At 35.7% G+C, this 72089-nt stretch overlaps 1 protein-coding gene across 2 annotated transcripts; it reads right to left on the reverse strand.

Annotated features, from left to right (window-relative positions):
• Nucleotides 1-41080: 41080 nt before the first annotated feature.
• LOC134542516 (uncharacterized) lies at nucleotides 41081-51965 on the reverse strand. Of its 2 annotated transcripts, XM_063386882.1 has the most exons (5): nucleotides 51705-51965; nucleotides 48023-48700; nucleotides 47552-47920; nucleotides 43562-43801; nucleotides 41138-41546 (listed from the first exon to the last, which is right to left on the reverse strand). In XM_063386882.1, the coding sequence occupies exons 2-5, from the start codon at nucleotides 48624-48626 to the stop codon at nucleotides 41518-41520; spliced, it is 1242 nt and encodes a 413-aa protein (XP_063242952.1). In that variant the 5' UTR covers nucleotides 48627-48700; nucleotides 51705-51965; the 3' UTR covers nucleotides 41138-41517. The 2 variants fall into 2 exon arrangements, with proteins under 2 accessions (XP_063242951.1, XP_063242952.1); XM_063386881.1 differs by having other exon boundaries at nucleotides 41081-41546; nucleotides 47552-48700.
• Nucleotides 51966-72089: the final 20124 nt, after the last annotated feature.

The following is a 72089-nucleotide window of genomic DNA, read 5'->3' on the forward strand; positions in this document are numbered from 1 at the left end:
GAATGACAGTGGGTGACAGTGCTGCGCTCTAGCGTGTAAATAACAACTAAGATGATACAGGGCGTTACGGCAGCGCACTGCAGCTGTGAAGTTCCCAAACTGCTCATCATACGCTTCTGAAAAACGTAGAATAAATCCTATCCACTCGTGACTTCTATACAGTATATATATTCAAAGGTCCGGCTGTGGCCGTCTTGCATAGCGCCGCATCGTCACTAGCAACACGCCACTTAATAACTCATCTGCGTCAAACAGAACACCTAACAAACACACGATGCTTATGTTTAACGTATTTTTTATTTAATGAAAACGAACGCATGTATGAGATTCCGACCAAGACTATCTAAGGTTTAATTTATACCTACATCTAATAAATTTTTGACAAATGAAGGATGACTTGCTGCCCAGCTGCAAAAAAAAAATACATCGGTTGTTTTCTGAAATGTTCATGAACTGTTAATAAATAAATAAAAATATTCAACACATTACATGTCTGCTTGTGTTTTTGATAATAATGTTTTTGTTAAAATATCTGTTTGGCTTATTGAAGTCATCTGGTTATATCATCAAATGTTCGTTATAGGGTATTGTATACTAATAACATTGTGTTATGTGAAGACAATTTTAGTAGTAACTTTTATGACACGAATCATAACAGCATAATGGTGCCAACGCGGCCGAATTCTCCGTTTTTTTAAGGAATTGAATATTCATACAATTCTTAAGATCGTTTCATAAACTACATTAATAATTCAACACAACACACTTACATCAGGCATGATGCATTGATCTTTCTTTAAAAAGTCTTTAATTAGTTGGGTTTTCGTTTTTAACAGGAACACAAAAATAAATCACTGACAATTTTTTTTATCGTTTGTAGAAAATTCGGAGAAGATGTCTCGTCCTCGTAATAGGGTTCAAGGTTAGGTATAATTAGGTCCTTACGTACATTGCTTATTCCGTTTAGTTTTAAACAATGTGTTTAAGACAGCTACTGAAACAATGCTATAAATCGTATTAGAGCCCGGTAACACAACTTTTGAACCAGCTACTGCCATATATAGGCATGATGCATTGTTAGACGTAAAGTTAACGTGTATTAATAACAAAGTTTTGTTTCTAAGGATTCACAACATTTTGAATGCCCATGTTTATATATGTTTTGGTTAGTTTTGCAATCGCTCCTCTCGGTCGTCCGTTGTGTGTGACTTTATGACGTTAGCGTAACGGCGCGGTCGTTTGAAGGTTCCAATCGAGAAGTGTTCATCGGATCTTTGCTGAACCAAAGACAATCTGCGGTCAAACTTCAGTATATCCAACTACATTTAAGTTCAAACACTGCATTTTGTGCTAATTTATGTTTGCAGAGATACTTGAAGATCCAGTGCATTTGACGTATTTTAAGTTACGACGAAAATACAATTATTTTCTGTGAAATAGTGAAAATATTTTCGTGGAATTTTGTGAGTGAAAAAGTGACGCCTTATCGTGCGTGAAGAAGTGCATTATTTCCCAAGTAATCCACATTACGTCAATACCTGATCACCTAAGGCCACAAACTATTGATACTGTGTTAATAAAAGGTCCCTGTATGTGAATGACATTATTTTCTTTAAAACCCATACAGATTAAGTGTGTCAACTGTGGTATAAAAAAGGGCCTAATACTCACCTCCACTAGAAGTCTTGTAGTAGATTCTCGTGTCATAAGCTGAGCTAAGAAAAGGAATTAACATTGAAACAATTTTGTGTTGTTTAAAATTAAACTTTAACCCTGAGAAACAGACATATTTAGTAAATGCTGGTGCCCATATATCCATATACTTTGTTCAAATGACTTTTGATTTAATATATGTTTAACTGTTTGTGCTTAACGTAAAAATATGGTAAGAAAACACACACCCATATGTATATATGTATATTAACTGAACAGTGTAAACCATTGAAATTTCACTAAAGATTTTATTTAATTTTTTCTTATTATTACTATTCTACTTGTTATTGTTTATAGAGAATTTGTTTATGTCCATAATATTTTGTGCTGATATTGCCTGGATTTTGTCTGCGAATAAACACTTATTCAGTGTGTGCCTTAGCCCTACACATTTTGTTATTCATTGTAGTGTTTAACTTGCAACCAGTTAGACAGTGCAGACCTCAGGATTTAAGGCACATACACAGTATATGTATCCAAGCAGCACTGATATGAGGTGTATTATCATTCTGACATATCCCCACTAATGTTGTAAATGTGAAAGTGTGTTTGTCTGTCATTCTTTCACGCAGCAATGGAGCAACGGATCGACATGATTTTTTGCATGCAGACGGTTTTTGGGCCGGATAGTGAAATAGACTACATATAATTATGAAATTACATCCCTAAGAGAGTGTAAAAAAGGTAAATTCAGATTTACAATAGAAAATCATAGGAGATAGGTCATGGACACACAGACAGTGAATTTGTCATTTCTTTATGTCCGCCACACGGTCATATAGTAAGGTCTGGAAACGTCCTATCCTTCTCCTTGGCGAAACCATCCACCGTTAGCGAACTAAAGGCGCTAATAACAGTTAAGTTTATAACTTTGTCAATAGATGGCGTTGCCTTGAATTTATTACGCGCTATCCTTTGGTGCATCCGTCTAGTATTGCCTAGGGGTTACCTGCCTTCCCAAAAAATGAAGCTAGAGATTGTTGTCCCGGTTTTGCTGATGCGTAGCCATGATGCACTGAGATTGTGCAATTAATAGTACATACTTTAAAATCAAAATTACCTGTGTTTCAAGTGTATGACCTACAGACTTAAAACTCGGTATTTATGTTATTTATGTTACGATGTGTTTAACCCGGGAAACGCCAGGTACTTCAGCTAGTACGGATATACATATATAAACACACACCTGCAGAGAGTGTAAAAATTGCGAGAGTGCAGCATGATTCAGGTTATGAGTAATTGGTTCTGGACCGTCATAAAACCGTGGAGATTTCATCAATCCAAATTTATTCCCATAATTGTGCAACGTAAACTATACTCGTACATTTTTTAGGTACACCATACAAGTTTTAAGCTGTATGAATACGATAACTGAACTCTCCTTGTACGAAGAGTTATTGCAACTTATAGTTTTTATCAAATAATTAAAAATAAAGTTATACATATAAAAATATTTTTTTAATACATGTGGTAAATTTCTCCACTTTTAATGGGCAATCTGTTAAAAAAAAGAGCTCTTGTTAATATTCCATAATCTTAAAAATCGTTAGAATTTTGCTCACACTACAAATTTATACAGAAAATTTAATTCTTAAATATTTTTAACCAGGAAAAATAATTATTTCTTATTCATTTTTATTGTTTTAGTATGCACCATGGAAGTGCATAGAAGTGTTGGTTGTTGATTGACCATTAACAAAGTTGATTTCTTTTGTTTATTAAGCACTAATACGAAAAACGTTTTAGTGGCAAGAAATATAATTTGAAGAATGTATTTTAGAGAAATGTTAATGTTTTTTATTCACTCTTAGTCACACTTGTATATTTAAAAGTTTATATGGAATTTTTAATGATTCGAAAAAAAAATTCATAAGTTACATATGTATAAAATATAGGTATGTATGTATGCCTGGCGTTGTTTCAATATCTCCTTTTGCACCGAGACCTGAAGCAAAGGAAAATTTTCTATCTTCTTTTCGCATCCAGCCGTTTTCTTTATCTTCGCGGTCGTAATTTAGCACAGGTTGGCTTCGGAGGCGGCGGAAATTAGCCGGCCTCGAACGAGCATCCGCACTTTATAAATTAACGGCCCGCGTTGTTTGTCCGCGAGCGCGAGGAAGGGGAGGGAGGGAGGAAGGAAATGGCCAGGAGAGGAAAGATGGAGAAAATTAGGCGCAAGGGGGTGCACAGGACGCGGCGGTCCGGCGAGTTGAAATAATGCACCGGCGGCGAGCGACGGAGGAAACTGGGCAACGCGTCCTGCGGGCAATTAATTACCGGCATGATTGCGCCATTATGCCCTCGCGACGGGCACCGGCCCTCCCTCGCCCCTTCCCCTTTTGTCGCTCCTCGGCTGCAGAAGTTGTGACCTCTTCGTCCCTTCCTCTCTCGCTCCGCTCCGCGCGCTGCCGAAGACCCGGAGGACAGAACCAACTCCCTTTTTGCAGCTGGCGCGAACGGTGGAATTTAGCTTCGCCGGCAAACACGTGCCTCGGAATGTTTTCTCAGCAAAGTCTTAAATCTGACCCTTTTAACAACTCCAAGAATGAATCCCCACCTTTGCGAAGACATTTCAAGCTTCCGACAACATTTTTTTTTTATTTTGCTTCAGGTAAATTATAAAAAAGGGCGAGTGAGTCTTTCATTTCTCGCCAGAGATGTGTAACATCTAACCTCGGTAACAAACAAATTCGAGTGTTCTCATGTTGCAAATAAACTTATAATACGAAACTCGGGTAAAAAATTTAAGGCAAAATTTTCTAAAAAAAATTATTCGCAACCGTGATAAGTATATAAACATTGTTTTTTCAACTACATTTTTTGACACTGATCACACGTAGTGCTCGCACCCTCCGCTAGAATCCGATGCATGAGTAGCTACGTCAACTAAACAACCATTCGATTTGCAGAGAGATAGGTTAAACTATATAAAGAAACGGCTCTGTCAAAAGTTTTAGTAAAAATACTGCCCATCTTGATAAAATAAATTAAAAGTTTCCGTTTGGCATTTTGAAATTTGGTTCCAGTCATCCACCCCCAGATGGTAGCACTGTGATTACTCATTGCCGTCCTATGCGACTTCCGTTCCATTCACGAAATTACTCCAACCAAATGTTGTATACCGAGTGTTAAAATTATACACATAAAAATTTTTTGAAGCTATGTTATTTTGTTCAGGATGAACAATGCCTTAATATTTATTTAACTGTGGTTTAATATCTTATGTTAACTATAAAGTAATAATATCAGTGTAAAAATAAATTGCACTATAAAATCCAGCTCGATATTTTAAAACAACTTCACCAGTGATTTCTAAAACAAGAATGTTAATTTACCACGAATATGGTTTACTAAGTTTTTATTAGAACGCGATTGTATTTTTTATAGTGTGCGAAATATTTAAAAGTTTATGACTTACTTTTTGACTTCAATGAGAAACCACATATATTTCTTATTCCTAACTGCAAATAACTGAGCAAAATAGATGCGTCCTAATAGCGTTAAATTTTAATGACTTATTTCTGCTTTCATTCTGTACTTTGTAGGGCAGTATTTTATTACATTTATCTAAATTCTACTTACACTTAAGACAAGCGTTTTTTTTTTTTCAATTTAATTTAACGTCATTTGGTGTTGATAATGTAAAGTTTGTTTTAATATAAAAGTGATTTTCTAGTGTTTAAATTTCCCATTTTAAAAGCATAGTTTTTATAATAAATGAAAAAAATTTGTATAAATATTTTTTGTGCACATAAAATACATAAGAACATTTTACAAATGTTATTTGTTTGATACAATAAATAAAATAATTATTTAACCAATATCAGCTAAAAGCTTAACAAACATTTAGTTATAAACATTTTAAACGCATCACAACTGCAGCTTTAATTTTAAAATAATTCAAGAATTGCTAAAAATATTTCTAGTTATTGCGTTATCAAAAAAAAACATATTTTAACTTTTGTTAAGAAAATAACAAAATTAATTCTGTTCGAAAAAATAAAGTGTCACTGCCAATAACTATTTCCCTTTTAGTTTGTTCTGTAAAAGTACTTAAAGAAAATATTTAGTTGAAATGTTATTAATTCAGTTTTTAGATAAATTCTATACGATATTGTTCTTAATTATCAATGAAAAAATTATTTTGTTTAGCTTTTATTACTGATATCCATATTGTGGAGTTAGGCTATGAATTAATTTTGGACCTGAGCATTTAATTATTGTGTAAATAAAAGAATTAAAATAAACGAAAACGTTTAACTCAGGAAAATGTGAAAAGTAATTAAATTAATATTTAATTCTTAATTTACTTGGTAGCCTATATAAATATTAAGTAAAACATTTTATCAAAATATATTGTCAATAATTAGATTGACAATTTAAAACTTTTTTTTATTAATCAAATAGCAAACAAATAAATATATTTTTAGATTCAGTACATAAGTTTAGTAATACAATAATATTTTTTTTACTGCAGAATTTGTGACTTTTACTTCCTATTCTAAAAAAAAATGTAATTGCTCAGAACTACATAGATACAACGCGTTATAAGGGTTTCTATACACGATCTCTTAACGCTTGAGTAATCAAAACCGTTGCTAAATAAATATGTCAATTTTCTCTCTTATTATTCTATATCACTTTATGTTCATGCACCTGAAGTTGAGTGGCAAGTTTTCATTAATACAACCTTCAGTCAGCAAACATTTCAACGAGTGTACATAGAATCACTGTCTGTCAGACCACCGCCAATTGCTTAATTTCGTGTTTTTGTGTGGCGAACACCCGTCAAGTCAGCAAACATAACGATTAAAACGTATGGTAGAAATACATGAACTTAAATTGACCTGTCAACCGCACTTGAAACACCGACATATTTCACTGATAACTTTAATGTTTCCTGCCATGAAGTCTACAACAAAAGAACTGGAATATGTTTATGGAATTTGAGTTTTGTGATCGAGAATAAGATTAATATTATAACCTTCAAAGGGCAGAAGACGTTCTTCTCTTTATTACTTTTCTTGAATTACAAAATATAATAAATTTTAAAGTTATAATTTGTGGCTATAAATCGAGATGATAAACTGCAACATCACAGAGTATTTTTGAGCAATTAATCAACTTTATAGCTCCTGTGTTTCTTGGACCGGCTTGCCAAAAGCTGCAACTCAAAACACTCTTTCACTATAACGCCACGGTAAAAAAAAATAAAAATAGCTCAGTGCTATTTTATTTCTTACTGCAAAAAAATCTTGGAAAGTTTTAAATACCCTACGACTGTTTTAGCAAACACTTTACTTCACTGATCATCATACCTTAAAATCATTTATCTATTTCGTTCTTCATTTACAAAGTATAACTCGGTGTGAAAGAAATAACGATTTTAAAACGTATTTAGGTACAGGAGAAACAGGCGTTGGGAACATGCAGATGATTAATGATTCCACTTTGTTTGACAAGACAGATGGTCAGGGAAGGAATAAAATAGTTACACCAGCTACATGACGCACCTGACTTCCTAAGGAAGGAAAAAAAAAAAGTCCTTACGCCACTACACAGCAAAACATGATTTGAAATATTACCAAGAAGTTATTTTGAAATAGATTGCCAGCATATTTTCTCGCACATTTGCAAATAAAGTGGTGAATTTTTAAATTATAATTAATGTTTTATGTCAATAACATATGCTGAAAAATTGTAATAAACAATGTGTACAGCTTACATGTCTTATATCCCTCACAAATGAGTTAAAGCTAAAAAAAAAAAAAAATATTTTAACCGTAGCATTAAAAAAAACATGTGATAGAGTAATTCTGTATACCCCAGAGATGTATAACATGTAACATCAGTAACGAGCAAATTTATGTGTTCTCATGTTGCAAATACACTTATAATACCAAACTTAGACGCAGAAATTAACGTAGAATTCCTTTTAAAAATATGCCAAGCATGATAAATTTATACGCATATTGTGTTTTCAACTACATTTATTGTCGCGAATCACGCGTAGTTTCCATACCCGCCATTATAATTCGCTACCGGAGCAGCTACATTAACATTTGAATCATTCGATTTTCAAAGCAAAATCGCTCCGATAAAAGCGAAAATCACTAGAAAAAATACTAAACCAAAACAAAATCAAGATGCGGACGTGACGTCATAATTCAAAATGACCGCAATTACATTCTCTTAATTGTCAAGGTCATGACCTCAGTGGCTGATACCGGCTTGTTTTTAGAAGTCTTCAGCGATTTTTTTGGAATTCTAATGCTACTGACTTTCTTGGGAGGGAGGGGGGGGGGGGGGAATTGGGAAAATTTCCTAAAAAAGTGAATTTTTACTTTGAATTAGAGAATTTGTTTTAGTAATTTTGAGGAATTTTGAGACATTTTTGAGGAACGTTGTAGTTTGTTCAGAACTAATAATTACTATTTTATTTTAAGTCAACTTAAAACTTTCTTTGCATAACCTTGGGACTCAAAGTCTTTCATGTATTATTTTTAATTATATACAAATTAATACAAAACCAAAGATTATAGGACGTTTGGACAGAACTACAAATAACAAATAATATTTACTATTTGTCCATTTTAGTTTTTATCTATTCCCCGTTTATTCATTTGATGTCTATTTCTTTAGAGAATGAGTAGTTTAAAGAGGACTTATTTAAATGAAATATACTTTCATCACTTACTTGCTTCAAACTTATTCCAAATTCAGCTATGCTCAAATGATTACGTACACATAACGTAAATAGATCTGCAATAAACAAAAATTGCAAATTAAAATACTAAAATATAATTTTCTTCAGAAATTAACCTGTAAGTGGTAGTGTAAATAATATTTTCAATTTTGTTTATTCATTCATTACAACAGATGTAAATTATTGTGGGATTTTTGGGGCAACATAACTATGTATTCCTTTTTGTGTGTATACGAATATAAGACTACGTGCCAGACAATTTACACTCTTGGTTGACAGCTGCAAAGAAGGATTTTTTCGACCCAAGAAATTCCGGGAATTGTGCTGAGGTTTCTGGAGTTATTGATACACCACAGAAAAAGAAGTTCTTCCATACACCTTCCCTTTCGCTTGGTTTACAGTGACGGACATAGAATTGTTTCTGTGTCACAGATGTGAAAATCAAAAGCCAGATAAAAAAATAACGTAATGGATTTTTAGTGTTACAATAAAAAATGCCTTCTCATAGTAGGGCATAAATCTGTATGAGGAAATAAACTAAAATTTTTATAAAGAAGAAGTGAAACATCAAACAACGGAAACCACAAACAAAATAAACTTTCTCAAACATTATGTAAACTTTAATAAGTATAATTTTCTTACATTAACATTTGTGTTTGTGCAGTAAAAACAGGCAAATCTTGTTTTTGATCTGCATACAATCGAACCAAAAAACAGTTGAAACTATTAATGTTTGAAAGGATGGATTAGGATAACGTTACAGAGTTTTCTTTTTAGGCCTATGTTGGTAAACTGGAACACTGTTTAAAAATTTCAACTGAAATTCCCGAAGAACGCTGGTTACAAATTACCCAGGGATTTTCGTAAATTACGGTTCTTCTTCGAACATTTACGGAACTGAATTACCGTATTTGAAACGTGAATCAACAATAATAATCTTATCATAGTAACAAAACATTCAGAATCTTGTTGAATATACAGAAAAACTTTTTTTTTCTTTCAACGCTTGTGTTTACAATTAAACACTTAACTCGAAGTCGCAATCATGCGTAGTTTCTGCCAGGGGCGCAAATCTGTATGATTCGCAAGAGGTGACCGTGGAAATATCCGGGGTGATGGGGGGGGGGGGGGATGTTCGAGTGTTCTGCACGCGGGGTTAACCGACGCAAGAAATCTCTGGATACTGCGCTTTGTATGCTGCACACTGGCCATATTTTGGCCTACGTCGTTGCAATAAGCAGAAAACTTTAACACATATAGAAATTTTTCCAAAAAACATAGTTTCAACATCATACCCTTATCACAGTCATGCTTTTGCAAGTGCAAGTGGCCTCAGTGAGAGGCTTCTTAATTCCAAGGTGGCCCAGTCACCCCTCCTTCTGGATCTACGCCCATGGTTTATACGAAGAAATATTTTCTTTTTTATTTCAGGTTAATTCTTTGTTGAAAAATCCATAAAAGCCATTAGGGTTACCGTATAAATAACACCTTGATTGACATTTCGAAAAAAGTTCAGCAAACTAATTTTAAACATTTTAAAGTAACATGTACGGAGACTTAATTATTTTTTATTTTTATTTTGAAAATGATTTTCGGTTAGGTATCATTTTAATTCATAATATAGTAAATGTCAAATTTTGGTTTAAAACCGTTTGCAAACTAGCAAACTGAATCACAGACAAAGTAGCAACAGCAACAAATCTTTCAGATATTCCCTTCCCCGAGTCATTTAACAACAGCTTACCAAAACATCGAGAGCAATACTTTCACGTACACCTATACTTAAGCCTGGGTGAAGTTTTTTTTAACACATCTTACAGGACGTTAGAAGCAAAGCTGAATTTAACCACCAAGTAAATAGGAATACTGAAACTCATGATGTAAAGCATATTTTTTTTGTGGAAACGAGGTCATTTGAAGTTCTCTTCGTGATGTATAAATTCACAGCGAGTTGGCTTGGAGCGACCAAATATTTGCTCTGAGCAGCCCGGTTAAAATATTTATCAGAGCATCGTGACACGAAAATGTTGTAGCTTACTGAAGGGAATGGCCGCACTGCTAGTTGCTTTAAAAAAAAAATACCAGGGCAATCACAGGTCTAGCTCCCAACAACCCTTCCGTACCCGGGGGCGCCGGCAAATTATTTATGGATCAAACACCCTCCTCCCACTTCCTCCTTCCTGTTCTATCTTATCCAAAGGGCCCCCACCACCCCACCCCTTCTACCGCCTCTCCTAACGCCTTGGGCATCCGAACGTCGGGTTCTCTGAACCAGCTGGTACAGCCCGCATCCTTTATAGACCCCGTCTGAAAATAAACCTTGTTAGTTTCATCTGCTCCCCCCCCCCCCCCTCCTCCACACAGAGGAGGTGTGTGACTCTGGCCACACAGGCTCGCCGTATTCTCCTCGGTTTTATAATTCCCGCCACAGAGCCCCACACGTCATTCCAGAAGCGGACGTCGGAGCACAAAGTGACAGGTCACATGTTTGTAAATATACAATGTAAAAGTTTTAAATAATTTACATGGTTAAACACTACATCCAAATTTTCTATTTAACAAATTAGTTAATAAAATAATAAAGTTAACGTTTTTTGTATAGAGACCAAAGCCTGTAACACAATTACTCTTAAGTTATTATTTAAAAATATGTATATACGTCAAACAATTAACTTTAAACTTTCTGACGATTTTATTGTCGCCTGTAAAATTATGTATGTTTATGAAATTGGCTCCTGGTGAGCATGTTTTGTGGGAAAAAAGCTAAGAGAAAATTTTTTATTCTTCAAAAGTACATTCTTGTTTATTAACCAAACACGTTAGACTTTAAACCGGATATCTTTAAGAATTGTATTCCTATCGTCATATACAGCCGTTTGAGAGTCAACCGATGTTTGGAGTTAATTTACGTATATCTATTGTGATTTAAAATGTCAAAGGAAAATTATTCAATGAACACATTTACAGTGTACAACATTATAAATACTCAATAAATTAGTTTCTTTGAAATGTGATATTTTAATATTTTAAAGGATAAAGAGTAAATGAAATCAACTTTTCTCAATGTTAACCTCAGTAGAGGCCACGTATTGTTAGTAATAACAATTTTTGGTTCCCTCTCATCACCAAAAAAAAAAAAAAAAAAATGTTTAGGTATTTGTTTTCACTACAAACAAAAAAAAACACTTCATAAGCTTCTGGCATATGAAGGCGTACGTAAATTTTCTGTACGCATAACAGGAATTTGTTTTTTTTTTACAAAGTTTTGCAAGGGTAAGTGCAATAAAAAGCTTTGGATACTTGCATTTCTGCCATTTCCTACGTTTGCAGGGAATGTGGCTGAGTGGTCACGTCAAACATATCCTGACAAGCCGATGCGGGATAATTTTTTTTTTGTGTTTTTAAATCCGGAACTGAAGTACGAGATGAGGTCATGAGCCGGTGACTTTTAGACTTTTTGCGGGGCATTGACCTTCCCCGAAACAATGCATTCCGTCACTGCTTCAACTCACTCGTATGCCATCATCCGCCTGTTCATCTGTACCTCGGAGGCATAAGTAACTATTTCACAAAAACCAAAAAATTTCTTTCATGAAAACAACTTTAAAAAAATATTTTTAAAATGCTTTACTTATTTAATTAAATTTTTCCTGCCCAAAATATATGAAATTTTTGACGTGTCTTAGATCTTAGTGTCACACCAGGCGTCTCTACGATCGCCCGGTGATGTCTGTCTCGAAGACCTCCTCCCAGCCTTCCGACCGCCTTCGCCGCTGCAATCGGGCCCGGCCTCCGCCAGGGCGCGCATGCGCAGTGCGCACCGCATGACGTCACGAGTCCGGCGCGGCGTTCGAAACGGGAGGAGATTCGTTTCATGTCACTAGAAGAACGTCAAGCGGTCATCAAGTTTATTGTTAAAAGTACATTTTACCCAAAAGTGTACATAGTGTGTTATGCATCTGAGGTACAGATACAGATTTAGGCGTCGGCAAGACTTTAAGCTAAATAAATTCATTTAATATTGCAAAATGTGTACGTACCTGTAAAAAGTTGTTTGGAAACTTACCATAGTCTTAATTATCATAGGGTATTTATAATACTTATATATTTTATGCAACTAAAACATAATGTTAAAAACAATTTTTAACTTTTTTAAGAGTAAATAATATAGTAAAATGTGGTCGGTGCTAACTGAGGATCGTGTCACAACAGTTTCCGAAACCTAAAGGCCAATGATTTTTAACTTTTTCACTACCCGATAACTGGCATTCATCAATCATTTTATAATAATTCGATTCATACTAACAAATACACTGTATGGAATTTCACAGACGAATTTGAAATGGTATTCACTGTATTTTTATTTTTTTCTAAACATCATATTTATTTTCTTATTTTGCTGGTTGTGTTATGAGCTTTATGTTTACTTTGATGCTATTATGAAACGAAAAGAGATAACGACTGGTTATGAATTTTCATTCACAAAAAAAAAAAGCTAATTACATTAAGTAAACAAAATACGAACAGCTCAACCTTTTCAGTCCCATGTTACGTACACTGCATTTTACCATGTAATTTTCTTTTGTTTACGCGTTTCATTTTAACTGCACAAAGCTAACACATGGGGAAGAATGTTCGTTGTGCCAGTGAAATATAAACGTTAATTAATATATAGTACAAGAGCTAGCAACGTAACGAAAAAGGTTAATTTTATATCAGAAGGTTTTTTAATATTTCTTTTTTTTCATTTAAATTAGGGAGGGATACATTTCATCTGGCACCTAAGAACGGTGTAGTTCACCTGTGCGCGTTCTCTTTCTACAGGAGAAAATTACGGATTTTTAAATCATTTTATGATAATTTTTTCATAACTTTTTATATAATTTTAACAATATAAATATTAAATTTCCAGACAGTTTTGCCGTTGCTAACACTGCTCCCTATGCAATTTTATTAATAAAAAAAGATATTTTAAAATCATTTTAGTACATCTGAAATTTTTATACGATACAGTACTGTAATTGAAGACCGTAATATTAATTCGCTGACACAAATTTAGAGCCAGACACATTTAAGTCTCTGACCAAACTGAAAATAAAGTATTTTATATTTAATTTTAACAGAGTCTTGCATGTATATTTAATTTTTAATCACTCGACTCGTTATAAGTTCATTTAAAAAACTTATATTATAAATACGTTTTCTTTTCAAACAAATTATCACAGTTAACTTATTCTTTGATGATAAGGACTGCCGAGTTCGTATACAAGTACATCCGTGCATAGTTAGTTCATGGTTTATAGGAAACGCTCCTTGCCAATGCTGAAATGGCTTATTAATATGCCCATAGGCATCCTTCAGCATATGCTCACTCCACGTTTAAGAATGCAAGCAGTACCGTGTGAATATAGAACAACAGCTTGTGGCAAAGATTTCACGTGTGCGCAACGCAAAGGCTTACGTTCCGCTCCAAGTTACTACGTCGTCCTGTAGGTCTAAGCAACAACCATACATGCATCTCAAAGACTGGAAACTCAAAGTTGTTTTTCGTATTAAAAAAATTTATTGTCAGTTATTTTTTATGCTCGAATGGAGGCCCTGGATAACTATCAGTCTCGCTTAGGAGATTATTGATAATAACGAATTCCTCAATAATTGTACATTTCCAGGATTTTTGATACAATTTCAGGACACTCCAGGTGTGTTTTTTTTTTCTTATAGAAACATTTTTTTTACGTTATGGAATATATTTTACCTGCTAATTAAATTTTCTTCCGTTAATATTGAAGCGATCAGGTGATTTTGGTACAACAAACTGTTTCTGCAAAGTATGGAATAAACAGGTGTTACAAAGAACAAAAAATTCATAACTTTCTTAGTAAGCACACCATCAAATCCATTAATTTTTTTCAAATATTACAATTTTAATATAAAACTTTTGTTTCAAACTATTTTTGATAAGGTCAACCATTTCTGCAATAAGTTGAAAAAAAACAGGTGTGGAAATAAAAAAAATATAATTTATGTACTATGTACTTTACCTTAGTAGGTATAATATTAAAAGTAATTCTACGCTTTTTAATGTTAGTTGCATTGAGTTAAAAACATTCTTAATATTTTCACAGCATGGAATATTAAAATTATAGCATTAAGTTTTAAAAATATTCCAGAATTTTAAAGAAGTTTCCAGTAAAATTACAGTATAATTAGGTACTTAGAAATGTTCCTACACCTTTCATCTGTGCCAAAAGGGATATTTTTTGTAATGCATAGACGATACAGAAAAATGGTTCCCGCAGCAACATTTTTTTCTTACCGTTTCTGTAATATGCAGGTACGATTGCTGCTCATAAAAAATGAACTGTCCTTGAAGATGACAACTGTCGAGGTGACACCAGAAACTAAAAATACCTGACAGCTATTGGATTTGTTTGTGAAAACCTGGTGGTTTTGTCACGTCAGTACGATATATGACAGACGCTTTGCCCATTATGAACAATATATCAGTTTAATACGTATGGTACCAACACTATGACAACGAAAATTACTTTACTTTATTTTAAATAACTTTTGTTTTAATCATTATTTATATTTTTTGGAGAAAAAATAATTGCTTAGTGTTATTAAAAACAAGTTAATGATATTTAACAACTTACCTAATGAATATTTTTGTAGTCATACCTATTGACGCTAGGTTTTCTTTAGTCTCTGGCATGTGTCGTTAGTATAACTACCTACAATTGACCGGTATTATTTATTCTAAAGAGGTTTTTACGAGCTGTATAAATGTTGACAGGTCAAGATTTATGATAATAACAATGACAACTTTATTCTTGTTAAAAAGAACACTGGTAAATTAATATTTAACAAATTACGTTTTTAACTTTAAATTTTAAACATTCAAACTTTGACAAATTTAACTCTAAACATTAAAGTGACACTTGCTATGGCCGACTAGTTACGCTCAAATGTCTGAAGTTCCACTGGATACGTATTTCTGGTTGGATCTTCCTTGGAACGCAGCAAGAGCTGAACAGCAGCAAGTGGAAGAGTTACATGAAAATTACAGTTAAGTAATTACAAATCTCTATTCTTGATTTTTGGGTTAAAACACATAAAACCTAGACGATTCTTCCGCTGCATGGACGAAAACAGAAAATTTGGCACAACACTGCGCACAAGAAGAAACAAAACTTTTAAATAAACAGCTAGAGAACTTTACAGATAACTTTTCTTTAATCTGCAACCAATGTGTTCTGTTTACTCTACAGGAATAATTCTGCTCCACATTAGAGTTTAGATGAGATCAGCTAGGTGGGTAAAGAAGAAATGGAGAAAATAAGAGATTAAAAAATGAACTATATAAATAGATATAAGGGAGGAAGGGTTATACGTGATTTCCACATTTCTTCACTGAAATTACTCACACAGCTTTTCATAAACTGCCATAATAATTTCGCAAGTAACTCTCCATTACTCATGTTTTGACTGAGAAGAACACTGGCTCGGTTCACGAACGTGCAGTGTTTACGATCGAGGGCAAATTTCGAGTGGACAGGTGAATGAAGACTGTAGTTGGGGCGGTTGAAAGGGGAGGTAGGCAGAAGTCCACCAGCCCGTGAAACAGTGGATTGTCCCCTTGTCCCAGAGGCATGATTCATGACGTGGTCGAACGCTGATTCCCAGCCCCTTGCCGGGCCGAGGGTGTGTTAGGGGGGGGGGGGGTTATTTTCACAAAACCGGATATTAATCCGAGTGCAACACACGTGCGGGCGAGGAAACCCGCGAGGCGTGTAACGACCCTAGGGGGGAGGAGGGGAAGCGCGGGCTGCGCAGTGAAGGGAGGCGCATCGCGGCAGATGTTGCAACGTCATCGGCCACCGTCAGACCCTCCCAAGCGTCGGCTGGTACCAGTCGATCTGGACATGCATGCTACCGGGGCCAATTACGTGGGCTCCCTCCCCTAAACCCTTAACTCCCCCCCCCCACCCCTCTTTCACACACACACACCCTTTTGCCTTCCCCGAAGGCGCCCTGCTGCGCCCGGTGCATTAGGCGGAGCTCGGGGGTTTACCATCCCACGTGATATCAAGTTTCCGGTGCCTTTTGTTTGGCGGGAACAGTCCTCGTGCGCTCGCGTTACGTCCGACATGTGTTCGCCGAGGATTACCTCTCACGGAAAATTAATGTTTAATTCGAACAAAAAAAAAATTAACTCTAGCTTCTCGGCCAAGAAGACCAGCTGCAATTTTCAACGGTGACCGCTGAACAAGTTTCTTCCTGTGAAAACTTGACTTGGGCTGTCCGCTCCGAACTTGTTGGTAGATGTAAGTTCGTGATGCAGAGTTTGTTCCACTGCAGGATGCGCTTGGGGCGATCTCACACCTGTCTACTGAAAAAAAGCTGTAAAATCAAAAGTCTAGTTACATGCAATCACCGTTTTAAAAGATTTTCGAAGTACCAAAGGTGTACTGTCAATAATTATTTTAAAAAAAATTTTCTGTTGAAAAATTAGAAATGTTTTGAGTAATTTGGTTTATTCCCTTGCGTTCCTATATTAATAGTTTTATGACTGCAGATGATACAATTTCCTTACTCAATTTTTTGTCTTACAATCTGACAACAGCTGGGCCGTCACATATGCCAACTACGATTATCCGTTTGTTCCGAGCACCAATGTAAGCAGACAAAAGAACAGTTGCCGCCAAGACGTTTGGTTGGGACAGTAGTTATTATTTTACATAACAATTTCTCAAAATAGTATAAAAGTAAACCAAGTTTTTTTTAATACGTTTAAGAAAACAATGAGGGGTTTGTTTTTGCCATTGAAACTGAGTCACATACCTTTGTAGGCTTTGTTATTTCAACAAAGTCAGTGACTGTTTCATAGTTAAAACATATTTTACGCGTGTAGTTAACAAGGGTATTTTTTATCAGGCACGAATTTTATTCAATATCTTTGAATAGTTAACATGTGTGTAGGTTTACATATATAAAAATAATTGAATACATAAAAATAAATAAAATCGAAGTGCTCGTGTGTGACTTTAGAATTATTACTATTGAATGATTTTCCTGTAAGAAAATTAGTACCTAAACCAAATATAAATTTATAAATTATTGATTACCTGCACGAAATGGTTTAATTCAAAAACTGCTATTGCTATTGACTTCATATTCAAAACTGTATTAATTAGCAGTGCCAGTATTAAATTAGTTTTAGTCTATTTCGATATCTAAAACAATTACAAAGATATGACTATAAGTATACACTAAAATTGATTAAAAACAATCAATTATTCTATTTTGATTACAAAGTTTTAAAAAAACAATACTGAGAGATTTTTTTTATTTTATAAATAAATTCCATGAAATTATTTGAGTGTATTATGAATATAATTTTTCTTGATTAGCTTTCATTTCCTATATGTGTCTAATCTGTTTATTGTTGCCATGAGCTTGGCAGCTAGATACTATTTACAGGAATGATCAGATTTAGATATCATGTTTTAGTCAATGACTGCAGTAAATTAATTGCGTTTGCCCCTAATAAAACTTAGTTTTCCAGGAAGTTTTCATGTAAATTGGACACTTTAGTAAACAACTGAATTTTTATATTTTTTACCCGCGTAAATTGTTCCGTCCACGCAAACGAAGTACTGAGGAAAGCAATTCATGAATAAAGAAAGAGGTACACTATGAATAGAAAAAAATTCTGTACTTATACAAAAGATTGTTTGGAAACCAACCAATGGCTATATTTTTTGCATATATGTAAAACCTTTTTTTCGAGATAATACTGAGTATTTCTTACGAAAATTGGAGCACAATTTTTTGATTAAATAATGTTTCATTCCAGCATATATTTTTTTTAAACTATGGGAAAGACAATCGATAGTTAAATAGTTAAAATTTTATTAAGTTTTTTATGCTTATTAATGTACGAAGTTAATACTGAAAGCTTTTCAGGGAACGATTTAGAAAACATATGTTTCACTTTTGGAGGTAGTGGCAACACAAAACATAAATCCCCGGGTAAGAATCCGAATCCAGTATAACTGCGAACCCTTTTTTGTAGTGATACATGTGAATGTACAAACTTTCAAAAATCTGTAATTTTACATGAATATTTCTGTTGCATGGACAAAAAACATTACGGTTTGTAAACAATAACAGTATAAACGCATAGCTCCATTCAAAGCACTCCGTGCTGCGCCTAGAGGGTTGAAATTGTGTTGCTTGGAAGCCGCGAGTGGATGGCATGCAAGGGAAGAAACGAGACCAAGGAACAAAGTTTTATTGATGGGCTTCTCTCTTCCCCGAGGGGAGATATCCCGGGCGCTGCGGACGCAATGTCTTCTCGAGATGAAAGACGAGAAAAAGCGCGCAGCCTTTCTGCCGTCTGTCTCCCTCCCCTTTTCCCCTTAATTTTCCTTCTGCACCAGCCGGGTCACCGCAGGGGGTGGTTCCGGAGGGAGGAGGGAGGTTGGGTCTGAAGGGTTGGCACCCTGCTGTCACTTCCCCAGCATTATGCCCGGGAATCTTTCATTTCTGCAGACAATTCTCTCTATCTTTTATTTTTTCCTCTCCTGCGCCGTGACCCATTTACAAGACCTCGGTTCTCCGGGAAGTTTAATCTACTTCGCCAGAATTGTTCCGCATTGAAAACCACAAAACACTTTTATGGCGGAACGAAGAAAACTAGAGATTGTTCAGTATAGCTGTACAGCCCATGCCATAATTTTTAGAAAGCAAGCTGAAGTTACTTTTAAAATTATCGTGATTAACATTCTAATGGTTATTAACTTACGCCAAGTAGTTTCATTATTACAATTTATTTTCCCTTTGCTAATAAGTCATTTATGTTCTTATTGCAATGTATTACTTTAAGGTGTTTTCATAATTTTTTAATGGTCTTTATTTAGTTTGGCTTTGTTAAATACAATTTTTATCACTGTTATTTTGTATTTGTAAATATTTGTTTTAATAAGGGGTAGACAAGGAGTCACACCCTTAATTCACCAGATTAAAAAAAGCCCATGTAATGAATAAAATAAATTTTTATATATAATTTTTTTTTAGTGACGAAATATTCTTAATCGCTGAGATGTAACATTCATCAAGTTGTCAAACATATGTTGGCAGACGAGTGACTATGAATTTCTTACCACCTCTATGCTTTTTGTATTAACATATTTTTAGCCTGATAAATACGTATTATATCATGATTAACTAATAAAATGTTAAGATGTGATTTGCTTCGATGTGGTACTCAAACAAATAAGTAAACGCACCTTGTTTGAACATGTACACAATTGTCTGAGTATATGCTATCCTTCCAGTCTCATTTCCCAAAATGTAACTTGTACGATGTTAGTAACATAACAATAATAACCTCATGAAGTTATTACAAACAACGTTGACGGAACAACATTTGTAGAAGGATACTTAAGAGCTTTGGATATATTTTTTAAAACTGTCGAATTCAAGATAAGTTACAAGACAAGCTGAAAGCGTTTATAATGCTTGAGTCAGACGAACAATGGTATCAGGCCAGACTCTTTCGGGTTCCCCGCTACCGAAGTGCCGTCTCGCCTGAGGACGTGATGGCAGTAAGTTGTATCTTCAATTATTTTGCACATGATTTTTAATAAATTCATAGCAAAAATCTCATTTCATTTTCTATAAAAGGCTTTTCCCACTAAACATTTCCTTCATTATAGTAGGTTTTATGATTTTAAAGCAAATTTGTATTTGTCTTAGCTTGAAATAATACAGTTTTGTATGAACCATTTTATGTAGTTTTGGTTTTAAAAATTATTATTTATAGTGTATAACATTCATAATACAATAAAAATGACTTTTTTTAAAAAAAAAAAGGAAAACTCATATTTCAGTGATTTTGGGAAAACCTAATTTGTAATAATTTAATAAATGATATAGTTAAAAATAAAGAGTTTTAAGACGAATGCTATACACAAACTATTATCCCAAAACTCTAAAAGACATTATTTCATGTTATTAATGCATGTTAAGACTGACATAATAGTTTTTCCGATAAATTAATAAAAAAATGGACGCCTATACTAATGCACGCTCGTTAGAAGTTGTACTTGATTGGCGTAGTAAAAAAAACTTTAATTTTGCATGCTAATAATTAATACAAGTAAATTAATAAAAGTAATGGCGTAAAAAAATAAATACTGATGGTAAAGTATCAAATTAATCATTTAAAAAAATGGAATTAAATACTCACTATTCCGTATTAATATAAACACGTGTATGATATTAATTATTTAATTTAGTAAAATAACCAGGATAATTTTTAACTTACAATAAAAATCAATCAATTTGCTGAATATTTATTCCTTTTAATAATTTAATTTAATTATTTGTTAAATAAAAATGTTAGAACTTATAATGCAAATAAACCATACATAAGGGAAAGTTACCTCACTTATAAAAATACACTTAAAAAATACATTTGAAAAAGTTTATGAACGCAATTCATATCACTAATATTTACAATAAATGAAATTTTTTCAATTATGTGGACCAGGAAATATAAAACTGATAAATCACTAAATTGTAAGATTTAAAACAACATATATTATTTTTATTTGTATGCATTTTCTTTTTTGTATGTAGTTATGAAAATTTCGTTTCAATGTGCACGCTCATTGTAGAAATCCATTCCCATATTTTTTTTTCTTAAAGTATAACTTCAAAAAAAAATTAGATGGACTTGTATAGTATAAAAAAGGCCTTTTGTAAACAATTAAGGATGTTTTTGTGATACGTTTATTGAAAATCCAGGGCAGGAGGAGTTTTTTTTTAGGTAAACGCCCCCATAAATCGAGGTCCTTGGCTCGTCTCTCGTGGAGGATTCCCGTCACGCTCCCTTGCAGCCGAGGCGCAGGACACGTTGCGCGCGTGTCCTGGGGGCAGGACTCTCTGCGACGGGAGGTCGGCTCCCTTTGCCACGGCAGTTGGCATGCGGGGCGGCAGGAGCGACCACGCGACGCCTCCCGGTGTTGGCGTTTAAGCACCGGATGACCACCCAGGTCTCTGGCGCCGCAACACCTACCGGAGGCCTTGGCCTCCGCTAGGGTCGATGTTCTGCGCGGAGGTAAAGGTCATTAAATAGGCTCTCTCTGTGGTTCGGCGCGTCCTTTCATTCGTTAACAGACGAGGCTCCCGCGTTCCGGATCTTCGGGTGGATCCCGGCAGTTGACCTAAGTCAGGGGTCAGCAGACCGCGGCTCTTTTCATAGGATTGTGCGGCTCTACAACTAACTGCATTGCCACAGCACTGAAATAAAAAATCCCGAACAAAACCAGACGGGACAATCACTAGGCATGTCCTCAACCTGTGCACTCGCCCGGGTGCTTTTTAATCGTAATAATTAAATAATTAATTAGAATAATACATGTTTTCTTGTTTTATCAGCAGAGCTATACTAATGAATTAATTTTTTTTTCATCTTCCTATTTTTTTTCTTTTGAGTAGCCTTTATTTTTAAGATTTTAAGTTGAATTGTGAATAAAACAATTTAAATTTTATCTCTTCTTTTTATCGTCTTAAAATTCCGTGTGAATACAGAGAAAATACATGCTGCGGCTCTCTAAAAAACTGGGGAATCTCTGTACTTAATATTTGGCTCATCTCACTCAAAAGTCCGCCGACCCCTCACTTCGGCCACCTCTCTTAATATGTGTTCTCATTTCGAACAATGACAAATTTACAATATCAGGACATTTTTTTTGTATAGCATAAAAACTGATCCAACCAATATGGCGCCTTTTGGATCTTCAAAGTTTTATTGTAATAATTGTTTGCATTAGGATCCGAATGAGCGTTTACCTGCACATATAGCTCGTTGCCCAAATTTGTATTTATTTTCGCCCATAAACTGAGAACTGTGTGTTCCATTTGCGGTGCACCCTATGCGAAGAGTGTTGGTTTTAGTGTATAAAATTTGTATTCATACATCCATAAATCTATTTCATAGCAGTAATACATTTTGTTGCTGCTCACTCATGTCGTGTGACGTCTGGACCCACACAGCCTCGTGTTTAAATATACACTGTAAACATTTTATAAATGAAACAGTAATATATAAAATTATTACAGATATTTGTAAATTTGTACATTTACAAGAAAACACCTTGATGTCAATTAGCTACTATTTTATAACCACATTTTTCACTAAACGGTTTAGTCATTAAAAAAAAGTCACGAAACACATTCTCGCAGGCAAAAAAAAAAATGTTGGTAATGGGTGGAATTGTCAGTGTTAAGTTTTCAGTTCTGCACCGATGATAAGATTGTTATTCTGGAACGGAGAGCGCGTCCTAGAGACGGATTGAGAAAGCTAACTCTGGCTATGCAAAAAAAAAAAGTTTACTCTAGCTTCATCCCACGTGACACCTAGCACTTGTCTCTCGGCAGTGGATAGCTTCGTAATAGCTCAGGCGGAAATATCTTCATCCCTAGTCGCACCGGACGCGTCTCTTGCGCAAGTCGGGGCCGGGTCAAAACGTGCTCTTGGCGTCGAGACGCAGGGAAGACAGTTGCCATCACGTGTGTAGAGAGACAGCACAGGGAGGAAAGAGGAAAAAAAAACAGAGACAAATCCCTTGGCTTCCCGGACAGGTGCGTTAAGTCCGAGAGGGAGCAAAGACGCGGAGGATCAAAAGAAGCCGACAAGGATCCTTCAAAGCGCTTTCACGCCTGCCCAATTCGCTCACCTGACCCCCCCTTCTCCCCCCACCAGAAAACTTCTCAACAACGAAACGCCGTCGTAACAGAAGCCGCGTGCACATGTGTTCGAGAACATTTCCCAGTGCGGCAAGTGATTAAAATGGTTGTTCTGATATAATAAATACATATTTATCAAAAAAGTACCTAGAAAAAATGGGCGCGCGCTAGAAGTTGTACTTACTTGGCGTGATAAAAAAATCCAACTTTATTGAATAATAATGTAATTCTCAATAACTTATAATGCAAATAAAGTATACATACGGGAACATAACTTCACTTATATAAATACAACTAGCTGCCCGACCCGGCTTCGCATGGCTATACTAATGGAAAAAAATTAAGCCACATCTCCCATTTACAGTAATGGTAAATAAAAAAAATTGAGTGAAAATTTATTACACTGTTGTATAATGTACCGGAGAGAAAATGAATAGCACCGATGGTTTCCCGACTCGTGCACGCAACGTACAACTGATGTACCCGTACTTCGCTACGGCAGTCTACAGGCAGATCACTCTTGCGCCGCTCATTATACATGCCCCTCCTTGTGGGTACGCCACTGCCGCGCGATGCCCGTTGCCATGGAGACGCAGAAGGCATGAACAATGCAAAATCCTGTTCTCAAGCAGACAAAGTACCCACTGTTGCCTGGTTTTAGCCACCCATGGGATCTAATTTTCGGAAAATGTCATCCTGCGTAACATAAGGTACATTACTGTGAAGTTTAAAGTACCTGCCAAAATTTCAACGGTGATGAGGACTGCACTTACAATGAAATAGTCGTTGCCATAGAGACTAATGAAGCATCAACAAAGCAACAGCCGTTGCCATGGTGATTTCCTACAAAAAACTGGAAATTTTGATATATTACGCCCCTCAAACTCCCCTTGGGATCGGATTTCCGCATAATCCGTTCTTAGTGAGCGTCTACATCACAAAATGAGTAACTATGCTAAATTTCAAGTCAATCGGGTGTAAAGTTTTAGAGATCTCGTGATGAGTGAGTCAGTGAGTGGTATTTTATCCCCTTGGGGGTAGAATTAATCAAAATCCTTTCTTAGCGGATGCCTACGTCATAACATCTACCTGCATGCCAAATTTCATCCCGATCCGTCCAGTGGTTTGGGCTGCGTTGATAGATCACTATGTCAGTCAGTCAGTCACCTTTGAGTTATATATATTTAGATTGAAAATGTGTATGGACACAATTCTTGTCACTACTATTCACAATAAATAATGTAAAATATTGTAAAAATGCTATCTAGCATGGCTTTTGTAGTTAAATAATGAATCTCAGTGTCATCTGAGGTTGCCATGTATGGCACGGAGTTAAAGCGTCAAAGCATGTTTAGTTGAAATATTATAACTCAAGAGTAGGTGATTAATAAATTATTACATAAATGTGTCGTATATACTAACCTTTTCTGGTTCAATACAACCCGTTATGAAAAAAATCGGAATATCAGCATCGAATTCGTATCCAATTTTCCCTTAGTCCACCGTCAACAGGAATTTTCGCCAGGAAGTTTGTACATGTTACGAGGGGTGGAACCAAAAATAACCAGAATCGAAATGTTGCCCATCATGTACTTTTAGCATCGTCAGTTTGCCAAGTGGCGGCACCTGAAAACGAAGAGTGTTGTTTCTCTGTCAGTTCTGTGTTTTTTTTGTTTGTTTTTTTTAGTGCACTCGTGGCACGAAAAAATACCTTATTTTTGTTTTTGAAATATTAACATCTTAGATCTCGGTATACGGCATTTGGTAGAGTAATTTTCTTGAATATGGAACAAAAATCTATGAACGGAAATGTGTTTACTAGATGGCGGAACCACAGGAAGCAACATAAACCAGTATATAGTCATTTCGTAAAAACTAGGGTATATGCCAAACGTATTGATGTGCCAAATGAAACTTTATGATAGTAAAACTAACCTTGAATAAATTTTGTACAGTTAAGTAGTCGTAGTAAACATATACCTAAACCTTTAAATACGTTCGGAAAAGGATAATTACACTGTTGTTAATACACAGTCTCCTCACAAAAGTTAAATGGTCTGGATTGGTTATTGGTAGTACGAGTTTGGTTACAGGAAGGGACGAGGTCCAAATCTCACCAATGGGATTTTTTTTTACTTTTTATATAATATAATTAAATTATTATTAATGTTGAATCATTTCACTGAGGTTAAGGTTTGTTTGTAGGAAGTATTTACAGACGGATCTCATTAGATTAATGAAGAACAAATTTACAAACATATACTTAGTGTTAAAATACGTATTTTAAATTGTTTTAGATTAATGTTTTTGTAATGCCATTGAAGTAAAACATACAATGTGTAGGGAAACTTTAAAGTACTAACATTTTAGTGAATTTCAACAATCTGGGCAGTATTTTAATAAAAATTCCTTGTCGGAAAAAAAATTCCAAAGCCGGGATATATTTGACTGCAACTTTTAGTTTGAAAAATACCTGGAAAATAGCTCCACGTTCTAAAGAATAAAAAAAGTTTTATATCTTTGACGTCATTTTCGTCCCAACATAATTTTCCTGGTTAATTCATTATAGGTATTTTGAAAGTTACTTTTATATCTTGTAAAACCTATTCAAGTTTACAAAATGTATTCCAGGATAGTTTCAGTTCCATAATGTTTAGTTTGGCTCTCCAATACGCTTAGTACATTCCCCAATGTAGCTCTCTAGCGGCTAAAACTGGTATTACAAGTACATGATGCGCAACATTGAGAAACAACTTTGTAACATTAATAAAATTTTACGTAAAAAACTTTATATTGGTTATTAGTGCGGTGGTGCACTTTCAGCCGTAAATCACGCATACTATTTTACAGCGATCTACAATTCCAGCTTTCCAAACACGCTATTTTAAATTAACTATGTCCATTAAACAATGCCCCAGTTTCAATGGTATATTATAACAGTTTAATTTGGACTATTTATAAAAGGTCAAACATCAAATTTAAGGTGAAATAACCTATTTTTTCTTATAAGTGTTCAATATGTGCACCTTTAATTATACGGCACACATCCAACCCAAAGTCATATTCTTCCCAAATAACACATCCGGAGTAATGGAAGCAATACTCTATTTAATCCTGTGTCTCAACTCTGACAAATCATTAATTAGCGATTAAACGCACACACGATCTTTTATGAAGCCCAAAAAGAAAAATAAATTTGCATGGTATTATGTCAAGTGAACGTAGAGTCAATCGAAAAAGAGCTCTGTTGGTCTCGACCATTGCAACCAATCCAACGGTCAGGGACTTCGAAGTTCAACCACTCTCGTACAAAGAGATCCCAATGGTGAGGGATTAAATTACATATTCACTTTTAGAAAATTGCAAAACACAAAGAGCTTTACGCTCAGGAGTCGCCATTGTGCGTAGGTGGTGCTGCAAGCGAGAAAACAACAGAGATCATGCGCTTTCTTAAAACGGTTTGAGTTACTCTTTAATTGTAACCTTGAACCAAAATCCTACAACGCTTGCAGCTGATACTATTAAAATTTATAACTGGGACATTCTTTTATGGACATACTGTAGATTGCTCAGTGTTCCCAAGTACCTGTAAGTGATTGCGTCCTTGGTAGCACTAAAGCCCGAACTAACTGAACATCATCCAATGTACTTGTTTACTTTTTGTAGATATTCGCGCTTGAAATTTTACAGATACCAATTTTAATTCTTGGTATATAGGGAAGCAATTCTGTATTGAGTTCGATGTGAGAAGTGCCGTGTCTTCAGTGGTGCGTTTTTGCACTGCAGTGTTCCTTTCGCAACACTTGAAAACAAATATTAGTAAAATTATGTATACATCGAGATTTAGTGACTTTGAGTTTTTGCTGTGTAGTTTTAAAGAAACCACAATAAATGTTAATAAAGATCGTAAGCTTTCACGACCATTGACTGAAGTAGCTTGGCTTCTGGGCTGTAGCCACGTCCAAGGCGAATATATCACCGAAGTTTCGGTCGACATTGCAGTCGCCATCATCAGGGTACAGTTACCTACTGAGGTTATTACAAGTTCTTCTGCCTTTAAAACTCTCGCCTGAGAGGAGTGTTTACCAATTGGCTGCAGCTGTGGACCAATCACAGCCTTCCTTTCATCCAGTTGGCCCGTTGGTTTGCTCAATCGGAGCTGGGCTTTTGTGATTGGCTGGAGGTTCTGGCAAAACAGTTACCTATTATCATCAGATTGGTGAGCTGTTTGGCCAACCAGAAGCGACTTGTCTTGACTTTTCTATGTTTTGAAAAATGTTGGCTTAGAGTGGAGAGAGAGGTGAGCCCTTGGCGGTGCCTTCCTGTTGCTTGCAGATCTGCCCTTTGAATGAGAAGGAGGAAGAAACACAGTGTTCTGTGAGCTTTATTATGTCTCTGCTCAGGTTATCTTCTCCCCGATATGTAAGGAGAATTTTGAGGTTATGGGACAGACACTTTAGTGAAGAATGATACTATATCAAAGCTGACCGGGAGATCAGTTGGTTGAAGAGAAAGTTGCTTAAGAATTGAAATGAAATTTGCAGGATTTTCCGACATGAGAGGTTGGAGTGGGTACTTAATTTTGGATTAATCCATTCAAGTATCTGGCTAGTGCAAGGGTAGGAGAGCCGATTGCACTCAATTCGCCCTGGACGCTGCTACATCCCAGAAGTCAAGCTACTTCAACTATAATTTTTGTAGGATTCAAAATTGTGCTACAGGATAAGGTTAAATTACCCGAATGTACACCAAAAATGTAATAACTGATGTGTTAAATTGTGTAACTAATTTACTTTTTCGTTGTTTGTGTAAATTAAATAGATGATGCAGTAAAATTAGTTTTTGTAACTGTGTGCACATGTTAATTGATATACAATAGCGTAAAAAATTATTCTTTAACAGCTATGGCAAATTTACCAAATAATTGAAAACTTAACACCAATACGAGAAGGTTCAAAGTCACACTTAAGTTACTGGACTCTCTGCTGCCACATGCCTACATTTTGTGTGAAATTAAAAGTTATTTTTTACAGTGTATCTTGCGTCACGCCCGTCGTCGTGAAGGTCGGCGGCGTTGTTCCTCCGCGCCCTGCTTTCAATTTACATGATTAATGAAGCTCGCTGGTATGTTTCATTACAACCAGATTTAAGAGGCGCCTGGAAACATGCCGGGCAGTCCTTGCCCCCGTCCCGCCGACACGACACAGACGCTTTTGGCGGTGCCGACGCACGAGGAGCGGCTATTCACGTCGCGCACGCAGTTGCACAACTACAAGTCCCGGCACCGTCCAGACTTCCGCTCACCGGCTCCCAGTTACCAGTGAAGACAGTGGAGTTGGAAGCTTGTGACCCACGACGTCATTGTTTCCCGGCAGAAGACCGAAAATCGTTTGACCGACAGGCAGTAGACCCAAAGTCATTCGGCCGAAATTCGTTTTGCCGAAAGTCACTCAACCAAAAAGTCATTTGACCAACATTCATTTCTCCAACAGACAAGGTGAGTTCCGCACTAGCGCAGCCATGTTTGTTTGACAAGTTGGATGACTCGAGCTTCCATCAAATATTTAATACATAGCACGGGTTTTAACGGAGATAAGCCAATCAGAATCGTGCCGGTAAAAAATGGAAATGGCGGACTTTTCCGTCGTCGTGAATATTTTTAAACTGGCAAAGAACACTTAGGATGTTCTTTGAATAATTCTTGTAATGGGGAGTTTTGGAATATTTTTATGGAAGAATGCCATTGCTGGTTTTCACTATAGGCTATGTGATGAAAAAAACATACAGAATTAACTAAAAAGATAAATCCATAAACACACGGACAACATGCCAAAATCAGCTGATATGTTAAATCCCTAGACAGTACAGGAGTTCGGTTAAAGTATTTTAGTCAAAAAAAAAATATTAGCTACATAACAGTCGAATAAATTGGGTTGACAACGATGGGGCAGTTGAGAACAAGAACAACAAACACAGACAAACAACCAATTTGGACAACACGTCGACAAAAAGGCCAATTCAACGATTACATATAGTAACACATCTTGACAACACGCTTAGATGAACCCAGCGATGAAACTGAACGGATATTTTAAACAACCCAACGACGACAGCACAGACGGACGCACTAGGCTTCCTACGACAAAACAATTGGGACGTTTCGGGAACGGACATCTACTGCCATCATCAGTCACAAACAACCATCTCATCGTTGTCAGCCCACGGTGTTCGTCAGTGCTGTAAGATTTTTTCTTACCTTATTCCATCCACGGAATTTTCTGTGCTGTCTAGGCATTTAACATTTTGCATCAGCTGATTTTGACTTGTTCCAAGTGTGTTTATGTTTATGTCTTTTTTTGTCCTTTCTTCGCGTTTTTTCTATGACATACAGTGTCAACCAGCAGTTGCAAATGTCCAAAAAAATTTTTTAAATCGACATATGAGAGATTAAAAATGCTATAAAGGTAAAAAAATTGGAATATTTATGCAGAAAATAATTAACAATATCTATTAAAACGAATGATGTGACAAAGAATTTTTAATTATGAAGAAAATTTATTTTACTATGAAACAAGTACGTAAAAATAAGATTGAAATTATTCACTGTTTTAAAAGAAAGAAATAAAGAATAATCAAAACAGGTGGATTATATTTTCATCCAAGATTTTTATGCAGTTGCTCTGTCCAGTAATAAATGCTTATATTGTGACCGGATCAAAAAAAACGTCTAGGTTAGTTATATGTCCAAACAAATGTGATGGAAAAAATTGGAAGCCATTATTTATTTCAATATTACTTCTTAAACTTTGTTGTCAAATAGAGTGGGAGACGTAACTTTGGAAGTGTGACAAGAGTTTTAACAAAAATAGGAACGACACACGGTTTTCAATTCAATTTTTTATTTTATTTTATGAGAATTAAAGTATAAGTGGACTTTTTATTATTATGGTCTTAACCTGCTAAAATATTCTTAATAAAAATTTCAAAAAATAATCTCGGCTGTATAAAAATGTTAATTTTCAAATTTATTACGCTTAACGTATTTTAAAAACTCGGTTTTTATCAACTTAATTTGAGTTAATCTGTTCAAACTCGTCGAACAATAGAAGGGTTTCGTCAACGTAATGAGCTAGTTTCAGTTCAGCACCGTGACCATCTGATGTGCGAGCGATTTTTTGCCTTTAGCTTTATCGCGCATATATTTCGCGCATACGAGCTTATAACAAGTACACAAGAAGGAGAAAAATATTTTTAAAATACAAGTTTAATCATCATCTAGAAAACAAATTTCTTAAGAATGTAAAAAAAAAAACGTAGATTTTAATCTTATATTAAGGCAGGCACTGATCCACTTTAAACACTCGTTGCTAACTTAGCTACTGAGAATAAAACGTTTATTTGAAAATACATAAATTATTTGTTGTGTTTAGTAGTTAATTAATACTACCTGCTCGGTTTTCTGTTCAAAAACCTTTTAGATAATTTAAACACATAATACCGTGTAGGCCATAGGTGACCATATTCGAGTGCCTCTGTGTTGTAATAAAATAAATAACGCCAGATTATAGCTTTTTGTAAGTACTGTAAATTTTTTTTACATAAAATTGTGTGCTTAAAGTTATCTACAATGATACACATTTATTATTCCTTATATGTGAATACATGAAGTTTTCATAAAGGGAAAATAAAATTAAAGTTACAAAATACGCAAGTTTTTTTTTTTTTTTAATCTAAAACAGTGATTGTGTTGGTGTCTAGCGTGCTGGAAGTCACACAAAAGAGTCAACCAAAAACTGAAAAAGAAAAAGAAATCATTTGCACTTGTATGTGTTCATGAAAGATTCAGTGGCTACCGTCATCATGATTTTTTTCTATACATGCTACGTCGTGTTGAAGACTTTTACGACTTCGCTCCTCACCTGGGTGGCGGGCCTGCCTGTTCTGCCACATCTCGAACGGGGAGAGAAAGATAACCATTCTTAACAAATGACGGGGAGGCTGCGCTTCCTCGCGTTCGTAGGCAGATCCCTACCGCAGACTTCTCACGACTACGTGTGAATTACCGTCCTGTTTCTTGAGTGACACGAGTCGTGAATGAACGTGTTTGTTGCGGGCGACGGTACGTTTGGTTAGCGCTGCAATACTTCCCTGAGAAAGATCCTGCATTCACTTTGCATTCTTTTACGCTGCTGTTCAAAGATGACGGAAGTTATACTGCCAACGTCTGGAAATAAAGAAATTAAGTTCTCTGAAATTAAATTTTGCATCTTCATGTATCGAAACAATGTTATAATCATTTTTTAAATTAAAATAAAAGAAATCATGAATATTTATTGTTTCTGTTTAAATTAAACTTTCGGAAAAGCACCACACGCCAACAAAACTTATATTGCTCCTAAATAATAGAATGAAAATTGTTTTTATTCACGCTCTGATAAATAAATAACAGTTAACGCTCAAGTAAATATTTTTGACAAATGGTCGTTATCTCCAAGTGAATAAAGGGTTATATTTATCTCTGCTCTTCGCCAATATTGATAGAAAAATTAAAGTTCCTCAAACAATCAAATTTTCTCACCATAAAATTCCGCCTCAGTAAATAATGTTTTAAGCAAAGGTACCATGCAAAATTTTTTTCGAGCAAATTCTTTAAACATAAACACCACTATCACAAAAAATAAATTAGGCAACTTTATATTTTTAATTAGTTTAAATCTTTATTTTTTTTCAGGCACAGCAATTTTATTTCATATTACAAATGTTAAACAGTTCTTAGTATTATCTTGAAAACTTACTTTTTTTTTTAATAACACACGAGTGATGATAGTTAATTGTTGTTAGATATCGTAGCCTAGAGTCAAATTCGTCTGTAGACAACGTGATCTAATGAGCTCTTCTATCTAGTAATTTTATAACTGTAACGTGGATAAAAGCAAGGCAGTGCTAGGCACGAAAAGGAAACGCGCATTTTGTGACTCACTCGCTTCCAGACGCTAGTTAGTGAGATGGCGAAATGTGTCTTTGCAGTGCTGCGTGCAAGTATATTAAATTAAGCTGTGGTCTTATGACTTTATTTGTGGGAATCGTGTCATTTAGTTCGAAGCTTGTGCATCTTGTGGTTCTGTTAAGATTTTAATGAAATTTTTTGAGAGTGGCAATGTTGTATGGCTTCCGGATTGTCTTGAATGTAAGCAACCGAATATTTTCTTGTGAAAACAGTTTATTTCATTTAAATATGTGTCTCCTTAAAAATTCTGTATAGCAATTTTGCAATAAATTGATGATCACTTGTTTTTATTTAGTCTAGTTTACAAAAAAATGCGTGCTCATCGACTACGGAAAATTGTTTTCACAACCAGGCGGTAACATTTCTACACAAAAGCTATTCAAAATTCATCTAAATAATTTAAAAACCAGTTTACTTAACTTAAATTAAAAATTATGATTTTCATTGTTGACGTGTTCAAATTATTTTGTGTAACTAGGACAACCATGGTTTTAAAATTTTTACACAAACACTAAATATCTATTAACCAAAGAAACAAATAAAATCGTGTCTTGGATACAAATGTAAAATGACCATGATAAAATAAAATATATAAATTTACGTATTAATCCTGAGATGATGCTGACACATGATTTAAATAGTAATATATTCCTATGGTGTCCGTTTAGCCAGAATTTTTTTCTCTGGCACTTATAAGCCACTTAGTGGAGCACTAAAAATTATTTTCAGGTTTTGAATGACAGAATAGTTTTGTATCGGCAAAAAAACTGTTTAAATTACAATTTTTTTAAAACTATTTATGTCAACCTTTAATTTATGAAGTCTCCAGCAGTCTTAAACAAAACCTGCAACCGAGTAGAAATAAAGTTCCCGAGAACAATACAGTACTGTGATATATTTTTAAAAGCTCATGGTTTTTTGTCGAAAAAGTTTTAAATTTTTTTTGCTCGTAGTTCTGCGAGGGGCATCTCAGTTCCGGAATCGCCATAATGGATTCGCCTCCAGGTCTTCCTTTTTTTTTTTGTCGTAGTCTGGTCTCCACCTCGTACGTCTCATCTCATCCCAGGCACCCACGCTTTCCCCACGTGGTCCAGTAGGTCTCCCAATTGTTTGCACACACTTTGTCTTTCCTTTGCAGAAAGGGTGGCTGGACACCCTCCCCTCCCCTACCTTTCTCATTCTCTCAACCACCCCCTACAGGGTCCGTCAGTCCCACGCCATTCCCGCTCCACTCTGCACGGTCAATATTGAAGCTTCTTTCGAGATTGCAGCGAGTACGTTCCGTCTCTGTCGCGCGCCCTAGTGTGTGTCCACCCAGCTGCCATCACGCCAGTGCCCAGCTCTCTCCCATGCACACACTCTCTCTGTCCCTCCCTCTCTCCCTCTCTCCCTCCCTCTCTCTCTCGCTCTCTCACTCTCTCACTCCCACTCTCTCGCTCTCTCACTCTCTCAGACTCCCTCACTCTCTTTGACTCTCTGACTCTCTCACTCTCTCTCACTCTAACTTCTCTCTTTCTCAATCTCTCTGTCTCTGTTTCTCTCCCCCTCTCTCACCACTCACTCACTCTCTCTCGTTCTCTCACTCACTGACTCTCTAACTCTCGCTCACTTTCACTCACTTTCACTCACTTTCTCTGTCTCTGTCTCTCTCTCGCTCTTTCCCACTCTCTATCTATCGCACTCTCACTCTCTCCCTCTATCTCTCTCCCTCTATCTCTCTCCCTCTATCTCTCTCCCTCTATCTCTCTCCCTTTCTCTCTATCTTTTTCTCACTCGTCTGTTTTACGTCAATATTGTATACTTTTTTTTTCTGACCAGTGAGAAACAAATATTATAACTCACTATCATATTAGATCAAATTTGGTAGTTTTATCTTTTATAAAATCCAGGCATTTTTTTTAAATTTATGTACAACCAATATTGGTTTAAAAAACTTTCTTCTTAATTTTTTATGAGCGCTTAAAATGTTTATTATTTATAAAGCCTACATAAATTAAATATTGAAAAATACCTTGCAATAAATATTTGATCATAAGGCCTTTTCATCGTATAGAATTTTAAACTATACTATTTTAATGCACAAAGAGAGATGTACAAATTGATTGTAATTAATATATTCCCCTGTAAAATTATCGGAATCCAAAAATGTTTTAGTTTTCAAGAATAACTATCATATTGTCAACCTTCTCTCTCTATAAAATCCTGAGAAATTCGTCTAGTGTTAGTATCATGGATATTTTAAGAAGTATTAACTGATAATTTATTTTGGGACATCACATGAAGACGATATTAATCGATGCTATAAGATAAAAAAAATTAACTTTGTGTAACAGGTATTTACTTTCAATAAATTTCAATTAAAATAAAACTTACATTTTTGGCTGTAATCTAATTAAAAACACAGGGTCTTATACAACTGTAGGGTAAGGTAAGTTATTTTCAAGTAAAATTTAGCAATCATGTGTACGGCTGTGCCCTTTTCATCGGTTGTTTGAAGAAGCGGGGACCCGCATCACTGACGGAAGAAAGGAAGGCTAAGTTTTTTTTTATTTTTACTCCAGGAAAATTATCCTTGTGGTCTCCCTTCTTTATGTCATTCTTTCGGTGCACAGCCAGGACCTCGGGTGTCTCGTTCTTTGGACCAAGTCCTTCCAGAAGGTGGGCACGGCGGAACATTTACTGAAGTAGCTTTGGTCCCGGAGGCTCTATCGAGATCTATAGTCTGTCTCACTCTTGGACTGAACTACAGAGTGAATGGCCAACACTGTTGCCAGATCGAAACTACCCGGCTTGTTAACACTAAAAATCTTATTCGGTATGCCATTGTCAATAATAATAAATGTTAATAGATTTTTGATTATATTATATCTTGAGTTTTACTAAGACCTTTGGAAAGTGTCTACTGACAGAAATATTCTGACAGAAAAAAATTAAATAAATGTTCAACACCTATTATTATTTTACAGGAGAAACAATTTATAAAAGCTAGTTACTATTAATAACAACGCATTACATGAAAGTATGTGCTATGCTGAAAGAGCAAAACTTTTAAAAATAAGATGATATAAACAAATTGTTTACCAATTTTTTTTAAACCAAAATAACGTAATTCAATTACTTCTCCTTAGAAATAAAAAATATAATTGTTTCAAATGATGCTCTTTGGAAATACTAGAGAAAAGTCTCAAATTTGACAAAGAAAGTTTGAGAATCAAAGAGGAGACAAGTTTATACACCTCCAACAGACTCATGCTTCCGTGCTCAGTACCGCCCGTGAATAGGGATAGTTTTAAAGTTCGGATACAGATGATAAACACCGGAATTACAATACGCTGTTTTAGACATTATGGTACGCTGTGGTATACATTGTCGTGCGTTGTTATAAATTACCGTGCACTGTATTGGGACAAGGGAGCAATTATCGTACGCTGTATACGGACAAATTAGAGATTATGGTATGCCGATTACACGCAGCTTACAACCACAATAGTGACCATGCTTTTTGCCACCACTCAGATTGAACTTTTATTGAAAGCCGTTTACTGCGAGAAATGTATTACTATCACACACGTTAAGAACTTCGTCTCGCTAATCTTCTTTCATTATTTTCGTAGCCGTTTTGTGAGATATTACTTATTATCATCGACACAGTCTCTTATCATAAAATCTGAATACATGCATCTATGTTTGTATATAAAATAATTGAATGCTGATTGAGTTTTAGAGCTAGTAAGTAGAACTGCAGATGATATGTGAATAAATCATGGGTAACCTTTAATAACGGAAAGAAAATAATATTACAAACGCAAGACGTTTATTTTTTAAGTATTTAAATATTCCGTTTTGCATTTAGTCGTAATTGTTGGGAAAAAATACCGACGCAGGGCCTGTATCTAAGCCAAAAATTAATACAACCTATCTTATCTTGATTATATATACATGCATAATCTGGTCTAAAGAGTTAGCGCTAGTTGAAAATATTTTCGCGAATGTTAATAAAACATTTTGACATGAATTATTTAAGTTATTTTAGTGGCTTGAATAAAATTTTGTAATTTTTTATGTGACTCCCGTGGATTCTTTATTAAAATTCCTTGCATTATCCTGATTAAAAATAAAATATCTCAGTTAAATGAAGGCAAAGAATTGCAAAAAAAAATCATACAGGCAACTAAAATACTTAATGAAACACTGTTCAAAATTCCATTAACATTCACCATTTTTTTCTATCTCTCAATCTTAAAGCAGTGTCTTAAAATACTGACATAAAAATTTTCACTAGAAAAACATTTTTTTTACGAACATGAAAATCTTTAAATAAAAATTTATTGTAAAATTTAAATCCATCGATATTTAACAAGTATTCATTTCAGTACATTCTTGCACAATTAATGAAAACATGTAACATAAACTAAACTTTTAGTACTACCTTAATATTATATATAAAATAATTTCTTTAAAAGTCTACCTACAGAAAGCCCATTAAAATTATACTATTAATGTATATAAGGGTTTCTTTTTTGTATGGGAAATGAAATTTTATATTCAGTGAAACTGCTTACGTTATTCTTCTGCTAGGTTTTAAGTCGTTTAATTTACAAATTATGGAATAGGTAAACAAAAATTATTACACCTAAAATTACAAAGATTAATACCTAAAGTGTATACATTTATTAATACCAAACCATTTTTGCCAACGCCTCTGAAAATAAGCAATTTCTAAGACTGAATCAAGCTTCTTTGTGGAACCAACATCTCCGAGAAATTCAGGAATGTATAGCTGGTACCCAGTTCGGTTAGCTTTATACTTCATTATACTTTATGGCTGACTAAACTCTTTTCAGCGAAATAAAAGCTGCTTACATTGCCAGTCCCCCTGGTTTCTTTGGTACGATGCTCGTAATATATTTTATTTTAATTATTTTTTTAATCTTTGATTTTGTTGTTGAACTCATTCATTTTAATTAAATTTAAAAAATAAGTAAGGAAATTGATTTTGTTAATGTGATGAAATGAGGTTGATCAGCCACGCTTGCCAACGCTCGAACTCATGCGGTTCGCGTGACGTCAGAAGAGAACAAACAGCTGAGGAGCGTAGCGGAGGTCCGTGGAGTGGCTGTGGGCGGTGTGAGTGGGGCGATCCTTGATGTGGAATGGATCACCAGCTGAGGTTTTTTCTCTGTCAGCCCACGATCAGATTGGTGAATGTTCCGCCCTTGGTGGTGGTCGTCGTGTCTCTTGGAGCAAGCTTGGAGGGTTCCCTTAGCCCTGAGAAGAGCTGACGCCGTGAGCGACGATGAGGCTTGGTAAGCCTCCACAGGTCCACGGGTTTTCTGGGTGACTGAGGGGGTCCCCGGAATTTTACGGTGGATCACGGTAGCCGCCAGCAATGCTGATGAGGTCCAAGGGCCGAGGACACTTTTAGGGCCGAATTCAGAGAGCTCTTTCGACGGTTATCCACACACCGAAAGGCTTTTCCATTGAAGCTGCTCGGCAGAGACGTTTTTCAGTGGTTGGTTGACTGTTGGATAAGGAGAGCCAACCACTTGAAAGTGAATGTGGTCTGAAGCTCATTCGAATGCCTGTTCAGTTGAAAATCGGCGGAGCAGTTGATGGTTTTAATATATAATTCCCACATAAAAACGTGTTCATGTATGTTTGTAATTGTTTAAAACAATTTTGTCATATGTCAGATATGTAAAATATGGCTTGGAATTAAATATGCGTTTTTAAAGAAATCGTTTCGCCCGCAAAGTGTGCATCAGACACGTGTTTTGTAGCGATGGCAGAAGATTTGGATGAATTTCCAAATCACATTGACGAGGTTTTTGAATTTTTTGATGATCTTAAAAATGAAAATCCAGTTCCGCGAAGGTATATAAGAAATTTAGCAGGCCCGTTTTATTTTTGTCGGGATCAAGAGTTCGAAACACAATTTTTTTTCTCTGTAAGAAACTGCATCTGTTTTGTTTTTTTTGTTTTTTTTCGATTACGGTTTTGTGCTTTCTCACGAGATCAAAAATAATCGTTTTTTCATCTGGAGAAAACAATATAATTTTAGGCAACGTATCCATCTTAAGAACATTTCTCAACCTCGTGTAGGGTTACCAGACGTCCGGCAAAAGAAGGACATGTCCTCCTTTTTATGTATTTTTTTGCGTCCGGCCGGATTTTCCTTAATGCTCCAAAAGTCCGGTTTTTTTATAAAGTGAGATAATTCCTGCAGTTACACTATGGGCAAAGCGCGCGCTGTCCGCAGAGTCATCCCACGAGTAAGTAGTACTATGACAGCTTGACAGGTAGCAGCACATGCAGAAGCACGTGTTTTTAATATGCTGTATATGCGTAGTTTGTTTGATTCTTTATACTGAAACTGTATTAAATGCAAAAACATTGTAAAATATCGTACTCCATTTTAATTAATTCATGGTTTTTTTAAAAAATATATATATTGTCCTCCTTTTTAGTGAAATGTCCTCCTTTTGCGAGATGAATGTCGTCCTTTTTTATTATCAGTGTCTGGTAATCCTAACCTCGTGTCCAATCCAAACAAAATATTATTTTCAGCGGGAGAGCAAACAAAAGACAATCGAAATTAAATAGGGCGCTTTTCCACACACACTCCAAGTACTTGATCAAAGAAAATTTTTGTGCCATGTTGCCAGATCTTCACTGAAAGTGGATGGGAACAAGCTTTCAGCTGGCAGTCATTCGAAAGGCGTTTTTGAAGTATGAGAGGTGGAGAGTCTGCCAGATGAATGAGAGTTGGATGCGCTTTCGAAGGTCAACTCTGAATTCGGGCCTTAAACTGTCTGGTTAGCTGAGTGAGCTGGAGGGTTCCTGATGGTGATGATGCTTGGGATGGGTAGCCTCAGCATCTCGCCGTAGCCGAGGCTTTAGACGCTTTACCGGTTACGTAAACGGCGTATCCGTTTCCACGAAAATGGTGGGGCCTCAGGGTGGCAGGGCCTAATGGCTACGAGCACTGGGTTACAAACGTAACCCCCCTGCCGAATTATGTACATACATACATACATACATACATACATACATACATACATACATACACACACACATACATATACATACGAACGAGTGGTAGGCATCGGACGCGCGGGCTATCGCACCCATGGCCACCGGGACGAACTTCCTGAAGCACGAACGAGCCAGTATTCTACGATAACTTCAGCTGCACGATCTGAAGTAAAGACTCAGCTTTTATTATCTTAAGCCTACCCAATGTGAAGATATATACGTGCCAGTGCACGAACAAGCGTATTTTCGTAGACTTCGTATTCAGTGGCAGTATTGACTGTCCTGTGATGTTTAACTATATATATATAATAAACTTGTCTTTGGGTCAGCGAAGGGAAACTTCGCGGAGTTTAATAAAACTTTTTGGTGTTGCCGCCAAGCTACGTTGTGACAAGTTAAGCCACGTTTGTAGCAAGTCAAGTTACAGGGGAGCATTATACAAAACCTGCTATGAATATTTGAGTATACATAATAATACGCCCAGCTGTCTCGAAGAGTTTTGATTAAACAATTATGGTGGAAGTTAGTAAGAAAACATAGTGTTGGGCGAGCGTTGGAACTGTTGGGAAAGCTCTAGTACCTTATGGATATATATGCATAGAGTTTTTAGCTAACAATGGGCACTATAATGCATAAACCAAATAAATTTTTAATACCTTTCTTCATGCAGTGTATTATAAAGAAATATCTTAAACTGTGTATATTAATTGTTAAAATGTTTTAACGTATTTATATAATTTTAGCTTGGCCAGTTATTTTAGGTTCCATATAATTATGATTGGTTTGAATATGTACTTTATATTTACTTTCACATGACGACCTGTTTATACTTTAGCGTTAATTCACAATCTTAGTTTGTGCAAGATTTTATGTATTTATGGCATTAAATTTACGTATGGGCTTATGCATTTACATGCCTGGTTACTGCCATAGTTCGCTATTTATTTATGTTTCGAAAGGAATAAATGCGCTCACGTTTTTTTTTTTTTTAAAAAGTATATTTCTGTAACATTTTTTTTTTAAGCACTATTCCCCTTAGGCTCTACATTTGTTTTCTCTGGCACATTTTCAAGTTTAATGTGTGTTTTGACACACCACTATCTAGGAGTAAAAGATTTAATGAATTGTTTACAAATTTTTATAATCAATACTTTCTGGGGTATTTTGCTCACTCGGTAGCAAGTGTGGATGGTCGGCCTTCACCTTGGGTTTGGGGGTAAGGGCGGCTACAGGAAGTTAAAAAAAATGCTAAAAAAATATCACTGTTATTATTTTCACTTAGCATACATGCATTTCAATAGTTACACGAAATATTGTAATGTTTTTATTAAAATATTTTAATATACTTGTACCCACCTCCAAAGAATAACAGTGTATTAAAAACTACGATCACCATAAATTGTTGTTTGCTTAGAGTCAGGCCAATAAACACTGGCGAAGCACATTGGTTTTAAGTTATTTTAACCTCCACGCCGCTATATGCCACTACTCTAACAAGTCTCACGTACTTTAAGCAACATTGTACTAATTAAGTAGGCACACTCCACGCCTCCAGGTTTTCTGACAGTACTTGTCTCACTTATTTCTTACCAGTTTCCCTTATTGTCCCTTTACAATATTCGCTTAGAGTTGTTTACCACATTTCATTATGAACTCAAAGTTTAACTTTTAGATAATATCGGCAAAAGGCGAGGGAAAATTATAATTATTATTGATCTTTCTAATCATAATTACTTATAAAGTGGTTTTTTTTCTAATTGACACAGGGATTTTAAACTAACCTCAATTTTTTCAAAAATATAAAACAAAATAAAAAAGACTATTTTATACCAATCAACATTTTGAAATAAAGAAGAATATTTTTTTTTTTAATATTTGGCAATCTAGGAACTCCAAATAAAATTACACAATTGTCATTTATGATATGTGTAAGGTTTATCTCCAGCTGTTTAAAGTTGTGTATTACATAGCTTCATGATAATTTTCATGGCTCATCCTCAAATTATATCGATTCTGTTAAATATGAGTGATACTGCATGAGTATAATATGTATATGAGTACATTGAGTACAAACGTGAATAGAGCTGCAAAACATGAAAGTATAGATATAAATAATAAAATTAATTTTAATAATTTTAATTTAATGTTCAATCCAGGTATTTATTGCTAAATTAAAATGAATACCGTAGGGTAAGTAACAAAGGAAAAATAATATTTATTTTATTTAGTGTTCAGTCCAGGGATTTCTTGCGAAACGAAGAGCAATTCTTTGTTTTTCATCACGGAATTTCGACTCTCAAATTGATGTCATAAGTTGGATGAACTCTGCAAAAGAATGGATTATTATTAGCTACAATTATAATTTACAACATAGATACTAGTTGTAAAATTCTATTATTTATTTGCATAAACGGCTTGGAAACTGCTTATTCTATAATGTGAATAGTATTTGGCTGATTACCGATATTTGATTCCACAATGTAAATTAGGTTTTATACCTCCAGATGTTTCTAAGTTACAGTGAGAAAAAAGAGCAGATAACTGACCACATAACAGTTCTTTAATATAGGTGTACAACCAGCAACATAAATAATATAGATATAACCTTATTACACGGTTTATAAAAATCCAATACATTGCAGAAACAAATGCATGGTACCAATAGTCCATCAGATGATTGTCCCTATGTTAGTAGTCACTGGATTCAGATTTTTACGATCATGATTTTATTTTCTCGCTGTGAAGGTTACTTACTCATCAAACAGTGAGCTACTTTTAAAATACGTGTCTCAGAACCAAAAAAAAATCTAGGTTAAGATTTGGGAAACTTAAAAGGTGAAGAAAATATTTTTTCAATGATACTGTTTAATATAAAACTCCTCATATATGCTTATAGGCAGCGAGAAGATGCCTATGGAACATAACATGGTAACTGGCTTCAGGTTTGTCTAACTCAGCTAAATATTTCAAATGATGCTCTGATTACTGTCGCTAATTACTTTCAAAAAGATTTTAATTGAATTACGATGCAATAGCTTGATAGAAAAAAACTATTAATACACAATCTGAAATAAAAATATTGCCAAATTTGGACTTATGCCAGTTTGGCCCTGAGATACAGAACTGGTACCATATAGCAGAACTGCCTCTTTTTTTTTTTGCATAAGTATATATATTTTAACCTAAACTATAATAAATAAATAAAAAACGTTTAAGTATACACAAGCCAAGCCATTGAAACATTAAATATGTAACACTTCTTGAATAATTGAACTACAATAGAGAATTAAAACCGTTTTACAAATACAATTGAAACTATAATTTTAATAATATTTAGTACACGTTTTGAAGTTGACACAATTCAAGTAATAATTTGGTACATGATTGAAAGAAGTTAGGGTGCTAATATGTGCAATACTTGGCATGCTAATGATTATAGTAAAATGATAACGAACACAAAACCCTTTCTCAATATGGAAAAAAAAATGTTTGCGTTATAGGATCCTTAATATGAAATAATTTTTCAATATACTTTACGTATTAACCTTCATACAGCTGCGGTTTGTTTTTCCCAATTTCTAACTATCAAGACTTAAAATTAAAAAAAAAGACAGTGATATTTCGATAACTTAGTACATATTTACTATGTACTCAGTAGTAGACATGTTTCTCCAAACTTATTTCAAAGAAATAATTTAATGACGGTAACAACTTATGCAGGGGTTGTATAAATTTGTTCAATTAAACAGTTCTTGGACGTTCAGTGCTTCATATTTAATCATTATTATCTTATTTCAAAAAAATAATAAAATAATCATTCAGATCCAGTTTAATTTCAAAGCCGTATACCAGCCTTGGAAAGCACTAGATATAAAGTCGTATTTACTTTCATCTTATTTTTTCGTAAAAACCTGCAGCCAAAGTTCTGTGTGTGTGTGTGTGTGTATATATATATATATATCTTTATATATATAAGAAGACTTGTCGATACTACACTGTTACAAATATCAGTAAATTTACGGACTTTACAATGAATATTTTGACTCAAATAAACAAAGACTTCGTAATTTCAAATAACTTAATATTCGAAGAAACTACTCCTTCCTTTTTTTTAAATACCCATTGTACGTTTCGTTATATAAAACACACGTGGACAAAAGAAGAGTGTTAGCCAGTTTTTGTCAATATACCAAGAACATTCTTCTGGATTCAAATTTCAAAGTAAGTGAACATAGTGTCCGTAAAAATTCACGAAGATCGCTGGATGGTTTTTTTTTAACCAGCGTTCTTCGTGAATTTCGACGGGATCATCGCCACCCCGTGCGATCCCCGAAACCTACCCTCGTAGTTGACGATGCCGTCCCCGTCGGGGTCCGCGTCCTTCAGCATCTCCTCCACCTCCGTCTTGTTCATCCTCTCCCCCAGCGTGGTCATCACGTACTTGAGCTCCTCCGTGCTGATCAGCCCGTCGCCGTCCACGTCGAACACGCGGAAGGCCTCGCGCAGCTCCTCGGCCGTGTCCACGCGGCGGTAGTGCTTCTGCATGACGGCCAGCAGCTCGTCGTACGTGATGGCGTCCCCTGCAAGCACCCTCCCTCTGAGCTCGCCACATCCGTCGCTTGCACGTTTGAATATATCGCACACCGAGAATAATAGGGCCACATCTAAAAAAAAAAAAAAAAATTTTACATGAGAGTGAATAATTGAATGTTTATTCTTAGCCTCAGCAATCAGGAAGTGCATAATGTCGGCTCTGTATCTATGGCACAAGTCAAAATATGGCCATGGTGTATTCCAACCCACCCTCAGCTGTACGAATAATAAGGCCGCATGTCAACATGTGGCTGTATTATTCTGATTTCTGTTTTACAAATTTAAAATGTAATAAGGACATATCTCATCTCAGGTGAATATTTATTGTACTACATACATGGCCTTGTTATACCGAACAGATATAGCCATAGACATTACAAATATACAAAAATGTAAAAAAATTTTTTTTGAGATGTGGCCCTATTATTCTCGTTGTACGATATATACTGTATAGAAGTCGCGAGTGGATAGGATTTACTCTACGTTTTTCAGGAGCGTATGATGAGCAGCTTGGGAACTTCACCTATGCAGGGCGCTGCCGTAATAACGCCCTGTATCGTCTTAGGTTATTATTTACATGTTAGAGCGCTGCACTGTCGACCGCTGTCATTACCCGCACCCCCCCCCCCTTCAATCATTCACTGTAGCTCAAGGTCGTTCAACGAGAGGGGGAAGGTGTGTTTGAAGAGTTCGACACTTGTCCGCTAGGGACCACCACAAGTCGATGCCCTAGAGATGGTGGCGATTGCGGCGGTGAATTAACCAACTACCTCAAACCGTATTAGAAATTTTAACCTGGGCTGGCGACTTCTATACAGTACATATATATTCAAAGCTTGCACGGACGCCAAGATATAGTTTGTGATGCTACAATAAAGATATTCAACTCTGTATAACACATGGAAAGGTTTTTTTTAGACACATGAAATACGTTTGGCTATCGATAAATTTATATTTTAGTCGATGTTTCATTCAAACTTATTTTTTTTAAATAATGGAGAAGATAATCAAATATTCAAAAATTTGACTTTATTTAGTTTCATAATGCTTATTATGTGTGCAGATAACACTGGAGGTACTGGGACAACATAAAGCATATATTACCGGGTAAGAATCCGAACCAAGTGATACTGCGTTTTGTAGTGTTATGGTTGTTTTCATGTAAATGTGAAGCTTAAAAAAATCTGAAATTTCACATGAATATTTGTTCAATTTACAAAAAAAACTAATTACATATTGGGGCCTCATACTTTCGCGGGGCTCCAGGCCATAAACTTTTACAAGGCGCAAAATTTTTGGAAAAGGGCCCCACCATAGTGTCTGTGGAATGGGGATATGGAATAATTCTAGAGAAATTATGGTTCTGGGGCCCTATCTCTGAATATATGAAGAATTTACTCACTGAAACCACGTTGTTGAAAACAATCAGGAACTTGAAATTCGTCCATGGTTTTGCTGATTTAACTTCAGAAATTATCATGTTTTTTTTTTTTATTTGAATAACCTTATTAACTAACAAACGTATGCGTGTTAATTTAAAGAGTGAATTATTTGTTTAAGGTTATTGTGCTTATATTCTTTATTTTACTACGCAGTATGAAATAAATAAACCAACACTTCGTAATGGAGTATAACTTATCACTACATTATGATAAAATAAATTAATAATGCAGTTTTGCTTAAGGTAAAATTTGCAATATTAATTTGTATCAAATGTTTTAAATTTTTTTTCTAGTTACAAGATTAGAACAAAATTAAAATAAAATATCATTGGTTTCGAGTTTCACGCTTTTTCACTGGGATATAGAGACGCGTTAAAGTGATATTTTTGTGTAATGTGTTTATTAATGTTATATATTTAACGTATTTTAAAATATGTGATTACTCTTTGTTGTACCCATTTATTTACAGGAAGTATTAGAGAATAAATTTGCTACTATAAATTTTCACTTGGCATCCTCCGATGTTCACGAATTGGAATATACATACCTATGTTTATACTGCCACACGTGGTTCCACCATGTTGACGACTTTGGTTCGTTGGGACCGATGACGGGTTACCTCGCCTGTGGATCTCATTATGGTATTCTCAAATACTAATTAAAAGCCACTGGCGGGAGTTACACCGTACCTCGTCGCTAACGTCTACATATCGTCAATTTCCAAGCTCCCGTGCATGAGGCTACAATCACTGGCCAAAATGAATGAATTGGTCAAGTGAAACCATCCACAGGCACTATTATTAATGGGGTTAGCCTCATGTCTGGGAAGCTTGTAAAATTATGATCCGGTTGTAGAGAACACCCGTGGCTTGTCGCTGGTGTTTGAGAATACGACACGGACACACGGGCGGGAAACCCTCTCATTCCGCCTACTCTCAGGGTGCATTTGGGAATCCCTTCCCTGGCACAGCCCTTGGCTTGGGGTGTACTTCGAGGAGCGACTCGGACAGGTGGAGAGAGAATTGGCCCAGAACCTACTTCGTTTTGCTTTAGCAATTGCTGGAGTGTTCGATCGTTTAAAAGTCACGGTTATCAATTGCAGAAAAAGAATGGGGTGTGGCTGTGTCATGGACACGGCCGTGTGTTGTACGTGAATACGTGTACGCAATAGGCAATTTTTTCTATACAAAATATAAAGATCGTTATTTTTTATTTTAAAAACATATATATTCACTGTAACTATTTTACACTAATTTTTCATACATGTAATCGATATATTTTGACGAGAGCTTACGATTGAAACTCAAACGAACGTCGTAGCTTCTGCGAGTCAAAAGTTATACCTACTAAATAGAAATCTCGAAACGCATCAAAATGACCTCAAAATGGCGGCGCTTCCCCCTCCACTGCGCGAGATGCGTCACAGTACTCACTTAGCGTAACGAATTATTTGATCTTTAGCTATCCACTGGTGCAATTAAATTTTGGATGAAGATGATAAATATGTAGCTGCAACACCAAACAGTATCCCCGGATTTTTTTATCATTCGGTTTGTTGAATTTCCTCCCACTATGGGAGCAATTTTAAAGACGTATTCACGTCAAAAACTATTTGGATGTCGATAAATCGTTATTTAGAACGCATGCATTATTTTGAAATAGTTGTTTCCACGACATTTAAGGACTTTTTTCTACAATATAACTCAATTACTCCTTTGAATTTGTTATTCTGCCAAACAAATTTTCAACAGCTATTAATTTAGTGTAATATCCTGGGTGAAAAAAAGTCGTGCCAGTCATCATGATTACATATAATTGCGCGCCTTTTTACACTCATTTTGATACATTAGGTAAATATTTTTTGGAAATATTTGTGGGTAGAGCAACAAATGCAAGGGAAGTATAAAGATAAGATTGTAGAAAAAATCCCTTAAAAAATAATTACGAAGAAGGAAAAATCAACTTGATGAGTGAGAACGCGTCTTAAGTGATTGAATAACTGTGAAGATATTATGAACGGATGTTGTGAATTATATCACTGCCTTATTCAGCTACTAATCACGCATATTTAATTAAAAACCGAAGTGAAACAACGTCTTTTTCAACATGAAATATTTAAAAAATCTGAAATACGCAAGAAGTTTACCTTTTCATTAAAATATTATTTAAATAAACATATTTTTTTTAAATTACAAAGCAATCACTTTTGGGGTTATGCAAATTTAACACAAATCATGATATGTACTAAAGAATACTTTACAATTTGGTTAATAAATTGGTGGTGTGTGTACTCACCATGAAGGTCGTATTCTTCAACAATACCATCGATGTCAGCTTGTGTAGGGTTCATTCCCAGAGACCTCATGACGTAAAGCAACTCCTTCGTTAGGATGCTGCCGTCTCCATCCTTGTCGAAAAATTCGAACATTTCCTTGATCTCAGCAATCTGCTTCTCTGTGAGAGGTGGTGGTGGCTCCTCTGGTTCCTCTTCGTCCGCCTGCTCTGCTTGTTCAGACTCCTTCACTTCTGTTCCTGCAGTATCCTTCTTTTCGGTTCCTGCCGTATCTTCTGTAGCATCTTGCGCTTCAGTTGCTGTATCATCCTGCGGCTCAGTTACTGCACCATCCTGAGGCTCAGTTACTTCACCATCCTGCGGCTCAGTTACTGCACCATCTTGCAGCTCAGTTACTGCACCATCCTGCGGCTCAGTTACTTCACCATCCTGCGGCTCAGTTGCCGCACCATCCTGCGGCTCAGTTGCCGCACCATCCTGCGGCTCAGTTACCGCACCATCCTGCGGCTCAGTTACCGCACCATCCTGCAGCTCAGTTACTGCACCATCCTGCGGCTCAGTTACTGCACCATCCTGCGGCTCAGTTACTGCACCATCCTGCGGCTCAGTCACTGCACCATCCTGCGGCTCAGTTGCTGTGCCATCCTGTGGCTCAGTTACTGCACCCTCCTGCGGCTCAATTACTGCACCATCCGGCGCATCTGTCACTGCACCATCTGACGTCTCAGTTACTGCACCATCCTGCGGCTCAGTTACTACAGCATCTGGTTTCTCAGTTACTGCACTATCAGGCGCATCTTTTACTGCAGCATCTGGTGTCTCAGTTACTCCACCATCAGGTGCATCTGTTACTGCAGCATCTGGTGCCTCAGTTACTGCACCATCAGGCGCATCTTTTACTCCAGTTATTGCAGGAGCTTGTTCTTCAGCTTGTGCAGTATCCTGCTCGGCTGTTTTCGTACTATCCCCATCCGTAATCGGAGTACTTTCTTGCTCCTCTACTTGTGTTTTAGCTTCTTTTTCTGTAGAAGGAGTGTCCTGCTCTGTGGCTTGTGGTACGTCTTCTGTGTCCGCCATTTTCTTTACTATCTAGTCACGTCCAGTATATCTCTATCTCTCCGCGTGTCCTGCGTCTCTGTTGTTGATGTGTCCTGCAGATAGCATACAATTAAAATATGATAATGTTAGAATGCTGATACTAATAACTTATCGCAAAAATATAGACGTGCCATTATAGTACTAAATGTCATTGGCACACAGAATAATTCCTCGATGATGTATGCAAAAATTAAGGCTGCTCGCTTTTATTTTTACTGACGATTCAATTAAAAAATATTTCGAAATATTTTCAGAATATTAAAAATATATACAGTTATAATTGATGTAAGTGAAACAAAGACAGAAACCTCCTCGATTTTTACACTCCACCAAGAATCTTATACATTCCGTTAAATATTCAATATTTTTAAAATGTAAAACTGCATTGCGATATTTCTATTATTTCATTAGCTACGGCAGAATTTTTTTACAGTCGCATATTCACACAAGGATGTGATCTTCGCCTTGTTGAATTCTTGAAACAGGACGTTCAAATCGCATTTTATTTTAAGTTCCCAACTTTTTCATGATCATTCTATAAAACGTTAATTCGATACTTTAAGAAGTTCTCCATAAGTTAACCGTTTTATCGGGCTACTAAATATGCTCTAATAAACTCGTGTTTAATAGTTGGAAGAAATTATGTGAACTGTAGGAATATATGTGTCACGTGGTAATGTACGGTATCTAATACGCTTTACACATCTTTGAGATGTGAACTTAAATATGTTATGTTCTATATTTAGTTATTTTAATTTATTTTAAACGATGCTTTGATATTGTCAAAACGAAAATATCACTTCGAGTGGAATACTTCGACTACATTTAGATATTTTCCGTTATCTCATTGTTATTCTATTAATCCTTATTAAAATGTAAATAAAGCTGCGTAAATTTGGGTATTGTCTTCGAAGCGTAGCCTATACTGTTTTTCACTAGGAATATACCTGATCCCGTTGTCGCTACCTATATGACGTCGTGGCTTTTTAGAACACAAAGAAATAATCAAAAAAACTTAGTTTTCACACGCTACACACATCCCTAGATTTACCCTAACGGGATGGTTTCTTTATTCCTACTATTTTGTGAAAAATAATAGTTTATTGCTTACATTACTATACCAGCACCGGACGTCGTGGCGTCTTGGAATGAAAAGTAATTAAAAACGGAAAATTTGTTTTTAAAGTACTAAAGACGTATCTTAATTTATCCTGACAAAATGGTTTCTTAATTCTAATGGTTCGTGAAGAATAACAGTTTGAATCTTACATTACAATACCTGTGTTTTCACACTTCCATCGCCAGTCATTGTTTACCCGCGATCATGTATAACTTTGTTTAAAACAACTGTAGTCAACTATGGAGGATTAAATATACGCTATTTCTTTCGTTGCATGTATTGAAGTTTATTCCTGGAATCTGAAGGCTTGGTCCCTATTACATAATCCTGATGGCTTGATCCTGTGGTACAATTACGCTTGCTGTTTTAATTCAGTACTTCAAAAGATCCTGATCACATGAAATTAATGGCTTGATCCTGTGGTACATGATGCTTGCTGTTTTAATTCGGTACGATGAAAGTTCCTGTACATAAAATAATTGTTATATAATAATAAATTATGATCGTAAGTCGAATAAAAAGAATTTTTTCAAACTACAATCATAATTTTTTGTTATTTTACAATTTCTTTTTTGTGTAGATCTTAGGACGTACTGAACTAAAACAGCAAGTATCATGTACTACAGGATCAGGCCAACAGGATCGTGTCATCAGAATGAAGTCTTCAGGATCCACGGATTAATTTGAATACATGAAACACCAGCCATTTCAAACACAGAATCTACGACAGCTGTAATCAAAAATTCCCTGGAAAGACCGCAAAATTCATTATGCCAGCTACTTCAGTGCACAGCACGTATTCTTCACATAAAAAAAAAAGGAAAAAACCTACGTTTACAATTCAATTCAAATTTTTGGCTCCCATTAGACTCGTTCGTTACAACGTAACTCAAAATAGTACGTACTTTAAAGGCAATGTTGCAAAACAAACATTTCGTATTACCATTACTTATGCTAATAGGTAAAACAACAAGCATAAGATATACCTAAGCATTAAAAATTCATTACAATTGCAAAACAATCGTTATTCAAACGAATTTCATTATTACAACAACACCTACATTGGCTAAAGTTCTCCAAAAAATTGAAAAAAAACCCACACGGGAAAAAATGAATGTCGACGATTGCGTGAATACATAGGTATTGTAATGTAATCTGTAAACAGTTATTTTTTTACAAACCAGTCGTAATTACGTAACCTTACTTTCAGGGTTAATTTAGGACCGTTTCTAGTATATGGAAAACATATATTACTAGTTATCGCAGGTAAACAATGACTTTTGCGGCAGTATGAAAGCACAGGTATTATAATGTAAGGTATAAAATTTTAATTTTTCCACAAACTAGTAGAAATTACGAAACCATCCCTTATGAATAAATTAAGGGATGTGTGTAGTGTGTGAAAACAGTAGGGTGGCAACAAAACGATCAGGGATATCTTTTGTGGGAAAAAAATCTTGGCTATGCTTTTAAACCACAACAGAAATTTACATCATCATATTTACATTACAGGTAATGTTTACAGTAATTGTATACCAACCACAAACCGATAAATGCGATTGATTTACTATACCTAGCCTAACCATTAAAATGGTCACTTCTGTTTAAACAATAGGACTATCACAAATACAGTTTTACACGATGATTTGGAAAAAATCAAGGATATAAAATGCATTTTAAAATTTTCTTAGCATTTATTTTGATGTGTCCCTATCCTTAATATTTACCTACATTATGACGTCTATGTGGTGAGGGGTAGGGGTTGTTATAACTTATTTAATGGTTATACTTTATTAATTTTTACATATATTTGTGTGATTGTTTAATGAATTCGAGTACAGATTGTTGGACAATTTAATTGTAGCAGACTAGGATTTTTTTTTTAAATTGTTAGAAATCTGATAATTATCTGTCAAAATGATCAAAATTCTACTTACGTCACATAACACTGGCAATTTTTCTGTGGTAATTATAAATCAGTAATCACGATAAGAAATCCATGCCAATCCGTTAGCTCACCATTGCTAAAAAAAATATACACTTGAAAATTTTTGTGCCAAAAATATATGTACAAAAATGTATGGAAAATACAGCAAATTTACAAAAACATATTATGTTTAAACAACTACCATAGAGATAATACAAGAAATGAAGCAGTTTTGTAAACCAAATTTATTGTGCAAACCGCAAATCTGTTTGAAATGTTTTCGCTTCGCACAAATAAAACATACTTAAATTCTATGCCTAACATATAAAACCAGGGTTTGCCACGTCTGCATGATTACATAGTAAGTGTATGAAGACTTTTTTTCCCTTCAGTTAACTGTTGCGCCATATTGATTATAGGCCCAGAATATTGGATGAAGTGTAGTTTTTACATTGTGGAAACAGTTTTAAATGATAGTATTTTTATAGAAGTGACTGTTTTTAACGACACACTTTCTAATTTATACTTACTAACCATAATCTGACGTGATCAAGAAAGCACAATTTCTGCAATGTTTTGAGCGGAACAATATGGCACCGGCGAGGTTCAAAATATTTACTTCAACTACGTCACAACATGCCAATCTCCCGAAAATTTCTAACATCATGGCAAAAACACTACAAATTATCCCCAGTGGAAACACATGGAACAGGAGAGCAATAGAAACGCATATTGTATTAACACTACAAATATTTACCAATATCGATGTGATGCTAGTATCAACTAAATTACAAATTCAATTATTTTTTAAATGTTGTACATAATAATTTCCTTCAACTACATGTCTAGTAAATTTGTGGTAAATGTTAATAAATTAAAAATACGACAAAATACAGAAAAACCTGTGATCATACAACCCCGAATATCATGTAGCTGAATTCTAATGCCTGAACGTGCCAAACTGTCATTAAACTTAAGTAGAATAGGTCGAGAAAAATAAACTAATTTGCATCTTTAAAACAACATTAATTCACTGTACTACCAATTTTCTATTACATTTAAGTTTTTTATTTACGAAACTATAGAGTATAATTGAAAGAATGTCTCTGTTCCGAGGACTTATTTTCTCACAGAAATAGTGATAAATAATATTCGTAATTTTTTTTGAGTATACTCATTATTACACGTAATTTTTTTTTTAGATATTTGCATTTACTAAAATTTACTACACAATTTTAAGAGAGTTATAATTTTTATTATTTTCACCACATGCCACATTTGTTATTATATAGAATAATACGACATAAGATTAAATTTCTTACAGTATTTTAAAAGAATTCATATCCGTCTTTCTCCTCGGATAAAATTCAGATTAATATCTGGCTGTTGTAAAGAGTGAAGTTTGCCATAACGGTCACTGATTAACGCGAGGGCAGCTCCAACGTATCGCGTTTGGCATTGAGGCACGACACTGTTGCATCCCATCCATGCTTTTAGAATTCTATAAATCGTAGACCCCAAAGAAAAAAAAGATTATGATAGATGACTAGGAACAGATAGCGTTGTGGGTAATGTTATTATCGAAAATGCGATGAAACCCACCGCGTGTGTCCGCTGTTGTGTTTGTAGACTCGATGTGTTCATAGCGACGACAGCCCAGAGAAAGGACAGTACAGTGCCAGTGACCTTGATCAGGATCCAGTCCACCCGGCAATGTGACGTATTCACGTGGGTTTGTTAAAGGGGTGCCTCCCATTTCAGGTCAAGATTTTATATTTACAGTAATTAAACATATTTTTGTAGACTTTTTCAATTGTTTAACTTTCACGAAATGAAAAATAAATATACAGCGCATTTTTTGCATAATTAGCTGCCAAAGTTACATTTCTAATGTTTTTAAGTTGTACAAATAAGGAGAATTTAATTTGTTGCACAACTGAAACTTTTTAGGTTTTACTGCAATGACACTAGCTATTTCAAGAAATGGTTTGAATTTATTTCAGAAAATATTAATTGATTTTACCTGGAATTTAAAAATTCTCAAATTTGATACGATTTTGACAGCCAAGAAACATTAAATGAGTTTTCTTGATAGAAATGCAAACCCTATCATGAAGTAGTCAGTGGCATTGCAGTTAAACCTAAAAAGTTTTAGTTCTGCAATAAATGAAATGCTCCTTTTTTGTACAACCTAAAAACGTTAAAATTGCAACTTTGGCAGCTAATTATGTCAAAAGTATGCGCTGTGTATATTTTGAATTTCGTGAAAGTTGAACAATCGAAAAAGTCTAATAGTTGATCGGTGATTAATACCAATATAAAATCATGACCTGAAATGGGAGGCACCCCCTTAAACTGACGAAGAAGCGCCGAGTGCACGAGCAGCCTGTACTACGCGCTCGGAGCTACCCTTGGCAACCAAAAGCCCTTCCGTAGCCACCCTCCCCCCCCCCCTCCAACACACACACACTTCTTTCTCCTGCGAGGAACCCGGCGAGGAGGGAAGAGCCTGATCTCGTTTGCCCCGGGACGCACTCTCCCGGCCTGCTGAAATATTTAGCCCGCGTCGTGCCGGCAAGGAAACGAGAGGAGAATCATGGCGGGGGGGATGGGAACATGCGGGGTCCTTTTATTTTATTTTTTTTTTATATTTTTTTGCATCCTCTTCCCTGCTCTCCTCGTCCAGCTCCGACGTCAACCCTGATTCTTCGGCGTCTCGACGGTAATCCGAGGACCCTCCCAGTTCCTCTGGGTGCGTGACGAGGCCGCCGTCAAAGCCGGCGTCGTCGCCATCCTTATCTCGTCCACCTCCGCGCTCTTTCGGCGCCGAGGAATTACAAATGGGTTTATCACGAGGCTTGCGCCACCAGCTGGAGCTTACACCGCACGAGATGGAAATTATTTTTCATGTGTTCTCGTTTACTCTCGAGATTCTGTTCTTATGCATCTCGTTTATTCGACGCTCTTTTTTTTTCTTTTCTTCCTTGGAGAATTTTTTGACGCAAGCATTTCGCGGTTCACGCGTCTCGCGGCGTAATGCAACGAGCGTATCTCCTTGCGAAACAGGAACATGAGGGCCGTAGTTGGAAAAAAATATATATAAACCTCGTAACTTGACGGTCTCGGCTCTTCGGATCGCGCACTCGTGCGCACGACCCAGGAATGGTGAAAACGCGTCGCAAACAACGTCTTAAACTGTAATTTATTTTTAAGGAACAGAGATATTCATTAAAAAATTACAAATATATTTGTAAAATTTGTACACCTACATGAAAACAACTTTTATCACTAAAAACAGTTATTACTGGATTCGGATTCTTACCCGGGAATGGATGCTTTTGTGTTGTCCCAGTACATCCAGTAGTTAAAGTTATTTGTAACCCGTTCCCTGAATGTCTTACCAGTATTAATTGCCAACATTAGTATGCATATTCCAAACCAAATAAAGTCTTACTCTTGAATATTCGATTATCTTTTTCGTGGGTTAAATAATTTATGTTTGAATGAAACATGAGTTAAAATATAAAATTATACGTAATATGTACTCAGTATTGTCTTAAATAACGTATTTTACACATGCAAAAGTACTTTAGCCATGAATTGTACAAAGTTAAAATATACTTCTTAGAATATTATAAACTATTTATTTACAACTGGTTTCCAAAGGAATCTTTAGTAAAAATACAGAAAAACATTTTCTGCACAGCTACATGCAGACTTCATGTTACTTTTTAAAATTAAATATATTATTGTTAGAAACTTAAGAATAAACATTCCACTAGCAATAGACCTGAATGGCCGTGAATTAGTAGCTTGCTTACTTGCCGGCAGACACTTCGACCAAATAAAAACCGTATGCGGCCAGTGTCAGTAATGAAATGACGATTGAAAATCCGTTTGATCCTACTTTAATACCCTTATAACAAACTAATTGAGTAGCGATTATAATTTCATGAGACTTTGTATGTGAACTAATTCATTTTAGAGAAGAAATTACTCTATTGTCTTACTAATAAAACATTTTAAAAATTTTCTCTTCCTTGTAGAAACAATTTTAAAACTTACTATAATATTACATTTTTAATTCACGCTTTGACACCACGTTAATCATACCCTTGGAGACCACAGTACTTTATTGTTTAGACACTACAGTTCTATGTATGCAACAGCATTGCGCTGTGAAAGTTGCACTGTTATGTAACAAGCGTTCAAAAAATAATAAACAGGTTTCCCTCAAAGTTTTGTTTTAAAAACTTTCAACTACAATTTTTGATTGACATTTGACGCTAATTTTCTGCAGTATTTGTAGGCCACATTGTATAAAGTTGAAACAGTTAAATTGGCTCAAGTTAAAACAATTTGACTACAATTTAAAACCGTTTCAACGGAATGACGGAATTCCTCAATTACAATTGGTATTTTCAGTAAAGTATAATTTTACTGTTTAAATTATTTTCTTTTTACGGTTATAGCAATGCCAATATTTCGTATTACAGAGATGTAGCCTAATATAAATACACTAAAATTTAACGTATTAATATCGCCTTTTCTTCAGAAAATATAGGTCTTATTTCATTTAAAATAGTCAACAAAAACATAAAATATATTTATAGTTACATTTTAATGAATCATTTTTCTCGGAAACATGAATAGTTTTGTATTGATTTATTGTGCTAATTATTCCCACATAATTACAAGTAGAATAGAAAAGATTTCTTGGAAAAAACTGTTTTTCTTTTCCAATACTATGTTTTATAACACTATAAAAATAAGTTTATAATAATATACATAAATATCACGCAATAATATATGATACACATTTACCTAACACCCATCTTAAAATTACAGGCAATAATCTTAATCTGAAATTTAAAAACAAATTCATAAACGAGCTATTTAAATCAATATCTGTGACATGTTTGATATAGTAAACATTTTCAAGAAGCTAGAATTACTTTGTTTGAAATTTTTTTTCGTTGGACAGCCAGGTTCGCAGAAATTTCTGTTTGGGATAGTACACGATCCGGCTCAAATGCAAACAAAAATAAAACCTCACAATGCGTTTGTTTGCGCGGGAGCCTTTGTAGCATCCTTCGGGCACAATGGGCGACTCCGGATTGTATTGGAGAAAAAAAATTCCAAGTATAACAAATACGATCACGCTCCGTGACTCCTCCGGGACTGGAAATCACGACTTTTAGAGCCGTGATCGGCCATGGCTGGCTGGGAATAAATTAGGACCTTTTGTGCGCTGCTAGGCCGTGGAAATGTTCCTTCACGTTCTCACTCCGCTGAGAAAGTTATTTTTTTTTTCTTGGCGTAGGTACATCACAGACAGACACACAAACACATCTACTCGTACACACAAACCTCTTGTTGCCTGGTCCCCTGATTCTGGCCTACCGGCTCTCCATGGCTACTAACGATGTCCTTATTATAGGAAGGGTGTAAAGGAAGGGGGGAAGGGATATGAGGGCTTGAGCTCATTGAAATCTCGTGATGGTGCAAACTGCAGGCCGTTGCTAATGAGATTTCTGGGTGCTTTGCATCACTCCACACCGGCCAGGCACGCTCCAAAAAAGCGCCAATTCGCATTGGATGGGCAATCGACCATAGCAGCACACATATTTTACCTCTTAGCTCTCGGTATACGGCATTTCGTGTATGCGACGGAAGTCGCATGGAACGGAAATGTGTAATCACGGTGCTGCCATCTGTGGCGGATGGCGCAAACCAAAGTTCACAAAGCCAAAGGGATACTTTATGGTATTAACTTTTTAATTAATTTTAACAATATGGGCATTATTTTAATGAAATTCCTCGTAATATGAGGTCCAAGGCCTGCGTTTATCATTATTTCCACGTCTTTTTTCGCTTTTATTGGAGCCGTTTCAACATATAGTTTAAAATTTCGACTTGCTTATCTCATTTTCTATAGTTGACGTACGTAGTTGCTTCAGCAGCGGATTCTGGCGGTGGGTGCGGAAACTACGTGTGATTCACGTCCTGAAATGTAGTTTAAAATACAATTGGCGTATACCTATATTAATCACGCTCGGGATTATTTTAAAGAATTCTTCGTTAAATTTCATGTCAGAGTTACGTATTATAAATATATGTGCGACATCAGAACACATAAATTATTTCAGGTTAGATGTTACACATCTCTGGCGAGTATTGAAAGTCTCGCTCATTTTTTAAAAAAATTTTTTGTGTCGTCTTATCCAAGGATTGTTTTAGCAGAAATTACAGGTTCTGAGAAACAGCGCCCACGTGACCCGCTGAGACGTGAAGACGTGAGGATGAAGCACAGACGGAATGAATGTGTGGGGGAAACGGGAGTACCTCGAAACCTCCCAGCGTCTCACGGCAGCATCCGACACGATCGTTGCTTGTAAAACTAATCCGATATCAATCTCGCCGGGAACTGATCCCGGACCACCTTGTTGTGAAACGAGTAATCTGGCAATTATTTTTATTTTCTTTTTCTGGCACATTGGCAGTTTCAACATGTTCCTTTATGAAATTGTGTTTACAATCATTTGTTTTGTTTGACGGCCCTATTAAATGTTTAGACTGAAGCTATAATGGGCTCCAAAGTCATGCGCATACTGAGAAAAATTGCGCTCTTTGTTCATTGGTTCCTTACATTAAATATTTCTAAACCGGGTTGTCTATGATTCGATTCATCCTTTGTTGAATATATGTCACTGGCTTAGATTCCTTAGAAGCAGGGGAAAATGAACTGACTGTTTAAATTATAGCTAGGGCTGCGTATATTGCGTAAGAAATTATGGACGTTCATTTGACTGCAATAAGGTATGCTCGCGCCAGCTTCTTTTACCTAGTAACTGGTGACCGTCTAGAAGAGAAAAAAATTGTCATATTTGACGAGGCCATCTAGGATGCGTTTGCTTCCACACTCAATGGCTGTGATTCGTGATTTGTAGAAATTGGAACAATATGCGGTTTAAATGATCTCCAGGATGTAGATTCCACGATTCTCTGCATGCTTGGGCAAACGTCGCCTGTTCATTGGCTGCTGACTTGTGAGGCGTCTCAACTAGGTAACTTGTGATTGGATACTTCTTTGACTAAGAGTTTCCAGTTGGTCGATATTCCTCCAGATTAACTGTAATAACAATAGCAGAAGTAGCACAAAGTTGTAATTATTTAAGTTTAACGTATCACGAAATGAATGCATATTTTTTTTTTTTTTTTCGGTCTCTATAGATTAGACGTGTAACTGAGAGAAACTCAACCAATCAAAAAAAAACAGACAAAGCTACAGTGTTTCAAGTCTCGTTTGGTCTCGAAATCTCTTCGCAAAACATTACATGCTTCTAATTAAAGCGTGCCGCGAATTGAAAGTTTTTGTGTTTTTCTAGTCTCTACTGTTCGCGTTTCTATTAACATGGGGCTGTGCCGCTCATTCTGCCTTGCGCGAACGCAAACGGGGGAAAGGCGAACGAGAAGAGAAAATAGCAACACGCGCGCCTTTATCGCGAGTACAGTGGCCAAATAATGGAGAAGGGGGGGGGGGGGGAATCCGTCTCGTTGAAGGACTGCGGAGAGGGGGTAAAGCTTTTTTTCCCCCTTTCAACGCTTTCGCCCCTGGATGCTGTTCGTCTCGCATTGCTTCTCCGCAGTTCAGGCGCGAGCAGCCACTAAGAGCAACCCCACGTTGCAGCGCGTTCGAAACACACAATGCAGTCTGCACTTCGCGTGAATGGCGCAACTCTCGTTCCTACCATTACACTTTTTTTTTTCATTTTGAAAAGCTTCGCTGCGTGGTCATTACGCTGTTCTCTTTATTTCTTCAGGGGGAGTTTAAAATATGTGTAGGGTAGATCATACATTTCCGTTGCTATTTTATTTTCAAAATATAAATGTAAGTATTAATTCTTTTAATATTTTTACTGATTTAGAAATTTTGCAAAAATATAATTATTGATGAAAAAATTAATATCCCATAAATAGAAACCAGAAAATTTTGTTGATTCATTTCGCGGTAGGATAGAATCCAAACACGTTCACTTTAATGCAGCTTGAGTGATTTACCTGGATGACTAAGAGCCAATGGAAAAAACCCCAAAATAAGTAATATCGGACCACAGACATCGCAGTTGACAGGTTTCCGAGTCAGTAGCCACTGAGCAGGTGTAATTTTCCCAAGTGCATAAAGGATTCGCGGAGTCTATCCTAAAGGTAATTGAAACCGCGAATTTTTCCAGTACGTACCCATAAACCATCTTTGCTTTCTATTTTAAGCTGCGTCAAAAAAAATAAATACACCGAAGTTTCATCCTGTATTGCAGCATACATCTACAGGGTTGAGTTTTCAACTACTGCAATGCCAACTGAAGCGTTGGTACAACCTACTATTTCTTCGACGCGGCTGAAACCTCTAAAGCCAAGGTAGTCATTATAAAATGGTTGCGAAAGCCTACAATCTACTTTAATCCATATCCCAATTTAATTGCTGTAATTAAAATGGAACGACCATTCAATTATTTTACTAAACTGATTGTAAAACATAAAATGCCTACGTTATTCATGGAAATTTACAAATATTGGCCAGTAGGTTAGTAGGCCTATGCAGGTAAAACAAGTCATTATTGTATGTAGCCAGCTTTCCTCAGTTCTTTGAGTATGAAGGCTACTTGATTGATGTGCGAGTAGTTTCCTCCACTAATCGATGCCATGAATAGTTTTAGGTGATCGACCAATATGTTAGGATCTTCCCATGATGTATAATCAATCTCTTCTGCTGTCGTCTTCTTCCTGGAATGTTTGTTATTAATATTTTTAAGATGACTATCGTTCCAGTGATCATCTTAAGTTTTATCAGAATTATTAATTTTATCATGTCGTTTCCATCTTTTGGTCTAGGGCTTCGTCACAGTATTCAAACTTGCCAGCTTTAGGTGCTTCATCACAGTCTTTGGTCTTGTCACCAGCTTCAGAGTCACTGTCACCATCATCGTAGAATTCAGCATCTTCACCTGAATAACAGTAAGAATAAGAAATCGTTGATGTTAAAGCTTCCTTATCATCTACAAACATCATTTTTTAATATCCATTATTTGTACAAAGTACGGAGTATCTACCTGAATTCGGCTTGAATGTATTCTCATTTTTCATGGTAATGATACATCCATTGTCTTTAGGCTTCCTTAAATCATCAATATCCATCAGTTTTTGTTCTTTGTTGATATCAAGAGAGCTATGAACATAATCACGTTCAAGACGAGGAAAATTATTGACAGCATGCAGAACACTCTTCTTTAACATAGTATCTTCATCATTGTCGTCTATCTTGTAAGTGGGCTTCACTTTACAAGTTCGGCTGTGTCTTTTCAAGCTCCCTCTCTTCACATAAACGACTTGGTACACCAAACATAAGTTATCATTTTGGGTAGTGGGTTTTTAACACAGTTAATCTTCTCGTGTTGTCTAGCATTATTTCTCCAGATAATTTCCTTGCTGCAGAACATACATATATGTTTTTTTTCCGATACAGCTGCAGGCAACGAACCAAAATTCATCTTAGCTTCTGAGACGAATACCAGATGTAAACTAAGAGTTTTAAATTGTTAAAATGCATAAATAGAATTTTTAATATTTCGTCAGTGTGTTCATTTATCTCATACACAAAACCTGTCTCAAGTATTAACGATTCTTGCCAACAGATGTCGCCTCATGTTTCATGGAAGTGTATATATATATATATATATATATATATATATATATTAATGTGGGTTGCAGGATGTTCACGATCGCAAGAGAAGGAGGGCTTCATTAGACATCAAGGAGAAAATTTTTTTCCTGTATTACAGCGTTTCTCGATTGTTTTAAGACAAAATGATCGTCTGAGTAATCAATTATTTTTCCTGAAGTTAAACTGATAAAAAATATATTGCAAGTGCTGATTTGGTAACAGGAATTCTATAAATAAGCGAAACTCTGAATAAAATTGCTTGTCTCATTACAAACAAAAATTATATGCAGGGATTGTTTTCTCAGAAATAGTAATCAGAAACATTTCGAGAAAACCAACACATATCTCGTAGGAATGACAAGAGGAACTTGGAGAATCCAACAAAATACTAGCAAGAATAATCAGGAGCACACGGAGAAAACCAACGCAAATTTTTCTTAACTAAGATCAGCGAATCACAAATATTATATTTTAAAAAAATACTAAAATATTATGGATAGTGCTAGAGCTCTATAATTGCTGAACAAAAGAGAAGTGGACAAGATAACAATTGTTTTATATTTTTTTAAATATAATTGTTTTTTATTCGCCGATCTTTTACCTCAACTGTGAGCCAGTAGAATAAGCAGCACTTAGATTTAAATATGTATTTGAATTTGAGTACATCGCTAAATGATTACAAGATTTTTTTTTCCCCCAAACAACTTTAACATATACAAAAAGTGCGATTACGAAATGATATAAACAAAAGATATGATGACTGAACTAAAAAAATATGTGTTACTGACATGGGTGTATTCGCAGAACGGGTGGGATTATGATAATGCATATGCGCCGAAACGCGCGATGTTCACATGCGTGTGGTGGAAAACACTGGCGCCGAAGTTGGTGTGTTTGAACATTTGCTGTGAAGGTTGGTAACTGTTAAAAAAATTAAAGTCATTAGATACATAATTTATTCTACATCGTCACCACTCAACTTGTATTATGTTCGTTAGTCCCTTGTGATCTGCATGTCATCAAGATGTCAAAACAAAATATAAAAAAAATATTATTCCAGCTTACCGCAGGGACCACACACAAACAATTCTCTTTGATACCAATTATTCTGGTGAACGACAACTACGGAAGTTTTAAAAATATATATTTTATTTTTTTACCACCACGTAGCACATTTTCCTGGATGGCCGGAAAAAAAAACTTTAAATAATTCAATTTTCATCTCAGGATTATTCCCGGCTGTATCTAGGTCTCCTGCCAGCGAAAAGGGGGAGGGAGGGGTAGTGCTGTGGCTTCTGGTAATGTAGACGGCCGTTCATGAATTAATGAAATTGTTAACATATTAATGAGCTCCATGCCCGCTTGGGTGGTTGCGACCCTTCCAACCCCCTCTTCCCCGTTCCCCTTACCAAGCCATTTCTCTGACGGCTGACGTCACCTGGGGGATACTGACAGCCACTTTCCAGCGCGCGTGGGTTACCTGAGAAGATTATGGACCTTCCTGCATCTATTACCGAGGGAAGTGAAAGGTAGACTAGTAAGGATGGGCACTACTGTTCAGCTAGATCATTGTTGTTAGTTTTGCGTTCGTGCGATTTTGGAATTCTACCGAATCGTCCCTTCCCATTTATATAAAAAATTATGTTTTCATTTATGAAGAAAATCTTTTAAAGCACATGTCCTTTAAATTTCGAACAGCAGCCTAAACAATTGGTGTTGTGTCATTAAGGTAACATTATTTTGATTTCTTGTAATTTTTGTGGAGTATTGAACGAAGTATATATATATATCCTTTAAGTTACTAAATAGTAAACAAATTGTTGAAAAATTTGCAATTAAATTATATGCTTGAAATAAGATATTCATGGTTAATTTTATATATGCGTGAGTGAGTTATTCAGTACTCGCCAGTGATGTTTAAGCATCTATGACTTGATGTAAGCTTTTGGACATACGCCATTGCTAAGCAATAACGTATGTCCAAAAGCTTACATCAAGTCATGCACTCCCATTGCACAAATCTTTCAAAGATAATATTAAGCATCTATCCTCGGTAACGAGCAAACTCGCTGTGCTCACGTTGCTCATGTTGCAAATAAACTAACTAAACGAAAATTGTACACGAAATTTTACGGATAATTGTTTAAAATAAATACGAGTTTGATAGTGCGAAATCTGGTATAAGACATATGTACCCTCATTTGTTATTTATAAGTGATAAGAAAGAAATTATAAATAAAACAGTCATTTACATATCGCGAATAGATTGCCTTGTTAAATTGCGTGCGAATAATATTAAATAATTAAATTTATAATTAAATTTAATAAATCTACTTCTCTCATTAGTTATTTTAAAAAATATATGATAGATAAAAAAGTAGTGGGTTTTAAATACAAAAGTTTCTGGGTGTGAATCACTCGAGTTCTTTATGCGCCCGCCATTAGAATTCGCTGTCTGATTCATACACATTGCTTGCCACTATCAAACGCATATAGCATACAGCAGCACGAAACAAATAAAAATTTTAAGCTATTAGAAACGTCTCCAAAAAGAACACGGTTTAAATATGATTTTCGACACAGGAATTTTATACAAATACTGCCCATCTTGTTAAAGTTCACAAAACAGTTAAAACTAAAAAGTTTACGTACACGTAAGAAGTTCCACTTCTATGTAATTACAAAAAAAAATTAACTTGAAACTTTTTACAACACATACTATAACACTAAGTATAGGTCTGTATGTTTGTTTTCTGGTTAAACGACTGAAATCAATTTATAAATACTTTCAAAAAACAAATATTAACATTAATAAGCTGACTCAAAATTATAATTTTTATATCATGTGACAAGATTTGAACGACGTCCCTTAAGGTAACAAAGCCCGCACTCTATCACTGTGCTACTAAGTCTTTTGGGAATTTAGAAGGAGAATATAATTTATGTTCACTATAGTGACAGTTTACTTAGGTATTTTAGAACTTGTGATTTATTTTTACTATGAAATTATTCGTTTTTTAGTTTACCACACATAGTATAATCATGGCAGTTTCACTTTCATAAAGTTTCATTTGGCACACCAATACATTTGGTATGTCCCTTTATGTTAACGAAAGTGATTTTACGCGGGTTTATTTTTAATTTTCAAATATTATTTACAGTTTTTGCAAATTTAATTTAAATAATTTGTTTAAATATATTGCTACACGTGGCCCTGCCATATTTGTGACACATTTACTTTTCATCGACTTTCGTTCAATTTTCTCGAAATGTCACCTACCAAATTCCGTATACCGAGAGCTTAGATGTTTAGGGCCTATACATAAAAATACTCTATCAGTCGGAATTCACCGAGAGATAAACATAATATACGACCTGAATTATTCACTGTTGAAATTATGTAAAGTTATCTTGACCGGTTGGTCTCATTTTGAAATGGCAAGCGCGACCACGCAATCGGACAAAAGCACTGGCTGTAAGACATGCGGCACGGGACGTTGTGTAGCTCGCATGGTTTACGTTGAGGGGGGAAATCTACGAGTAAGACGCCCCAATAATCTGCTCAAGTGCATTTTCGGATGAACATCTTATCGTGGTAAGAGTAAATGTTTCGTTGGATTAGGCCAGTTCCAGTAATAATAATTAAAATTGTTGCTAAACCATTAAAAACTGTTGCATTTTTGAAGCGAATCTTCTTTGGGCATGATACGAATAAAATTTCAAGGCTGAATATTAATGAAACGTTTTTGTGAAACATTTTTGTGAAACGCTAACGACCCGAAAAATACAGAAAATAGGTACTTGGCCAAAGATATATAAAGAGAGCACTATGCAATATACGTTCCTGGACTCGGTTTCGTTCTCCTCTTTGTGCGATGATTCGTACCCACCAAAACATTTAAGCCGCGTTAGATGAACGAATGAAGTGAAGACAGAGTGTGATCATGCGCTTGTTTCAGAAAATAGATATAGGTATGCTATACAGCCAGGTGTGAATGCCTTATATTTGCTACCAGCGATCTCGCATTCCTCATTGTTCAACCAGCAGCGTAGAGAGCGCTGTTGATTGCATTTACCGCATAGATAGAGCTATCTGTCAAGAATTTCATATTTTTTTTAGGGATTTGGCGCATTTCAAATGACGGAATTTTTTAAAGAAACAGTAACACTCACAGTTTTTCTTAATGATGTGAGTATTTTAATATTGAGTAATATTTATTTTAATCAAGCAATATTGATTGATCAATAACTATTCATATCCAGAGCAGATATTCTGAAGTGATTAAAAATTCTGCTGGATCATGTTTATTGATTCATTTTTATTTTAATTAATTTTTTTTAATAAATACAAAAAGGTTAGGATTCTGAAATATTTGAAAATACATGAAAGACAAAATGATCCTCCGCAGAGTTAATTTTATAACATTGTCTTATTTCTCTTTGTCTCTCTTTCTCTCTCTCTGTTTATATCTCTCTTTCTCTCTCTAACTTTTTAACCCTTACGCTATTATTACGGGGTTTGATACCTTGGAAGATTCACTTCTATCACGTGTATTTAGTTACATTCGCTTTTTTTTCCTTCAGAGAAGGTACATTTTCGCTCCTCCGGGTAATCATAACTAAAATAATGAGTTAGTTCAGGTCAGTGACATTCAAAATACACCAAAATCGTGAAAATGTGGAATACTCGCCTTTCTTGATGTCTAACATCGTAACTATCGGTAGGAGTGATTTTGTGAGTGAAACGGAAGTCGCGTGGAACGGAAATGTGTCACCACGGGGGCGGAAGGCGCTAACCAAAGTTCGCAAATCCAAAGGAAAACTTTATAGTATTAACTGTTTAGTGAAATTTAATAATATTAACAGAATTTTAATATAATTCTTTGTCGTAAATGAGGCCTTATGATAGGATTTGGTATTTTTTTAAAGTCTTTTTCGCTTCAAACGGAAACTTTCCACTATACAGTTGAAATTTTCGGTCTGAAAACGGAATGATTCGGTAGTTCTCGTAGTTGCTCAAGCAGAGAATTTCAGCGGAGGGTGTGCTATAACTACGTGTGATTCGCGCCCAGAAATTTAGTCGAATGCACACATTTGCGTGTATTCATCACTCTCGGCGTTATTTGAAAGTTATTCTACGTTGAATTCCGTGTCCGAGCTTCCGTGCTACAGGCGTGTGTTTGTAACACGGGGAACGCGCTCTGGCGAGTACTGCACGATCGAGCGGGCGACCTTCAGTCGTGTGATCGGGAGGGAACGTTCGAGGTTCAGCGGATCGTGAGCCTCCCCCCCCCCCCTTCAACAACCGGACGTATTCGCGGCCGACGCAGCGGAGCCGAGATGGTGCGCCGCCGGAACAACAACTTTGTGTTGAATGTTTATATGCGGCGCGCGTGCTTTATTCGGGGGTCGCGCACCGTGAACCAGCGTCCCGCCGCGCGACCCCCGCCCTGCTCCTGAAGCGGGCTGCAGGCTGCACCGGTCCAAGTGCCTTCCCACGGGTTGACGCGAAAATGAAAATAAAAAATAATTGGGTGCGCGTACTCATGTGCGGGCGTTTGAAATTATGATTGCTTGGCGTGATAAAAAAAAAAACTTAAATTTATTTCTCCCAAAAATTATATAAAAGAAATAAAATAATAAAATGTCTCAAGATATATTATAAATGCCGTTGGTAAAGTAAAAATTCAATAAAAACAAAAATAAATAAATACTAAGTATTAAATACACACGTATAAAATAAAATATTAAATTTAGTGAAATAAATTAAAATCAATAAATATATAAATATAAAGATTGGTCATTATATTTTACTAATTTTAATTATTTTTATTAATAATGTTATAATGTATAAGTTAAAGTGTAAATAAATTATACAAACGGTGACATAACCTCACAAACACTCCTATGAAAATGGTCAGAAGATTACTAAACCTTCCACAGACACTCCCTGCCAGCGAAAATAAAAGATTATTAGCAACCTAACATTGGTTTACATCCGGGAACATTATAACCAATAACCTCACTTATATTTATTAATTTCAAAATACACTTGATAAGTTCATAAACATAATTTTTATCACTAATATTCTCAATAAATGTTTTTTTATATAATTTGGACCATTATTCAATATCAATCATAAAATATAAGATTTAAAAGCACATATATAATTTTTATTTGTGTGTAACTTTTTTTCACAATGTGAAATTTTGTTGCATGGAGCTTGCACAACGTAATATTTCACTTTTCAATTTTTTTTAATAATGCGCCTAAAGAAGTATATTTTCAAAAAGGTGAGCGAGTCTTTCAGTACCTACTCGCCAGAGATATGTAACACCTAAACTTGATAACGATCAGACTCATGTGTTCACATGTTGAAAATAAGCGTATAAAAAGAAAGTCGGACAGTGAATTTAACGTAGAATTTTTTAAAATAATGACGAGTGTAATAAATATATGTAAGTTGTGTTTTCAACTAATTTTCTGGACGCGAATCACACGCAGTTTTCGCACCCACCGCTAGAATTTTCTGCCTAAGCAGCTACGTCAGCTATCGAATCAGTTCATTTCCAGTCCGAAAATTTTAACTACGTATATAATGAAACGGCTACAATAAAAGCGAAACAGACTTAAAAAAAAAATACTGAACCCTGGATTTAGTCTTGATTTAACACAAGATATTTTTATGAAAGCACAGCTCATCTTGTTAAAACTGGTTAAAGAGTTCATACTATAAAATTTCCCTTTGGCTTTGTGAGCTTTGGTTCGCGCCATACGCCACAGATGATAGCACCGTGGTTACACATTTTCGTTACATGCTACTACCGTTCCGTTCACGAAATGTCGTGTACCGACAGCTAAGCTGTTACACATAAAAAAAATAAGTGCAAGGCCACCACGGGCGTTACAAGTGAAACTCCACAGATAAGAGTAATGGGAATTATTTGGGGTACTCTAATATTTTAAACACGCGATATCAGGCGTTGAAAATTGACCTTTATTTAATAGTGCCTGTCCATGTCTTGAATGTAATATAAAATGAATTAGGTCTAATGGATTTATGATCACTCATTGTTTTCGCACATGTACCACGGGCCTAGTGTTTAAATAACCACTCTGTATAATTTTAATAAATTATTTTGGCTATCGGGGTAGGTGGTACCAATGTTTCACTGTGCATTGTGAAAGAGTTTCCATAAATGGATGACATTATTCGCAAACATTTTTGTAAATCTTTTTAAAAAAATATTTATTTCTATAGATTTCTGACTTTATGATAATTTGTTGGGGGAATAAACATATTTTTTTTTGTGGCACGTACAAAAACGTTGTAAGGTTATTACACTAACACTTGCAAAAAATTATGTAACATATTGCGCAAACGGAAAACATTTAAAAATATTATTATTTTTTTTTTAATTTCAATCCATCTCTTGTGAAATTTTAGGTAACAGTAAAAACAATATACGAATATTGTTTGGTACGTATAATTATATTAATATTTTGTTCGATGCAATATTGGAACGTGTGTTTCTTGTATGAGATAAATTAACTCTCACTGACGAAATATTAGAAATTATATTCAAACTCTCAGTTTGCATCTTGTATTTGTTTCAGAAGTTAAGATGGATCCTGGTTCGTTGCCTGCAGCTGTATCGAAAGGAGATAGGTTTAAGTTCTGCCGCAAGAAATTTATCTTGGGAAACAATGCTAGACAACACGAGAAGAATGGCTTTGATGAAAAAACTTACTACGCAAAATGATAAGTTATGTTCGCTGTAGCAAGTAGTTTACACGAAGAGTGAGCATAAAAAGATACAGCCGAATTTGTAACGCCAAGCCTGCTTTCAAGCTAGAGGACAAGATGGAGCTTCTATTCTAATGAAGAGTGTTCTACATAACCTCAATAATTGTTTTTCTTGAACGTCATTATGTTCATTTTTCTTCCTATTATTATTATAGGAGTCCACAATTTCGCAACATAGCGTTTGAGAATAAATTTTTAATATTTTTTTTCTTACCTGCTTTACTCTGGTATAGCGTTCTGGTTGGAGGTGATATCTTAACTCCTCGCACTCATTTAGCTTCTTATGCCCTTTTGCATAACCTGAATCTTTACCAAATCCATTCTAACTCCTGTCTTGTAGACAAAATGCCGCGTTTTAAATATCCGGCCACGCAGAGGATTTTCCACTTGCCTGCAATTTTCTTGCCGGTCCCAGCACGAGGAGTTGCGTTATCCTACCAATTTCCCTTCCAGGGCGTTGTTATTGTAAGTTATTATTTTGCCACTACTTATATTATTTTATTGAGGATATTCCCTACGTACGAATGTCACGGTAAGTAAACAGTTTCGTAATGAGTTTATTATTATTATTTGTCCAATAAATCTGTTTGTACGTTATTAATTTTAAAATATTGTATGTTCTGATGGAAGCTGTATTGTTATTTACCCGCGTGCTGTATTAAATGTATTGCAACTTTGTAAACTCTAGCAATGTAAAACGAGAGTATATTTTACTCTTTTCAGACCTAAGAGAAACACGAACACGTTCTACACACTTCAACGCCATTAGGAAACGGAAAAGCAATGGAAATGAGTAGAGTTTGTGTGGAAGTGTAAAGAAAACTATGAAAGAGCACGTGGCTATTTCAAATCATCTGACCATTCCACGGCTCATGAAGAGACTTGAGGGCAATTTTGAAGCCCCTGCCCGGATCTGCCTCTGTTTTACAATCAAAATTCTATGCATAATGTGCACAAACATGCGCAGCGCCAATGGGTTTTGGAATTGCCTCGCGGCGTTTTTCATTTTCTGGTCGAGTTCTCAGGGCTGCGCCCGCGTTGTGAAAGGATAAAATAAAAGGGAATAAAAGGGGGGGGGGGGGGGGCGAAACGAACAGAAGGAGAGGCGGGCTGATGGACGGTTGGGGTGCGAAAGCGCAAAATAATGAAAAAACAAAAACTTGAATAAAGCAAATTCGGTCCCTACCGCTCCGCAAGAACCTACTCCTCGGGTTCTTGTGATCAGAATTTGTCTCTGATCCGCAACAAGCCGCCTCGATCCACCATCCGTGCAACTTTCATTTTCTTGCCAGTCTAGCTCCTCCAGTCTTCTTCTACTTCCCCGTGGGATGATTCACTTGCGTCTGCCTTATCTCCCGTTCTCCGCGGCCTTCTCATCCCATTCTCCATCTGTCGCGATCAATTCGCCCTCCAATGAATATCACGGTTTATCCATCTTTCCCTCCGCCCGCCCACCACGATTCGCGAAGAGGAGCGGACTACAATTTTGCTTGTCACCAGGATTTCTGAAGGTTTTTTTAAGAGAAAAGAATATAACGTGCCAATAAAAATAATAAAGTCACAGGACACATAAGCACCCAAACATGTAAATATTTTGAAGCTCTTGACCTTATACACCAATTTATAAGTGATTTTTTTTTCTCCGCGCTAGATTTAACTGTTCTATACACAAACACTGTAACTTTCTTGCAACCATCCGGATATTTGAATACGGTGTACTCCTTGGGTCAGTGTTTGTTTTTCTGCACAATAGGTTAACGAGTTGACCAAATAGATTAACAGTAAAATTTTCATACGTATGTCAACTAGTAATGCCATGAATAAATAATTATACAGTAGTATTTATATAAACATTTTTCTTTAATTTTTTGGCATTGCCTTAATGCTTGCTAGAAATCCATTGCGTATCTTTTTTTGTTTCAGAATAGTTTACGAAATGAGCAAAAGTAAACTGAAAACATATTGCCTTATTAAACTGCGTTAAGTTTTGGCTGTTTACGCAAATATAATGATTAGTGTAACAATATATATGTTTTATTAATTATATATTTTTGTTTTTTATTTATCAGAATGTGTGAAACTGAGACGTAGGTTTAGAGATAAAATATGGTAATTTTTGATTATCCTGATAGTACATACTTCCGTTCATTCTACCTACGTTCATTGTAGGCAATTACTCCTCCCATACGCCGTATACCGAGAGCTAAGACGTTTACACATTTAAAAAAGTTTACTTTACATTAACTACATTTTTAGTTTGTTTTGTATTGTAATAGTAAGGCTTGGTCTCAAACACCGACTCGGTTAATTCATTTTCTTGTCATTACTATTAAGAAACATTTTGCTTAGTTGTTATGTCAAACATTATAATATATATTAATTTACTTAACTTTATTTTATTTTGATTCACGTTTCCGTTCCACGCGAATTCGTTCCATTCCCGAAATTATTCCTACCAAATGCCGTAACTCGGGAGCTCGGATGTTTACACGTCATAAATGGAAACCAGATCTTTAACAAATAGCCTATGCTTTATCGCGCTGAGGTTACCAAAGAAACTCATTAATCAGAACACGTACAGGGAAACATTTGCATTTAAATGACTCCAACTCGCGGACGTATTCAGGGCTTGTGTGCGCTAGTAGCGAGGATGGGTTGAAGTCTCCCGCGCAACACGACACGTGGCTTCTGCGTCACAGCACCCCGCATGTCATAACAATTTTTTGTTTTGTTTTCCCTCCCTGCTACCGCAAAGGGGTGGGAGGGAGTAGGTAGGCTCGTACACACTCGCGTACCTACACAAGAGGGAAAAAAACATATCCGCAGCCCCCACCACCCCCCCCCCCCCCGGGTCGTTTTTTTTTGT

Source organism: Bacillus rossius (genome assembly GCF_032445375.1).
Source record: "Bacillus rossius redtenbacheri isolate Brsri chromosome 4 unlocalized genomic scaffold, Brsri_v3 Brsri_v3_scf4_2, whole genome shotgun sequence".
Taxonomy (NCBI): Eukaryota; Metazoa; Arthropoda; class Insecta; order Phasmatodea; family Bacillidae; genus Bacillus; species Bacillus rossius.

Coding starts and splice junctions, on each gene's coding strand:
- LOC134542516 (XM_063386881.1), bottom strand. CDS start 48,626: ATGGCGGACACAGAAGACGTACCACAAGCCACAGAGCAGGACACTCCT. Junction 43,802..47,551: donor TGAAGAATACGACCTTCATG/GTGAGTACACAC, acceptor GGGTGCTTGCAG/GGGACGCCATCACGTACGAC. Junction 41,547..43,561: donor CGGCATCGTCAACTACGAGG/GTAGGTTTCGGG, acceptor ATTCTTTTGCAG/AGTTCATCCAACTTATGACA.